The sequence below is a fragment of the Oryctolagus cuniculus genome, chromosome 12 (genome assembly GCF_964237555.1).
Source record: "Oryctolagus cuniculus chromosome 12, mOryCun1.1, whole genome shotgun sequence".
NCBI lineage: Eukaryota > Metazoa > Chordata > Mammalia > Lagomorpha > Leporidae > Oryctolagus > Oryctolagus cuniculus.
In genome coordinates this window covers 86,051,138-86,122,010 of record NC_091443.1, presented here as the reverse complement: position 1 = coordinate 86,122,010, position 70,873 = coordinate 86,051,138, and the positions used below count along the sequence as shown (strand labels likewise).

General features: G+C 49.8%; 1 protein-coding gene across 32 annotated transcripts; it reads right to left on the bottom strand.

The window, feature by feature from the left end:
* Positions 1-32,925: 32,925 nt before the first annotated feature.
* Positions 32,926-59,768, bottom strand: TPM1 (tropomyosin 1). Of its 32 annotated transcripts, none has more exons than XM_008268811.4 (10): positions 59,107-59,768; positions 58,338-58,463; positions 58,013-58,138; positions 46,095-46,228; positions 44,005-44,122; positions 42,907-42,977; positions 42,048-42,123; positions 41,545-41,607; positions 41,201-41,270; positions 32,926-33,785 (listed from the first exon to the last, which is right to left on the bottom strand). In XM_008268811.4, the coding sequence occupies exons 1-10, from the start codon at positions 59,218-59,220 to the stop codon at positions 33,703-33,705; spliced, it is 981 nt and encodes a 326-aa protein (XP_008267033.1). In that variant the 5' UTR covers positions 59,221-59,768; the 3' UTR covers positions 32,926-33,702.
* Between the last annotated feature and the right edge of the window lie 11,105 nt (positions 59,769-70,873).

Sequence of the window (70,873 nt, the reverse complement as noted above, 5' to 3'; positions counted from 1 at the left end):
GGATGTGAACATCCCAAGTGCTGGAGAACGGCTGTGCCTCAGTGCGCACCCCAGCGACTTCTTAAATATAGCTCTTGGCTTTGTGAAAATAGAAGAGGGTGTTCAATAAGTTCATGGAGAATGAATATTATAAAATACTATGCCTGGGGGCTGGTGCTGTGGCGCAGTGGGTTAACGCCCTGGCCTGAAGTGCAGGCATCCCATATGGGTGCCGGTTCTAGTCCCGGCTGCTCCTCTTCCAATCCAGCTCTCTCCTGTGGCCTGGGATAGCAGTGGAAGATGGCCCAAGTGCTTGGGCCTCTGCACCCATGTGGGAGACCTGGAAGAAGCTCCTGGCTCCTGGCTTCGGATTGGCACAGCTCTGGCTGTTGCGGCCACCTGGAGAGTGAACCAGTGGATGGAAACCCTCTCTCTGCCTCTGCCTCTTCTTCTCTCTGTGTAACTGACTTTCAAGTAAATAAAGTCTTTGAAAAAAAAAATACTATACCTGGATTTAAAAGATTTTGAACCAAAATAAACATTTTTAAATTCTAATTTCCAAGAACCATTTGAAGCCCCTCAGATGTAATCTCAGTGACAGAATTCCCAGTTCAAAGAACATGAAAAATTTCTAGGAGTCTTGCAAATATATTTCCATGGCTTTCCTAGAACTCACAAATTACGATGTCATTAAGCATGTTTGATGCATTATTTATTATAATGACAAAATAATAAAAACACTTTTATGGATTTTACTAATTTAATAGGGGTAATTGCTAAATTTTAATGTTATTTTTTTTTTAAGATTTATTTATTTATTTGAGAGGCAGACTTATAGACAGAGAGACCATCTGCTGGTTCACTCCCCAAATGGTCACAACGGCCAGAGCTGGGCTGATCTAAAGCTGGGAGCCAGGAGCTTCTTCCGGGTCTCCCATGTGGGTGCAGGGGCTCAAGCACTTGGGCCATTCTCCGCTGCCTTTCCAGGCCATAAGCAGAGAGTGGGTGGGAAGTGGAGGATCTGGGACACAAAACGACACCCATAATGGGACGCCAGTGCTGCAGGTGGAGCCTTAGCCTACTACGCCACAGCGCCGGCCCCTTTAGTGCTGTTCTTATTTTCACAGAGGAAAGACAACTTTGAAGGGATGCTTTTACATTTTTACCTATTTAGTTTCACTTTATTTGAAAGACAGAGACAGCAAAAGAGAGAGAGACAGAGAGAGATCTTCCATCTGTTGGTTTACTCTCCAAATGCCAACAACAGCCAGGGCTGGGCCGGGTCACACCCAGGAGCCTGGAACTCAGTCTGGGTCTCCTGGTGGCAGTGACCCAACTACTTGAGGCATCAGCTGCTGCCTCCCAGGTTGCACACTGGCAGGAACCTGGATGAGATGGGGAGGATGCGGGACTTGAACCAGGCACTCTGACAAGGGATGTGGGCAGCCCAAGCGGCAACTTAACCACTGCACCAAATCCTTAGAAGGAAAATTTTTGGCACCAAAAAGAGAAGCCCAGGGAGCAGATGGTATCTTCATTTAGCCCGATGCCTCCACAAGGAGATGGGAGCATGAGTTGGTACCCAGCGTCCCTTTGAGAGGATGAGAGCAGCCAGGCTGGCGCCTGACCCACATCACACCGAGGCCTGTGGCAGCGACAAGAGTGGACGGTCCTGAAGTAGTTCACGTGGACACACTGGAACTCACTGACAGGTTCAGCTTTTGCTAAACTTCCAAGCCAGCTGAGGATTCAGGAAGGAATATTAGATTCGAAACATCAAGTTGACTAAAGTCCAAAGTCTGGCGTCCAGATTCAGTCAGAAGGAGTTTCCAGGCAAGCAGACTCTGGTGTGATGTTTTCAGCTGCTCAAAGGCAGCCTGACCTCTTACCTCTGCCATTTGCACCGGTTCCCAAAGCAACCTGAGTGGAAAAAGCCCACTCCAGTTTTCTGAGTTTTAGGCTGCCTGTTTGTTTTGAAAGCAATGATATGAAACCTGTAAATCAGAATCATGGAAATATTTGAATAGCTTCAGATAGAAGAGATAGGTTTAATTATTAAAACTCTTTCCTAAACTGGCACTGTGGTGTAGCAGGTGAAGCCGACGCCTGCAGTACCAGCATCCCATATGGGTGCCGGTTCGAGTCCCAGCTGCTCTACTCTGGCTCTCTGCTAGGCAGTGGAAAATGGCCCAAGTGCTTGGACCTCTGCATCTGCATGGGAGACCCGGAAGAAGCTCCTGGCTCCTGGCTCCTGGCTTCAGATTGGTCCTGCTTCAGCCATTGCAGCCATGTGGGGAGTGAGCCAATGGATGGAAGACTTCTCTCTCTGCCTCTCTGTAACTCTGCCTTTCAAAGAAATAAGTAGATCTTAAAACAAAACAAAACAAAACAAAAACAAACCTCTTTCTATTAGTTGGGCTCAGATCCCCTCAATGAAAGGTGGAGATAATGATGGAAATTTTGTTTAATTCAAAATCAATGGCAAGCCATAAAGGAAATTTTTTTTTAAGATTTATTGATTTTTTACTTGAGAGTCAGAGTTACACATAGAGAGGAGAGAGAGAGAAAGAGAGAGAGAGAGAGAGAGAGAGAGAGGTCTTCCATCTGCTGGTTCACTCCCCAATTGGCTGCAACAACCAGAACTGCGCTGACCTGAAGCCAAGAACCAGGAGCTTCTTCTGGGTCTCCCACACGGGTGCAGGGGCCCAAGGACCCAGGCCATCTTCTACTGCTATTCCAGGCCATAGTAGAGAGCTGGATCGGAAGTGGAGCAGCCGGGACTCAAACCGGCGCCCATATGAGATGCCGGCGCTTCAGGCCAGGGCATTAACCCACTGTGCCACAGCGCCAGCCCCAGGAAATACTTTTTAAAAGGAAACTGTTGATAATGTAAGTAAAGGTGATCTTAGGCAATCACGGATGTTAATTGTGCCCCATCCTGGCCTGCCTTTTACATATATATATATATTTTTTCGTGGTATAAAGGGAAAATGCAAATATAAAAATCAATGTTATTTCATCTCAAAGACAACCATATGAAGCAGATGTTACTATTGGTCTTTCTCTTACAAATGAGACCAGACTGAAAGGGCCTAAGGACCTCACTATAAGCCCGCAGGGTTCAGAAGCGCGTCTCCGCTGTCTTAGGCAAGTCTTTCCAGTCGTGCTTACCCTTCCTGCCTCTGAAGGCTGAAACTTCCCCTCCAGGCTGTTGAATGGGTCACTAGGAAAGAGCTCAAGGAAGAGGATCAAGAGTGACCGGGTTGGAGGGAAGGGGGTGGGCGGAGCAGGAGTGAACAGCAGGTGGCAGCAGTGTCCTGGGAGTGCACTGTGGTGCCCCGCGGTCCTGAGGAAGCAGGAGGCCCGCAGGTGTGAATCTGACGCCTGACCTCTCAAGGCGGCCCCTTCCCACCCCGCCCGCTTCCTGCTGAGCTAGGCGGCCTACGTGCCCTCCAGCGAGGTACCCCCTTCGCTGCCGGGTATCCCCGCGGAACACCTAGGGGAGAAGAACGTGGATGACTCAGAAGTCATCTACAGCCAAGGCTCCTGCTGTAACAGACGTTTCTGTGACCTTGGAATGTCCTCCAATACCCTGTGTAAAATGGGAACAGCAGCAGCCACCTGCCTCACAGGGCCGTGGAGATGACACAGTGAGGTGCTTCTAAAAGTTTATAGAACAATGGAATTAAACATATATTTATTTTGGTACAGAAAATTTTGAAATCCATGCATTTTTTTTCTTTCTTTTTAAAAGATTTACTTGTTTATTTGAAAGGCAGATTTGCAGGGGCCGGCACTGTAGTGTAGCAGATAAAGCTGCCGCCTGCAGCGCCAGCATCCCATGTGGGCACCAGTTTGAGTCCTGGCTGCTCCACTCCTGATCCAGCTCTCTGCTAAGGCCTGGGAAGACAGTGGAAGATGGCCCAAGTGCTTGGACCCCTGTACCCGCATGGGAGACCTGGAAGAAGCTCCTGTCTCCTGGTTTCAGATTGACCCAGCTCTGGCCATTGAAGCCATTTGGGGAATGAACCAGTGGATAGAAGACTCTCTCTCTCTCTCCCCCTCTCTGCCTTTGCCTCTCTGTAACTCTGCCTTTCAAATAAATAAATAAATCTTAAAAAGAAGAAGAGGAGGAGGAGAAGGAAGAAGAAGAAAGGCAGAATTACAGAAAAAGACAGAGAGAGAGAGATCTTCCATCCGCTGGTTCACTCCCCAGATGGCCACAACAGCCAGTGGTGGGGCAGGCCAGAGTCAGGAGCCAGGAGCTTCTTCTAAGTCTCCCAGTTGTGTGGCAGGCATCCAGGCACTTGGGCCATTCTCAGATGCTTCCCCCGATGCATTAGCAGAGAGTTATCTCAGAAGTGGAGCAGCTGAGATTTGAACCAGTGCCCTTATGGGATGCTGGCACTGCAGGCGGTGGCTTAACCTGCTGCACCACAGTGCTGGCCCCATTGTTTTTTCATAATATGCATTTTTCATCAATTTTTTTGAAGATCCACCAGTGTGCATAGATTTCAAAACAATTTTTGCACTAAAATAAGCTTATTATTTAATGGTATTTTCTGTGAAGTTTTTGAAGTATCTTTGTGTATATGCAGAGCCCTGGGGCAGCACAGTTCCCAGTGCACATCACGCATACAGCATGTGCTACTCGTTATTATTCTCTTTTGTGTAGGGCTGTGACATCTACCGTACTTTCAGGCCTGTCATTGCATTTCACCCTCCCACCAGATTTTAAGATGCAAATGTTGTACCCATTTCACAGGAGAGGACACTGAGGTTGAGCCAGAGGAAATAAAAGGGAGAGTGAGCATTGAAGTCTGACAGATGGGAGGTCAGGCTCATTTAAAGTGTGGAATTTGGAACCTCAGTTTTTCGGTCAGTAAGATGGTGGCAATATCACCCATCTCATGGGTCTATTAGGATAATTAAATAAAAATATATGAAGTCATCTTGCATAGCTCCTCTTACATAGTGGACACTTAAGTGTCTTTTTTTTTTAAAGATTTATTTTACTGATTTGAAAGGCAGAGTCACAGAGAGAGGAAGACACACACATAGAGAGAGAAAGAGAGCGAGAGAGATCAGTCATCCATGTGGGGAGCAACTCGGACTAGACTAAGTTACTGGAATTAAGACTTATTCTATGCATCTGCTCTCCCACAATATGGCGCTGGGAGAGGAGAAAACAGCTTCTACACAGCTGCCTCCAGTTCAGCCAATAAACTGTAGGACTTGCTCCTGATTGGAGGAGAGCAGCGTACTCGGCGTGTGGGCAGCCGAGTTGGGATTGGCAGAGGAGGACTATAAAGGAGGAGAGAGACGGCATGCACCAGGAACATCTAAGGGGAACATCTAAGGGGAACACCTGTGCAGCCCCCGAGAGAGCCGGCCGGCGGTGTGCCGCTCCCCTGCGGAAGTGGGGAAAGTGGCCAGGGGGAACCGCCCTTCCACGGAGGTGGAAGGGACGGCAGCCAACCCGGGAAGAACCAGCAGCAAACCCGGGGAGGGCCGAGCAGACGAAAGAACAGCGCAGGGTCCTGTGTCGTTCCTCCACGAAGAGGGGGAGCGACAATCCATATGCTGGTTCACTCTCCAAATGGCTGCAACAGCTGCGGCTGGGTCAGGCTGAAGCCAGGAGCCAGGAATTTCATCCTGGTTCCCACGTGGGTGGCGGGGGCCCAGGTACTCATTCCATCATCTGCTGCCTTCCCAAGAGCATTAGCAGGGAGCTGGATAGGAAGTGGGATAGCTGGGACTCACACCGGCACTCTGACATGGGACACTGGTGTTGCAGCAGCGGCTTAACTGGCTGTACCACAGTGTTGACTGAACTCTTTTTTTTTTTTTTAAGATTTATTTTATTTATTTGAAAGACGGAGTTACAGAGAGAGGTATAGACAGAGAGAGAGGTCTTCCATCTGCTGGTTCACTCCCCAGATGGCTGCAACGGCCGTAGCTGTGCCGATCTGAAGCCAGGAGCCAGGAGCCTCTACCGGGTCTCCCACACGGGTGCAGGAGCCCAAGGACCTGGGCCATCTTCTACTGCTTTCCCAGGCCATAGCAGAGAGGAGCAGCCGTGGACTAGAACCAGTGCCCATATGGGATGCCTGCACTTCAGGCCAGGGCTTTAATCCGCTGTGGCACAGTGCCAGCCCCCTAATTGAACTCTTAAAACTGTTAAAAGAATATCTTAAAACTTCTAGAAAATGATAAGGAAGGCAGGTCAAGTTTCAATCCCAACACCCTGGAAGCACCCTGTTATTGCTTTGTGTATTTTCCCTACAAGATCACATCACGTATATTTAAGGAACGTGGACATGGTGCCACAGCTGGGAGAAGCAGAGCTGTGCTTCTCCATCAGGCAGGCGGCTGCTGGGCCCGGGCTCTCGTGTGTCATTGCTTCCCTGCGCTGCCTCTCTACAGTAAGGTTTATATGCCTTTGGAGGAACTGATGAAAAAATATTTCAAGTGTTTCAAGTTTGAAAATGTACACTTACATTCAAAGGCATGTAAAGAGACCAGAAGTGGCCACGGCGGTCTTGCTGTAGAGCTGAAGACTAGAATGTTGCCCAGAAAAGGGTTCCATGTGGGAACAATACTAATTTCCATGTACTTCTGTTCAGTCACCATTTAAAAATGGTTTACTTATTTGAAAGGGCAGATTTACCGAAGAGAGAGAGATTGAGGGAGAGAGAGAAAATCTATCCACAGACTCAGTCCCCAAGCGGCTGCCCGCAACCACTGTGGCTGGGCCAGGCTGAAGCCAGGAGCCTGCAATTCCATTTGGATCTCCTCCATGGGTGGCAGGGACCCACGTACTTGAGTCGTCGTCTGTTGCCTCCCAGGGTGTGTGTTAGCAGGAAGCTAGAAGTGGAAGAACAGCCAGGAACTCGGGCACTCCAATATGGGATATGGGTGTCTCAGTCTTAACCACTGTGCCAAATGCCTGCCCCTGTTGACTCAGCATTTAAATTATGAAAACATCACTGTTCAAGCTGTTACAACTACAGTGGGCACATCTGGTAAAATCACTGAAACAATCATTTGATGAATTGATCAAATTGATGAATCAGTGGGTTGAGTTATTTGGGTGCACTGATTTTTGGGCAATTGGCTTACATCTACTGGACATGGAGTAATGTTCAATGTATACATATGTGTTGAATTAATACATGAATGAATAAATTCACTGAATGTTGCCGTAAATGCAATGACCTTCCCCTCTAAAAGCCAATGATTTCACGTGATACTAGCATTTTAAGAGCCCGAGAGTTTACGCATGGGTACTACAGAAGTTCTGGTTCTAGAGTCATGAATTCTCACTGCTTGTGTATCCTTGCTCCAAGTCCACTCACTGGGAGTGGCTGGGAGTCAGAGGGACCAAGCTTGGCTCATCCACGCAGTAGCCACTAAAACTGGCCAAGACACAGGGATAACTCTGATGCCTGGGCTACCTCGCCCCAGCATCACTGCCAACATCAGGTACAATATGTAAATGTTCCCAGGGAGCAAGAAAGTCCTGGATGAGCGTGAGCTCATTTTGTGAAAACCACAGTGACCCTGCGTGCTCTGTGCCATGGAAGGAGGCGTGGGAGTGGGCAGGGGTGTTCCAGGCCTGCTCTCTGGAAGAGGGTCACTTGTCACCTTTGCTCTCTGGGCTCTGCCTTTGTGGTCACTGACACCTACAACAGAGGCACACACATCTCCCTCAGGCCACAGAGAAGCCTCCTCACTGGCCCTGTGAGGGGTGAGGTCATCTGCCTGGAGCCCTTGGGGATGGGGTGAGAAGAGGAAGCCTGGGTTCTCCAGCGGTGAGGCTGGGGGCATCCTCTCTGCACCACCCACAGCTCTGACCCCCGCCCCGAAGAGTCTGCAGGGGAGCATCCGCTGGCCACCTCTGCTGTCTCCCAGACAGGAGCCCGCAGTCAAGAACCCTGGCCCTGGGGGACAGCAGAAGTGAGGCAACAGGAAACGGGGTTGGTGAGAGAGGGAGGACGGCTCACGACCGGGAACAGCATTAAAGACAGAAAGTGAGGGGGGAAGAGAGACGGCAGTTTCCCCCCTTCCTTTTCTCAAGTGTGAGGGAGACCTCACTGAGGAAAACCAGAGACGCCTGCAGGGCTGACTGAGTGCCTGAGTGGGTGACGGCGCATTCCAGCTGCAGCAGGAGACCTACCACAGTGAAGAGGTGCTGCCAGCCAGCTGGGCCAGGCCCCTGCTCTCACACCCAGGCCGCCTGACCACCAGCCAAGCCGTAATGTACTGCCCACGCAGCCTGCTTCCCGTTTTCTTTGGTGATTGCACGAGCCCCAGCACAGCCCCAGCCTAACAGTTGGTTCCACTCTGCACGCGCTCTTTCCATCTGGACAGCTCCCACGTAGCCATCGGAAGCTCACCCATCTGAACGGCCCTCCAGCCTCGAAAGCACCTGCTTACCAATGAGCTCTGAAATGGAAGGCTCTGGGGTTCGCCTAATCTGGGTACCACCCAGACACAGCCCTCATGACACCCTCAGAACTTTGGTTCAGTGCAGCCTGAACCTTGATTCCAGGGCCTCTGGCCGGTGATGGGTTATGACCCTAACAGGCCCTAGGGTACTTGATTATGAAGTCAACGTCGCAACAAGCACTAGAACTTGAGAGATCTTCAAATGTTCTTTGGGAAATGCTTCTTACTTTTTTTTTAAGATTTATTTATTTATTTGAAAGTCAGAGTTACACAGAGAAAAGAGAGGCAGAGAGAGAGAGACAGGTCTTCTATTAGCTGGTTCACTCCCTAGGTGGCCGCAACAGCCGTAGCTGTGCCAATCCGAAGCCAGGAGCCAGGAGCTTCTTCCGGGTCTCCCACGTGGGTGCAGGGCACAAGGACTTGGGCCATCTTCTACTGCTTTCCCAGGCCATAGCAGAGAGCTGGATCAGAAAAGGAGCAGCCAGGTCTCGAACCGGCGCCCATATGGGATGCCTGCGCTTCAGGCCAGGGCATTAACCCGCTGAGCCACAGTGCCGGCCCCAAGGGAAATGCTTCTTACAAAAAATTTATGCATGGATTTCAAATCTTTTTGGACCAAAAATATAATGATTTTTAAATTCCACTTTCCACGAACTTTAAAAAAAGTTTATCTATTTGAATGGCATTGAGAGAGATATCTTGAGATCTTACACCCACTGGTTCATTCCCCAAATGTCTGCAACAGCCAGGGTTGGGCCAGGCTGAAGCCAGGAGCTGGGAACTCAATTCTGGACTCCCAAGTGGGTGCAGAGACCCAGCTACTTGAATCATTAGCTGCTGCCTCCCATGGTGAGCATTTGCAGGAAGCTAGAGTCAGGATCAGACCTGAGACTCAAACCGCAGCACTCCAGTAGGGATGCATGCACCCCAGGCAATGTCTTAATGCCTGCATGAAATGCCTATCCTTGCATATAATATTTGAAATATTCTTGTATATACATATATCATATTAAATGTAATTTTTTGCTGTGGGAAGGATTAAAGATATTTTATTATTCTTTAATTTGAAATTATTTAGCTACAACCCATTCATTGATTTTATAATTGGCTGTGCTCTCTGGGCTGTTGTACACACATAAGAAACTTTTATAGAGAAAATCAAACCTTAGTATTATTTCCAAACAGAGGATTTGGAAACACTGCAATTACAAATGAATGAAGTTGACGTAATTATGTCTTCTAGACATTTAATTAGAATGCATGACTCTCCATTTTATACTTTCCTCTTTGTGTTTTAGCGCCAACAGGTTTTTTTTTTTTCCCCTGTGTTTTCAAAGGCTTTTAAAAGACGCTTGTGAGCCGTGGTCCCTGTGCTACAGTGGCCTGTTGACTGCACAGCTTTGCTTGTAGCTGTTGAAAGCCTTTGCTGTAGTAGCTGGCACTGTGGCATAGTGGGTAAAGCCATTGCCTGAAGTGCTGGCAACCCATATGGACGCTGGTTCGAATCCCGGCTCCTCCACTTCCAATCCAGCTCTCTGCTATAGCCTGGGAAAGCTGTAGAAGATGGCCCAAGTCCTTGTGCCCTGCACCTGTATGGGAGACCTGGAAGAAGCTCCTGGTTCCTGGCTTCAGATCAGCCCAGCTCTGGCCATTGCAGCCATTTGGGAGTGAACCAGCAGATGGAAGACCTCTCTCTCTCTCCCCGCCTTACCCCCTGTCTCCCTGACGACCTCTGTAACTGCATCTTTCAAATAAATAAAAAAATGAATCTTCAAAACGAAAGCAAGCCCTTGCTGCGATGTTGGCCTATCCCTCCCTTACTTCCAGCATCTTTGATTTCTTGCTCCTGCACGTCTGCCACACTTTGATTTCAGCTGGTATCAGAACTGGTCACACGGGTCATTGTTGGGGCACAGCAAGTTAGGCTACTGCCTGCAGTGCCAGCATCGCATTTCGGCATGCTGGTGTGAGTCCTGGCTGCTCTGCTTCTGATCTAGCTCCCTGCCTTTTGGCTGGGACCAGCCCTAGCTGTTGTGGACATGGGGGGAGTGAACCAGCAGACGGTCACTCAGGCGTCTTGCAATCTTCTTCTGCCATCTGGTTGGCCCCAGCCTTTCCCCCCAGAGCCAGCTCTCTCTCAACTGCCTGTGTCTGCGCTGTAGCCACCGTGCATGGGCAGTGAGCCTGTGCTCCCGTGTCCATTTCCCCTTCCTGGCTGCTCTCAAACAGCAAGACCCTCAGCAATGTCTACCCTCCCGAGGCCCCTTGAAGCTGCAGAAAGCCATTCTTTCCACCTCCTTTCTCAAGCTCTAGGGGACGCACCTAGCCCCTCCAGAGCCCAGGGAAGGCACTGAGCTGGACACCTGGGACGGGCACCTCCCACCTCTCATGATGAGGCTCTTGCCTCCCAGCTTTGGATCCCTTTGAAAACAGGCATTTAGTTATTATTTTTATTTGTTTGAATGGCAGAGCGACACACAGAGAGAGACAGAAAGGCACAGAGATATCTTCTATCTGCTGGTTCACTCCCCAAATGCACGCAATAGCCAGGGCTAAGGCCAGGCTAAAGCTGAGAGCCAAGAACTCCATCCTGGTTTCCCACACGGATGGCAGGAACCCAGTACTTGGGCCATCCCCTGCTGCCTCCTAGAGAGGGTACACATTAGCAGGCAGCTGGATCAGAAGCAGAGGCAGGACTCCATCCCAGACACCCAATAAGGGACGTGGGTGTTGCAAGCATGGGGTGTGCTACTTCCGTGTGCCTTTTAAGCTTGAATTTTACTATCAGCACAAAGGGGCATCATATTGCCTGTTCACATTGTTGTATTAAATAAGACAAACTAAGCAAAGTCCATAGGACCGTGGGAGCTTTGGGCAGGCACTCTGCAAGCAAAGTCTAGGGCATACGTCTTGAAGCTGTGTTTTCATACTTGGCATACTATAAAGGAAGATGAGTAGCTTGTGTCACAAATGGGGGCAGGCAGTCCTTGGAGCTTCCGTCTGGCATGTAGCAGCTCTCCTCCCTTGCTTTCAATGACCTGGTCCCCCGCACCAGTCATCCGCCTTCATAGCTTTACCCACAGTCCCACCTGTACCAGCTGCAGGAATAGGGTGTGGTAGGGACAGGAAATGCTCTGGGTGCGATGGCTGCGACCCTAGAGTATAATGCGAACCCCGCTGCTTCTTAGCTGTGTGATCCTGAGCGACTTCCTCCAACAAACTGGTTTCCTGGGCCACGTCTGTAAAATCAGATCTTCCTGCCAGCTCTGCCAGGTTTGATGCAATGTCCCTGGGCAAACGCAGAGACTCTGCACATAAAGGAAAGACTGGGGATTCTTTGTCTAAGCATGACACACCCTCCAAGACGCCATGACAATGGTGAGACTGAACCCTTGCTGCCCACCACGGCGTGGCAGGTGGAGTAACAGGCTGGCGAGCTGTCACGGAGCTGAGCGCTCCTGTGTTACCCTGCTGTGACACTCTGAAGCAAAAGGCAGCATCACACCGCACACCAGTGAGGCCAACAACGCCCCTCTGGCAAATCCAGGGGAATCTAGAATTCCAGGGAGCAGGGAGAGTCACACGGGATCAGCCTTCATCAGCTTCCCCACCAAGAGGTGGCGTCTGACTTGGAAATTGCCCTGTGCTGCTGATAGGACCACCGTTTTCTTATCTTGGAAGCTACAAAACCAGGAGTTTTGGGGAGAGAATCCATGAGGGGAGATGAGTTGGGGGGGGGATGACAACCACATATTTATCCATCAACTTGGGAGCCGAGGGTGGGGGATGGGAGAAAAGCCCTGCCCTCTTGAATTAGGGACACCAAGTAGCTGCAGAGAGCTGACTTCCCAGGCTGCCCAGAGCAGATCACTTCCTGGGTAAGAGCTCCCTTGCTTGGCTCATAACTCAGACGGTCTGCCCACCGCAAGCTGAGCCGCCGAGATCAAGCCCGGAGCGCAGCAGTGCTGACGGGCCTGGGCTCCCAGAATTATGAGCAGAGACAAGCAGGATAGGGGGAGGTGCCTCTGGGGCGACACAGTCCCTGCTTCTGACAAGCCTGACCCCCCGAGAGTCAGGGGGCATTTTCATTTCTCTAGGCCCACATACTTACTTTAAATAGAAATACGAAACTATTCCAAACAATTTTATGAGTAAGGTTTCTATTTACGTTATCACTTTCTGGGATTCTATGCATTTCCTAAAGTGAGTGTCATTTCCCTGCTAAAAAGAGATGCTTGCTAGTGACTGTGTAAAAAGAAAGCAAAGAACACTGGAAGAAGCGGATGAGATAAATATAGCGCAGGGACAGCTCTGCCGTGGAGTCCGCAAACCTTCGGTAAAGGGCTAGAGAGTAAGTATCTCAGACTTTGAGGGTCGGGTGGTCGCTGTCACACCTACTCAGCTCTGCTGTCCACGCAGCCACAGACAGTGCATAAAAGAGGATGTGGTTCTGCTCCAATAACGCTTTATTTATAGACACTGAAACTTGAATTTCAATTGTCAGGCATGCATCACCAACTGCTCTTCTGAGTTTTCCCAACCAGTTAAAAATTCAAGATCCGTTCTCAGCTTGTACAAAAACAGGTGGTGTGGGGCCGGCACTGTGCGCTGTGGCATAGCAGGTTAAGACTCTGCCTGCGGAGCCAGCATCCCATATGGGCGCCGGTTTGTGTCCCAGCTGCTCTTCTCGGATCCAGCTCTCTGCTATGGACTGGGAAAGCAGTGGAAGATGGCCTGAATGCTTGGGCCCTGGAAGAGCTGGAAGAAGCGCCTGGCTCCTGTCTTCAGATCAGCCCAGCTCTGGCCATCATGGCCAGCTGGGAAGTGAACCAGTGGATGGAAGACTTCTCTCTGTATCTCTCCATCTCTCTGTAACTCTGCCTCCCAAATAAACAAATAATTCTTAAAAACAAACAAACAAACAAACAAACAAAAAAAAACAGGTAGTGGTGGGGTTGGCATTGTGGCATACAGGGTTAAGCCACTGCCTGCCACACTGGCATCCCATATGGGTGCCTGTTTGAGTTCTGGATGCTCCACTTTCTTTTGTTCCTTTTTAAAGGATGATTCTTAAAAAGATTTATTTATTTATTTGAAAGGCAGAGTTATAGAGAGGCAGAGAGAGAGAAAGAAATCTTCCATCCACTGGTTCACTCCCTAGATAGCCACAACAGCTGGACCTGCAATGATCCGAAGCCAGGAGCCAGGAGCCTCTACCGGGTCTCCCACATGGGTGCAGGGCCCAAGGACTCAGGCCATCTTCTACTGCTTTCCTGGGAGACCTGGAAGAAGCTCCTGGCTCCTGGCTTCGGATCAGTGCAGCTCTGGCTGTTGCGCCATCTGGGGAATGAACCAGCTGATGGAAGATGTTTCTCTCTGTCTCTACCTTTCTCTGTAACTCTTTCAAGTAAATAAAATAAATATTAAAAAAAAAATCAGACAAGTGAAAACTTTGTTTTATACCTTTGTCAAACCAGTGGTTAAGAATGTTACACTACTATAGTTTTAGTGATCTGTGATTACTTTAAAATTTACTGAATATGGGTGAAATGGTCATTTTTCCATTCAATTATTGTTTATAGCTGTTGTCTATTTCTCACTAAAACTACAGTCTTTTTGCTTTTTCACTTGTTAAACTTCTTATTCAGTCAAGTTTTAAGACTACTGTAGGCCGGCGCCGCGGCTCACTAGGCTAATCCTCTGCCTTGCGGCGCCGGCACACCGGGTTCTAGTCCCGGTCGGGGCGCCGGATTCTGTCCCGGTTGCCCCTCTTCCAGGCCAGCTCTCTGCTGTGGCCAGGGAGTGCAGTGGAGGATGGCCCAAGTGCTTGGGCCCTGCACCCCATGGGAGACCAGGAGAAGTACCTGGCTCCTGCCATCGGATCAGCGCGGTGAGGCAAAGGAAGACCTTTCTCTCTCTTACTCTCACTGTCCAATCTGCCTGTCCAAAAAAAAAAACACACACAAAACAAAACAAAAAAACACCTGAACACAGAAAAAAAAAGACTACTGTAAATAAATTTAAAATATGTTATCTCAAAAACTGAAAAAAAAAAGGGGGAGAAGAAAGGAGAGTGGGAAGGGGGGGAGGGGATATCATTATATCCTTAGACTTGTATCTACAAACCACACTGATCTGTTAACAGCTAATTAAAAATTAAAATTTAAAAAGGGGCTGGCGTTGTAGCATAGCTACAACAGTCCAGGCCTTGTACCAGGTTCAATACCATGCCCACCAGGAGGCCATCTGGTGCCACGTGGAGCCCTGTGGCCGCTTTCCCCAAGCCGGAAGAACCTGTAGAGGCTGAGCCTCTGGGCCCAGGTTAGCCAGGCGGCCAGGGGACTCGTGCCTCGTGCCTCCCGCCACTTTGGGCATCTGTGCAGGGCAGAAGGCGCCATCTCCTGGGGAGCGTTGACTGCAGCGCTCAGAGACACAGCACGGCCGCATCGAGAAGGGGACTGAGCACACAGCACCTGCCCGTCCACCTGCGCTCAATCCTGAAGCAACAGGGACTCTGCTCATCAGAAGAGTGTGAAGAAGGGCCCCAGCAGGCCTCCTTCACGCGACAGGCACCTGTGTCATTTACCCATGGAGAAACCTCGATGCTCTCCCGGTCCCGAGTCCAGCGGGAGCCGCTGGTTGCCACAGAGCTGCACAGCCTTGGAGGGAGAGCCCAGCCTGCAGCCCACCTCCCCGACTCAGGCTCTCGCTGTGGGGAGCCAGCTTGAGATTCCACCCATCTCAGGCCCTGTGACGCAGCTGCTCCCAGCCTGTGGGCCAGCCAGGAGGTCTCAGAAAAACCTGGGAGGCACAGCTTGAGTGGCTCGGCTCACGGAGGGCCCCCGAGGAGGCTGGGCAGCCTCGCACGCACATGTGCAGCCCAGGAAGCCACAGGACAACCAATGCTGAGCGGCTCAGCCCAGGGAGGCCCAGGGAAGCAGATGAGTGCTTCGTCCACGACCCCGAGAAGCAACTGAACAGCCGTTCCTGCCACTAAGGCCCTTGGGAAGCAGCTGGCCAGTCCCATCCATCCTTCTTTGGCCCCAGGAAGCAACTGAGCAGCCTGTTCTCAGGAGCTTGGCTCACAGAGGCCCTGAGAGGCAGACTCTCACCTTCGCCCATCCATCCTCAGCCCAGGGAGGCAGCTGGGTAGGCCTCCCTGAGCAAGCAGCCCCACGGGCCCTGTGAAGTTACTTGTTCAGCCCTTAGACACTGACAGGTGCCCCATCTGGGAACAGTCATGGCCGATTGCCCGTGTAGCCCCCTCCATCATTGCCAGGTACCCTACCTTACCCTGCTACCGAGCCTGCTGTCCCATGTGCACCTGGGCCCACAGTGGTAGCCCCATACTCGTGTGATCTGCAGAAACTGATGGGAACCTCACACTCATTGTCAGGCACACCATGCCCAGAAGAGCTGCCAGTGAGTCTGTCCCCAAGGGAGCTGCATCCCAGCTGGTGGTGTAATCCTACAACTCCCATAGTCTGGAGTCACTGAGATATGTATAGATATCACCAACATTGATTATAGCCGAAGAAGCTAAGAGGACACTACACTAAAGTGACCATGTGAATCCAACCAACACCCTAGGACACATCACCAGTGCAGTATTTCCATATGAAAGCCATCTTGTAATATTGGTAGAAGCAATGTGTTACTGGTGGAGGTGCACAAGAAACAAAAAGCAAGGTAATACAGCACCTCCAAAGGAAAACAATAACTCTAGCAACAGACGGCAAGAAAATGGATATTCATAAGTTTCCTGACAAAGAATCAAAAGGATATTTTTAAAAGGAAGTCTAATGAGATATAATACAGACAATACAGCGACACTGGTAAAACAACTCCTGATACAAATGAAATGTTTAGCAGAGACATTGAGAAATCTTAGAGCTACAGAACAAAATGTATTAAAGTACAGCTGAGAGCCTAAATAGCAGCATCCCACTGGAAGAATGAAAGAATTTCTTTTTTTTTTTTTTTTTTTTTTTTTTTTTTGACAGGCAGAGTGGACAGTGAGAGAGAGACAGAGAGAGAAAGGTCTTCCTTTGCCGTTGGTTCACCCTCCAATGGCCGCCGCTGCAGCCGGCGCACCGCGCTGATCCGATGGCAGGAGCCAGGATCCAGGTGCTTTTCCTGGTCTCCCATGGGGTGCAGGGCCCAAGCACCTGGGCCATCCTCCACTGCACTCCCTGGCCATAGCAGAGAGCTGGCCTGGAAGAGGGGCAACCGGGACAGAATCCGGCGCCCCAACCGGGACTAGAACCCGGTGTGCCGGCGCCGCAAGGTGGAGGATTAGCCTATTGAGCCACGGCGCCGGCTGAAAGAATTTCTGAACTTGAAGGTAGGCTTTGTTACAAAAATTTCTTTTCTTTTTTTTTTTTTTAATTTGAAAGGCAGAGAGAGAAAGAAAATCATTTGCTGGTTCACTCCTTAAATTCCTATAATGGGGGCCCAGCGCTGTAGCATAGTGGATAAAGCTGCCGCCTTTAGTGCCAGCATCCCATATGAGCGCTGGTTCAAGTCCTGGCTGCTCCTCTTCCAATCCAGCTCTTGTTGTTGCAGCCATCAGGGGAGTGAACAAGTGGATGGAAGACCTCTCTCTCCCTCTGTCTCTGCCTCTCTGTAACTCTGCCTTGCTGAAGCTGAAACCAGGAGCTGGGAACTCAGTCTAGGTCTCCCATGTGGGTGGCAGAAAGTAAATTACTTCAACCATCACTCTGCCTCCTGGGGACACATTAGCAGGAAGCTGGAATCAGGGGCTGGAGTGGGGAATTCTGCAAGGGACTCTGAGCAGGGATGTGGGCATCCTAAGCCTCATCTTAACCATTCCACTACACACCTGCTGGTCTTTTGAAATAACCCAGTCTAGAAAAAAAATTTAAAAAGGAATAAAGAAAACCTTTGAGACTTTGGAAATACCACTAAGCAAGTAAACATTCACATTCTAGGTATTCTAGAAGGAGAAGACAAGGGAAAAGGCATAGAAAACCTGTCCAATGGAATAATGGTTGAAAATTTCCCAAATCTTGGGAAAGATACGGACATTCAGGTTCAGGAAGTCCAAAGGACCCCTAACAGATTCAACCCCAAGTCCTATTTTAGTCAAATTGTCAAAAAATAAGACAGAGAATCCAAAAACAGCAAGAGAAAAGCAGCAAATCCCTTACAAGAGAATTTTAATCAGATTAACAGCAAACTTTTAGCTGAAACCTCACAGTTCAGGAGAAAACGTGATTTAAAAAATACTACTATTCGGGGCTCCGCCTATGGCGCTGGCATCCCATATGGGCGCTGGTTCTAGTCCCGGTTGCTCCTCTTCCAGTCCAGCTTTCTGCTGTGGCCTGGGAGGGCAGTGGAGGATGGCCTGAGTGCTTGGGCACCTGCACCTTCGTCAGAGACCAGGAAGAAGCATCTGGCTCCTGGCTTCAGATCAGCACAGCGCCAGCCGTGGCAGCCATTTGGGGGGTGAACCAACGGAAGGAAGACTTTCTGTCTCTCTCTCTCACTGTCTATAACTCATCTGCCAAATAAATAAAAATAAAAAAATAAACTCTTAAAAATATTTAAAAAAATACTGCTCTCCAAGAATACTATACCCAGGAAAGCCATGTTTCAGAAATGAAGGAAAGATAATGACTTCCCAGGACAATAAAACCTGAAGGAATTAATTACCACCAGAATAGTCCATCCAGAAATGCCCAAGGGAATCCTGCACCAGAATTGAAATGATAAGCACCATCATGACAACACACACAAGTACAAATCTCAGCAACAAAGCAGACCCACAAGAGAAAGGAGAAAAATACGATTCATATTTTATATTTACTTTCTTCTGAGTTAATTTGTTATATATTTAGTTGTGTTTTTTTTTTTAATATTTATTTAACTGAAGGAATTACAGAGAGAAATGAGATTTTCCATCTGCTGGTTTATTCTCCACATGACCACAATGGCTGGGGATGGGCCAGGCTGTAGCCAGGAGCCAGGAGCTTCTTCCAGGTCTTGCACATGGGTGCAGGGGCCCAAGGACTTGGGCCATCTTCTACTGCTTTCCCAGGCCATTAACAGGGAGATGGATTGGAGTGGAGCAGCTGGGACTCGAACTGGCACCTGTATGGGATGCCGGCACTGCAGGTTTAATCTGCTACACTAGAGTACCAGCCTTTTTTTTTTTTTTTTTAAGATTTATTTGAAAAGCAGAGTTATAGGGGCAAAGGGAGGGAAGGAGGGAAGGAGGGAAGGAGGGAGGGAGGGAGGGAGGGAGAAATATCTTCCATCTGTTGGTCCACTCCCCAGGTGGCTGTAATGGCCAGGGGTGGGCCAGCCCAAAGCCAGAAGCCAAGAGCTTCTTCCAGGTCTCCCATGTGGGTGCAGGGGCCCAAATGCAGGGGCCCATCTTTCCCAAGCACATTAGCAGGGAGCTGGATTGGACGAGAAGTAGCCGGGATTTGAACTGGCACCCATATGGGATGCTGGTGTCATAGGTAGAGACTTTACCTGCTATGCCACAATGCTGGCCCTAGTTAAGGGTTTTTGTTACCTGTGTTAATCAGGACTCTAGTTCTGTAATTTTTTTCTTATACTCATTAGGTTTCAATATCAGGGTTATGCTGGTATCTTACGAAGCAGTTGAAAAGCATTTAATCCTTCTCCACTTTCTGAAGGCACATATTATTATGCTATTATTCTTTAAATGTTTAGTACAATTTTCTAGTGAAATGAGTTTGGTCTTTAGTTATCTCTTCAGGAAGATTTTAATAATGAATTTAATTTCTTAAGTATTTATAAGACTGTATAATTTTGTCTTCCCATGTCAATTTTTAAAATTCATGTTATTGAAGAAATACATGCGTTTTACATAAGTTGCCAATATTGTTGGCATAAAATTATTTAAAATTCTTTAAAAGGATTTATTTATTATTTTACTTATTTGAATGACAGAATTACAGAGAGAGGTAGACAGAGAGAGAGGTCTTCCATCCGCTGGTTCACTCCCCAGATGGCCACAATGGCTGGAGTTGGGTCGATCCAAAGCCAGGAACCAGGAGCTTCTTCCAGGTCTCCCATGCAGGTGCAGGAGCCCAAGGACTTGGGCCAGCTTCTACTGCTTTCCCAGGCCACAGCAGAGAGCTGGATCGGAAGTGGAGCAGCCGAGTCTTGAACCGGTACCCATATGGGATGCCTGCACTTCAAGCCAGGGCTTTAACCCGCTGTGCCGCAGCGCCGGCCCAACATTCTTTAAAAATTGTAAAACAGAGTTACTGTGTGGTGCATGAATCCCTTCCCTGTGTATATTTCAAAAGGAAATTAAATCTGTCTTTTGAAGAGACATCTGTACTCCCATGCTTCCTGTAGCCTTAGTCACAATAGCCAAGATATGAATCCACCTATATGTGCATGAGGAGATGAATGGAAAAAGAAAATGCAATGTACACATACATAGTGAAATACTATTCAGCCATAAAAAGGTTGAAAAACTGTCATTTGGGACCGTGTAAATGAGTCTATGGGACATTTTGTTAGGCAAAACAAACCAGACACTGAAAGACAAATATCGTAGGGACTGGCGCTGTGGCATAGTGGGTAAAGCTGCTGTCTGCAGCATTGGCATCCCACATGGGCATCAGTTGGAGTCCCGACTGCTCCACTTCCGATCCAGCTCCCTGCTAATGTGCCTGGGAAAGCAGTGGAGGATGCTCCAAGTGCTTGGGCTCCTGCACTCCTAGCTCCTGGCTTTGGACTGGCCCAGCTCCAGTTGTTGCAGCCTTTTGGGGAGTGATCCAGTGGACGGAAGATCTCTTTCTGTCTCTCTTTCTCTGTAACTGTGCCTTTCAAATAAATAAATAAATCCTTAAAAAATAAAGACAAATGTTGCATGAGCTCATCTTATATGGATTCTGAAAATAGGGGGTGATCTCACAGAAGCTGGGAGTAGAACAGTGGTTGCCAGAGGGTGGGGAGGGTAGGAGGGGGAGATGGAGAGCAGTTTAGTCAGTAGGTAGATTGCAGTTAGTTAGCAGGACTTAACTCTGGTGTTCCATTGCGTGGTAGCGTGACTATGGTTACCAACAATATATATTTAAAAATAGCTGGTAGAAGATTTTCAATGCTTGCACCACAAAGAAATGATCGATGGTTGAGGTAATGGATATGCTAATAACTATAATTTGCTCATTGCACAATGTATACATGCATCAAAACATCACGTTGTACCCTGTAAATACATATGTATCTATGCATCAATCAAAAATTAGAAACAAAAAGGAAAAACATTTAGGAAAAAATGTAGAGAATGAAGCCTTACATATTGCTTTAAAAAAAGATTTACTTTATTTATTTGAAAAGCAGAGTTAGAGAGAGAGAGAGATCTTCCATCTGCTGGTTCAATCCCCAAGTGGCCACAATGGCCTGGGCTGCGTTGGGCCAGGCAGAATCCAGGAGCTGAATCCCAGAGCCAGGAACTCCATTCTGGTCTCCCATGTGGGTGGCAGGGGCTCATGTCCTTGGGCCATCTCCCACTGTCGGGACTCGAACTGGAGCTCATTTGGGATGCTGGCATCACAGGTGGCAGCTTGATCCATTGCACCACAGCGCCGGCCCCAGATCCACATCTTCTCCTCACCCTGCTCCACCGCTCCACCACTGCAGCCCTGGGGGAGAAGCTGCCCTGTGATGCTCACCAGGCTGAATGAAATTCTGTGGCTCAGGGCTGTCCCCGCCCCTGCTAAGGGCTTCTCAGACACACCCGCTGGTGCTCAGCTAATGGCAAAAATTAAAAAATGATACCGGTATTGACTTCAGACAATAAAGATCTTTGAACAACAATCTCTCCAGAGAAGCTCCTCCCCTCCAGAGGGTTGGGGCAGTGGGGCCTGGAGAGGCAGGAGGCTCCTCCCAAGGGTAGATGGGATGCTGGGGGCAGGTGGTTCCTATTCAGGAAAGGCACCTGCTCTGTCTTCCTTCTAGAATGGACCAGGAGTGAAGTAAGGGCGCATGCAGTGCTAGGCTGCCACGTCCCAGGCTGTGAGCATGTTTTATCTTTTAGTTTTAAATACAACCATGAGGGAAAATCTTTGACAGTGGAATAAATGGAAACTCAGAGAAGTCAAGTGACCTGCCTCAAATCCTCTAGTGGCGAACTGGAAAGAACTTGGTATTGAACCCAGGGCTGATCAGTGTTGCAGATTCACGAAAGTGCGGTGAACACAACACATAAGGGAACTGTGGCTGGCATTTCCCCCAGGTGGCTGGTGGTGGTGAGGGCGGTGATGACAGCTCCGCACGTGGAGATGCACAAAGGTATGTTGGGAAGGTGAGGGGTCCTCAGGAGAGCTAAGGTATGAAAGAGAAATCTGCAGAGGCGCCCAGCTCTTCATGGTGGTGAACCATGGCACTGATGAGACATGTGGTCAGCTTAAGACATGCTTTGTGCCAAGATAAAATATCTTTAAACAGTAAAATAAGTGGAAATAAGACAGGAAATTCAAATTTTCCCAAAGATGACTTTGTCAATACTTGGTTTCAAGATATAAAATGTAGAGACTGCTGATGTGGCTCAGAGGGTTAAGCCACCAAGCTGCGACATGGGCATCCCATATCTGAGTGCCAGTCCGAGTCCTGGCTTCTCTGCTCCTGACTCAGCTTCCTGCAAATGCACTTGGAAAATCAGCTGAAGATGACCCTCGTGCTTGGGCCCCTGCCACCCACGTGGGAGACCTGGATGGAGTTCTTGGCTCCAGGTTTTGGCCTAGCCCAGCCTTGGAAGTAGATGGAAGACTTCTTTCTCTGTCTTTGCCTTTCTCTCTGCCACTCTGCCTTTCAATAAATAAAGTAAATCTTTGTTTAAAAAGAATATGAAATACATGTAGAAAATAAAAAAAAAAAGTGCCGATGCCATGGCTCACTTGGTTAATCCTCTGCCTGCGGCGCCAGCATCCCATATGGGCACCGGGTTCTAGTCCCGGTTGCTCCTCTTCCAGGCCAGCTCTGCATGGGAGACCAGGAGGAAGCACCTGGCTCCTGGCTTTGGATCGGCGCAGTGCACCGGCCGTGGCAGCCATATGGGGGGTGAACCAACGGAAGGATGACCTTTCTCTCTGTCTCTGTCTCTCTCTCTCACTGAAACAAACAAACAAACCAGAAATTCTATCCTTTTTTCCCATTCTTTTGGGTGCCTTATGCTGTTGTATTCAGGACAGTCCCCTGGTGGGGTGATCCAGCTCTGATAAGGGGCAAACTGACCTCCTGCCTCTACTTAACACCAGCTCTGAGGCCTAGGGAAGCTTCCCAAGCTGTCTGGGGGTGCCGCACCCCTGGAAGCCCAGCCCTGCGCACCACTGTTCAGGCGTGGAGTCCCTGCTGTAAGGATTTCTGGAGCACAGGCTCTCCCCACTCCTGGGCTCCCAGTCAAGAATGCCGTTGAAGCCCCAGGACAATAGAGTGTGAAAGGAAAGGCATGCCTGGGTGTCAGATACCCTGGCCAATCAGACCCACAAGCACAGAGCAGATGCTTGGCTTTTGTGCCTGGTGCTGGCTGGGTCCCCATGTCCTGTCCCGCACTCACAGCTGAAATCCTCTCTCTGCAAAACGACAGCCAACTCAGGAGCTTACGTCCCTGCCTCCTCTGGCACATCCAGATCTGCTTCCACTCACAGCCCGTTTCCTCCTGCCAACATCCTCGTTTGAAGGCTGCAGACACGGAGGCAGGAGCCACGAGCCCCCCAGGCAGCAGCACCTTGGGTGCTAAGGACTTCACTAGCGGAGGATCAGTTTTTTAATCCATGAAGGCGGCTCTCAAGTGCCCAGGTCACCTCCCAGGGTCTGCAAGTAAGCTCGACAACCAAGGAGCTGGGTTTTCCGTGTCACTGACAAGTCCTCAGGAAATCTGATTCAGGGCACAGGACCTGGGCCTTCCTCTGGGTGCCACTGGGTAGGGGGAGGGTGGCACTCCCTTGGGAGCTGGTGATGGGTGGTCATTTGGAGCCCATGAGGCCCCTCCTCTCCTTCCTTACTGTTCACCAGTACTGGCTTTCAGTTCTGATGGAGAATGAAGCTTTACTTTCCTTGCGATTTCAGGGTAAAGATCCAACCAGGTGATAAGCTAAACTGGCCCCTTCCTGTAACTCATCCTGGGGAGATGAACAGCGGAGGCGAGGCTGAAGGAGAAAAGACTGTGCAACGTGAGTAGGGAAGAGGCCAGGGCTGGGGAGGGTGACCAAGCGCTGCATGCAAGGTGTGCTGAACCAGCGGCACAACAGAGCTGTCCTCTCTGGAGAGCTGGCTGCGCGGGCCCTGCACTCAGATGTTACAAGCAGTATTTTATTTAATCATGTCCCTAATTTTGTGATGCACCCACTTGGCAGATGGGCAAACAATCACAGAGAAGTTAAGTGGCTTACCTAAAAATATCACATATCCAGGAAGTGTCAGAGCTGGTTTTAAAAATCTGGCATTCCTTTTTTAAAAAAAGATTTATTTATTTATTTGAAAGGCAGAGTTACAGAGAGGCAGAGGCAAAGAGAGAGACAATGGTCTTCCATCTGCTGGTTCACTCCTCAGATGGCCGCAACAGCTGGAGCTGTGTCTGGTATTATTTAATAGCCTGGAATGTCGGGGCCGGTGCTGTGGTGCAGCGGGTTAAAGCCCTGGCCTGAGGCGCCGGCATCAAATATGGGTGCCGGTTCGAGGCTCGGCTGCTCCACTTCCCATCCATCTCTCTGCTATGGCCTGAGAAGGCAGTGGAGGATAGCCCAAGTCTTTGGGCCCCTGTAGCCACGTGGAAGACCCAGAAGAAGCTCCTGGCTCCTGGCTTCAGATCGGCTCAGCTGTGGCCGTTGCGGCCATCTGGAGAGTGAACCAGTGGATGGAAGACCTCTCTCTCTCTCTCTCTCTCTGCCTCTCCTTCTCTGTGTAACTCTGACTTTCAAATAAATAAATAACTCTTAAAAAAAAAAAAAAAAGCCTGGAATGTCACTGATTATTTAGGCTGTCTCCTTAGCAGTGCAGTTTAAGCTTCCTTTATAACTGCCTCATCGGTCACTGTTCATTACCTGCTAACTAAGGGTCTTCAAGTCTTCAAGTCCAAGTGTGTGTGCACGGTGATGGGGGAGTGGGGTAGAAACAGAAAATGTTAGATTTCTTTTTAAGAAGATTTATTTAAGAAGCAGAGAGACAGAAAGAGATATGTGGCGGGGGGTGCGGGGGGGACAGTGTTCTCATCTGCTGATCTCTCCCCAGATTCCCACAACAGCTGGAGCTGAAGCTAGGAATGCAATTTAGGTTTACTGGAGCCATCACTGCTGCCTCCCGGGGCCTGCATTAGCAGGAAGCTGGAGTCCGGAGTCAGAGCAGGCACTGAATTCCAGCGCTCTACATGGGACACTGTTGTCTCAACCAATGCCTGCCCCTGAGCTGGGTTTCTTAAAGGCCTCTACCCCAGCTGATTCAGGAAAAGTGCTTTTGCTTTATTTCTTGTTTAAGAACCTTAAATCTGAAAATAAAAAATGGGCTGTCTAGCCCAGGCTGAAGCAGGAATCACTATGTAGTTAAAAAACAAAAAACAAAAACAAAATAACAGCTGGTTACAGGCATTGTGGCATAGCAGGCAAAGCCACCACCTGTGACAGCAGCATCCCTTAGAGGCACCAGTTCATGTCTCAGCTGCCCCACTTCCAATCCAGCTCCCTGCTAGTGGCCTGGGCAAAGCAGCAGAAGATGGCCAACATGTTTGGGCCCCCGCACCTACGTGGGAGACCCAGATGAAGTCCTGGCTTCTCCTGGCTCAGCTCTGGCTTTGCAGCCATCTGGGAAGTGAATCAGCACATGGATGATCTCTATCTCTTTCTCCTTCTCTGTAACTTGTTCAAATAAATAAGTACATCTTAAAAAAAAAAAAAAAAACAGCTGACCATACATTTTTGTGTACATCTGCACTTAAAATAGCTATCTTTAAAAAAGTGTGTTTCCATTTCCTATGAATCAGAAGATATCCACATTACAAAGAATCTCCTATCCATGTTAGTCATGAGAGCAAAAATTAAGAATAATTTAAATGATCAAAAATAGAATTTATAGCACATTAACCAGATAGAATATGGTACAGTATTGGGAAGAATAAGTTAGCAATATATGAAGATGCTTATGCAAAATATTTTGAATGAAAAATAGTTTTGAATAAAAGGCACACACAGGCAAAGCAAATGGAAAAATTATTTTTTAATGGTGGTGAGATTATGGGTGACCTCTATAGGTTTTCTCTATTGTTTTCACAATGCTTTGTGACAAATTAAAAACTTGAAATGAATGCAGTTATATGGGAGCTTTTATCTTACATATACATTTTGGCTTATTTATTTTTCAAATCTATATCCAAATGGGGCAAACAGCTTTTCATTTGACCTTGCAAATCGCTACATGCTATTTACATGTCCCTTTAAATACATCATACACCTCTGCTGGTCTACAAATCTAATTATCCATGTTTATCAGAAATACTTTATCTTTCTTAGGTAGGAACAAAAACTTGGAAAGCCCCTAACCCCTGCCCCCAGCAGGTCATATTAACATAGCAGTGAAATTCAATTCTCTCTCACACATTGGCCTACTTTTCATGTTTCTTGCAAGGCTGGAAAATGGATTAGCTGGAGATGCCCAGGGATCCTAAACCATTAGAGAGGCTCTGAACGTGGCTGAGGCTTCTGGAGTCTGTAACCCAAGCAGACAGGGTCCCTATCTTCACCAACAGTATCAGCAGCAGCACTGGGCAGTCACTCTTTGGAAGAAGTGAATCTAATTAGTGAGTCTCACCCATTTGACATTCCAGAAACCCAAGGCTTCTTCCAGATCACCCCAGTGGCACAGACAACCGGCTTTGTAGTCTGGAAGCCCATCCCCCTACCCCTAATGACTTTGTAGACTTTATCAGGCCCTGGTATTTCTTCCTCAGCTTGCATTCCTCTGTAAAGACCAACTCATTAAGGGAGTGACACAAAGGTAAAGCCAGAGCCAAGACCCTGAACCATAAAGGCTGAACTTGCCCCTGCTCTTAATGCAGTGAGCATCTCAATGCGGGCCTCAGTTCTGGGAACTCCGCAGGAACTCACAGGCCCCGATCAAACACAATTGTTCCCAGTGCCTCAGACCCAGACAGACTGGAGCCCACTTTTTGCTATTCCAAAGGAAGTGTGCTGGCCCTATCACTGGTCACTCCAAGGAAGGCCTTGTGCACCTTAGACCAGAGGCTCACACACAAGCTTCTCTCCCCCAGCTCTGAACTCCGGAATTCCCTGCCTTTAACTGTTGGTGGGAAGGGGGTTTGGGGACTCAGCACTGGCAACTTGACTGCTCATTGCAAATCAACTTTTTCCAAGCACCCCCCTGTCAGGGACTAGCTTGCTATGTGCTAGGTGAGTGGACCTAGTTTGGGGATTCTACAGCAACTCCTCCAACCAGTTTTGGGGGTGTTGTACAGCAGTCCCTGGGTGTTTATGTAATTACATATATATATATATATATATCACTCGGATCTAAAAATTAAGAGATGCTCTAGGATAAAGCAAAGTTATGGAAAGACCAAACTTAAAAAAAAAAAGAAAAGAAAAGAAAAAGACATAAAGCAAAGAATGTGAAAGTGGGTAAGAGGCATTTTCCAGCAAGTCTGGCAAAAGAAACCTACTATAATGAGCAAAAAGCTGGGTGGCGAGAGAGAGTAAACGGTAAAACCAAAGCACGTGTGCACGAGCAGAACTCCTATGTCTAAGCTTTGAGAGGTAAGGGTGAGTCGAGACCTGCCTGCGGCTGGAGAACACTTGAGAAAATTACACGGCAGGACCCACAGAGCTGTTCCCCCTGGCGTGAGTGGCTGAACACCAGGAAGCAGCACAAGATCTGTGTTCCATGCACTCCTGTAGCATTTCCTCTCAATGCGCCACGTGACCAGAGCCCCTGGTGACTTTGAAGTGTGGGTACACGTATTCAGTTGCTTCCTCTCGGGCAAGAACTCTATTTTACATGCTTTCTGTATTGTCCCACTACCCCTAACCTATAGCCCTGAAAAGAATGCAAATCCTTCTTCAACGGAAATGGAATTTAATTCTTAAGCCTATAGGCCAAATTCTGAATCTTAATTTGCATATATTTCCTGGTTAATAGAAGCCCTGTCCATGTCTGAAGGTGGGCAGAAAAACTAATTAACCAAAAATTGCAGCCAATGGGGAAGCAAGGAAACTGGGGGCGTTTCAGACCGGCATCTTCAAGGGAGAGCTCAAGACAGGGGAGCGGTTCTGCCAGGGTTTGGGACTGCAAGCAAGCCCTTTGCCAGGACATACCTTCTTCAGATGCATCACATTTCTATTCCTAGCCAAGTTATCCTGCCTTTGTTCCTGTTTAGTTTCTTGGGCAGGTGCTAGGCAGACAGCCCTAGAGTGTCCTGGAAAGGAGTGCTTTGTGCGAACACAGCAGGAAAACAGATCAAGGAAGGGGCTGTCTTCGGGCTGAGCTAACCAAAGTACTGACTTCTGGCTGGCCGCAAGTCAGATGCAGATAAGCTAGGCACCCCCACAAAGCCGGCAAGCCCCTTCTGCATGGGCCCTGGACTTCACCCCTTTCAGGAGGGATGGGGCCTGCTCAGGTAATGGTGTCCTTGAGCACAGCAAGGTTCAAGTAGTTCCTAGGCAACAGTTTCATTGGTAACTGTAGTTTTCACAGAGGGAGTAGACTTGGGGGAGGCTGGTGTGCCAGCGCAGGATGTGGTCAGCCCATTAATGTCCTACCCTTTGGAAGGCTGAAGGGCTGTCTTCTTTCAGTGCAGGTACCTGGGAGTTGAAACAAGAGTTCCACCGGAAAGGCAGTATTCCAAACGCTGTCCTGGTGAAAACGGACAGGACACACCATCACAAGGTGTGCTGTCCCCTGTGGCCCCGTTGCTGCACAGCATCTGCCAGAGGGAGCCAATTCTTTGTGATGCCCTGGCCCGCCCACGCCCGGCCAGCCCCTCGGGAGACGGAATGCAAGCTGCTCCTCTGCTGAACAAAGAACCTTTCCCCTTGCCTGTCATCAGCCTTCCCCAGGACGCAGTGGATTCCACAGCAGCTCTGCCTGGTGTATGTATGGCGGCTGGGGCGGCGTTGCAATCCAGTGGGTTTAGCTGCCACTGGGGACGCTCACATCCAATATCGGAGTGCCTGGGGTTGGGTCCTGCCTCTGCTTCCCATCCAGCTTCCTGCTAATATGCCTGGGATGTACCAAGTGATGGACCAAGTACTGAGTTCCTGCCACCCATCATGGGAGACCCAGATGGAGATCCTGGCTCCTGGCTTCAGCCTGGCCCAGACCTGGCTGTTGGTGGACATTTTGGGAGTGAAGCAGTGGATGGAAGAGCCCTCTCAGTCTCTCTATTGCTCAGCCTTACAAGTAAATAAACATTTAAAAAAAAATGAAGATAGAACTGCCTTCATTTACACCTGTCATCAGGCCCCCAAGCAGCACCTCGGCAGTGTTGTTGAATCCCAAAGCAACAAATGTAATCACAGCTTCAGAATGAAGTAACAGAAGTCTACTTCCAAAGGTCAGCATTTGCTCCAGAGTGAAACCGGAATCTGTTACTTTGAAACACTCTTCACCTCCTGTGCATAGGAGATGAACTACTGAGAACTGAGACCCATCCTGCAGCTTTGTTTAATCAACAAACACTTCCCTCCGGTATCATGGCCATGCAATGTGTGCCCTGCAGGGCAAACGTGCTGGAGGTTTCCCTTTCAAAAGAAAACAATTACTTTCAGTTTCCCTAAGGGAAAGCAGGGGAGAAAGTCTCAGGGCTGAGCAGCAGACAGGGGACTGGAGCAGGCAGCACCCTGCACACGCCACTCACGGGGTACCCCCGCCCCCAAGAGGTCTACCTGGGAAGAAGAAAAGCAGGTCCTTTAAGGAGGAAGGAGTTACTGCCCAAGTGGTGACATGACCCTCTGCTCACACTACCTGGTGCAGGATGCAGAGCTCCGTCTGGGCTCACGGCGGCAGCCTGCAGTGCTCACCTCTGGCCTTGAGCAAGCCACAGAACGCCTGCAGGTCTCACTGCCGTGTGGCCTCCAGGTCCAGAAGGGCCAGCGTTGTGCAGAATCGCTGTGTGTAGGGCAGCAGCCACCGCAGGCCCCGTGGAGCTGTGACTCCACTCTTTGTTCTCCATGAAAACAGAACCCTCCCGGGCAGCAGGAACCAGCCTTACCCTCTGGGTCAGTGCCCATTTGTCAAAGCTTTGGCAAAAGTTACATTCCTATTAGTGAGCTTTCAACACAGCTTCATTCATTGTTTGACACACAAAATTTATGACATCTGTGGGAGGAATGTAGCTCTGAAAACCCTCAATGTCAAAAAGTACACATAATGGAAAGAACACTTCTTGCACTGTCAGACAGTTCTGATTTCTTTCCAAACCCCTGTCTCCAATTCTGCAAATGACGGCTCCCTCAACACCTCATGCTTTTTGTTTTGGTTGGAGAATTCAGGTTTTTTTTTTTTTTATTCCTGTATGTACATCTGACTGTAGTTTTTTTGGGGGAAAAAAAACCCACTGTATCTGCAAATAGTGTTGACAGGTTGTGAAAGTGGTTAAAACACACTCAAATATCTGTTCAAGTTAAAACGGTTTCTTGGAGGAAAAACAAAACCAGGCCCCAGGTAGTGAACTCTGGAGGATACACACCAACACACACAAAAAGTAGATTTTTGTTTCTGCTAAGGACATTTCTAGAAGTAGAAAAAATGTTCTCTTCAACACCAGTCTTAAAAAAATTCAGAATGTATCCATGAGGGCTTTGCTTTTCTTCTCTTATTAACAGACTGTAATTTCTTGACACAAACCTGCAGCGTTTTTTTTTTTTTTTTTTTAACAGATGTTTCTATTTTTACCATGTCCCTTTCTTTAGGGAGTCCTGCAACACTGCAGCCAGGGCATTGGTCCCAGCATCAATCCTTCCCCAAGGTGGGCCGGCCATGTCCCCGCAACGGAACCTGGAGCGTGGATCTTGCATTCTCTTTGCACTTCCTGGCTTTCCAAGCAGTGGCCACACAGCCCTTTAGCCTTGGCCTTTTCACACGTTACAGTCATAATCCCCTCCCTCTGACCTCACAGGGTGGCACATTCAGAGGTTATCATACTGGGTCAGACGCAAGGCGTGTGCCGCGTGGAGACCGGGTTGTTCTCCCTTTTAGATTAATCTAAACAATTCTTTGAATTGACATGATGCTTCATAACTAATGGGTTCCAATCCCTGGAACCCAGCTGATCATGCTGGCTACTAAACCTACATCTTCATAGCCTCCCCTCCTAACTACACCTGCTACTGAAGCTGTTTTCACTCATATCAAAGTGTTGCTTTTCTTCTGCTGTAAAATGTTAGGAAACAGTGGAGAAAGAATCTAAATAGGGCTTCAGAGTCACCCAGGCCAGAGTCTGAAGCTTGAGCCCGTTACTAGTCAGGTATGGAACCACAAGGCTTCCTCAGCCTTTCTGAGCCTTTGCTAGTACAGAGGGCTGAAGTTAAGTAACACTTGTGAGCCCACGTTTCAGCAAATACATTATCTGTATATACAGATTAACAACCACCATCATCACTGGTTGGGGCCAAGCTACTCTTAGCTTCACAAAGATGGAGTTTCGTCATTTTTTGAGAGCATAGGTAGACTATCATTGGAGCACATAACCTTTGTTCAAAAGGAAGATAAGAGCTTCTGTCTGCTAATTCACTCTCAGAGTCTGTAAGCCAGGAGCTGGGAATGCAAATGAAGGCCTCCCATACAGGTGGCAGGGACCTAAGTACATGGGCCGCCACTGCTGCCTCCCAGGGTGTGCATTAGCAGGAGGCTGGACTCAGAAGTAGAGCCAGGGGTGCCTCAGGCACTCCAATATGGGGTGTAGGCATCCTAAGCCGTGTCTTAACCAAACGATGCAGAGATGCCTACTGAAGATTCCCCACGTGCTAGGACCTGGGTTACACACTCCCGTAACGACCACCTGTGAGCCAGGTGTCACTCTCACCTCCCGTCTAAGATGGAGCGACTCAGATTGAGAGATTTGATGGGTGAGGCCCCATAACCACACAGGGGCTAAGAGGGCTAATTTCCCAGCTGCGGAACGGCAGGGGCAATGGAATGTGGGAAGGCTGAGGCCAACAGTGCACGTGTGCCTTGAGCAAGGGGACAGCTTTCTATCAGAAGACCTAGAAGCCAGGCCTGCAGGCTGCCCTGGGATTTTCTGTGAAGAGAGAACTGATTCAGACCACACAGGAGAGGTCAACAGCACTGTGGCACAGCGGGGTAGGCCACTGCCTGAGATACCAGCATCACATATTGGAGCACAGGTTCGAGCCCCGGCTGCTCTGCTTCTGATCCAGCTCCCTGTTAACTTGTCTGGGAAAGCAGCAGCACATGGCCCAAGTACTTGGGCCCCTGCCATTCATTTAGGAGACTCTGGTGGAGCTCCAGGCTCCTGGCTTCAGACATCCCGTTGGATGGAAGATGTTTGTCACTCTGCTTTCCAAATAATCTTTTTCTAAAGAAGGGAGATGCAAGAACAGTGACATAATTCTTTTTTTAATTTGAAAGGTAAAGTGACAAAGAGGGAGACAGAGAGCATCTTCCATCTGCTGGTTCACTCCCCAAATGGATGCAATGGCCAGGGCTGAGCCAGGCTGAAGCCAGGAGCCTGGAACTTCATTTGGGTCTCCCATGTCGGTGGCAGGGGCCCAAGCACTTGGGCCATCTTCTATTTTCCCAAACAGCAGGGAGCTAGATCAGAAGTGGAAAAGCTGGGACATGAACTGGTGCTCATATGGGATGCTGGCGTCTCAGGCAGCTGCCTAACCCTCTCTGCCACAATGCCAACTTTAATACTTTTAAATCAGATCATTGCACCTGAATCCAAAGGAGTTTTTACTAATTTCCATTCTGTGTTTACTTTTAGTAAGAACATATTCCACCACTTTCTCCCAATCCTGCAGAGTAATTTAAGTCCTTTTGTTTGCTTAAAGTCCTCAAGAGCTGGGGACTGCCTGATGATATATTTTCAGCTTCCAAATCTGAGAAAACAATGTTATACTGGAATTTAGAACTAATATGAGCTAGAAAACAGAATCACATGCTGGCAGCAACAGATTTGGGACATCAGCTCCTCATCTGCTGCTGTGAGGGTCTACCCTGCTACAGAATTGGCTGGTATCTGAGTGGGAAGAAACCCCCCCAACTAGGAAAACCACTGCAGGCCTTGCAGAATATACCAGGAACGTGCAAAACGAATGTTGGAAGGGGCCTTTCCTGCTTCCTTGTAACTTTAACCAAAATGAGGCTGTCCTTAGTGTTTCTGAGCAGGTCACAAACGGAATGGCGCCTTCTCCTGGACTCGCGCACATGGTTTTAAGAAACCCTTGTGAGGGAAGGTAGGTCAAGTCATACAATCTCAAGTTCACAAAGTAAAAACATACAAATGACAGGACAACCACATTTAGAAAATGTCCTACAATGTGCATTTTATTTCGTATCATTATACAATGTTTACATACAGTTATAACTCTTAAGAAAATGCTTTTCCTTTACCAATTGTATGTAGTGCCTAAATCTTTCACTCTAACATGGAGAACAGCAGAGTGGGAATCCACACGGAATGCTACCTAGAGAGTGGTCACGGGAGCAATGCAAGTGTGCCGATCAGAAGGGAATGGAAGTCTTGGGAGAGCAGCGCGGCTCACAGATCCTTGGCTTTTTTGAGTTCAGGCATATGGGGTCCACAGTCTCACTCGGTAGTAAAACTCAAGGCAAAATAAATTAGTGTTGGACAGAATTCTAAATTGTACAATGTTGAACAAAAGACTGCAGGGGCGTCTTTTGTCTCAAGTAGCACCGGTGCACACCTGATTGAGTTTCCAACATCGGTCTCCTGCTGACTGTGTCGTTGGCACTTGGGGGCGGGATCGCCCTGCTCTAGTGAGGAGTCCCATGCTGACTAGGCCTACTGTGTCACTAAACTCTACAAAGTGTGGCAACGCCGACCCGGGACACGGCACGTTTAAACCCTACTGCCCTGCCAGGGCTCACCCTTCTGTGTGTGTTGTCCCCACCCCCGACCCGGCTGGTATTTTGCAGGCGTCTCTGTGACAGTGGTGAAAGTAAATAAAAATGCATGTAAGGAGTTTCATGGTAAAGCAGGTGTTTCAAAACAAAACTAAACAAAACAGAACAACAGAAACAAACGGAAAGAATGTGGCCGCGGCTAGGGAGGTTTCACATGTTGTTTAACTCCAGTAAAGTTTGATCCAGCATCTGATGCATACTAAGGTTTTCTTCTTTGGCATGAGCCACTTTCTCTGTGGTGGGATTAGAAAATTCAGACATGAATAGCTGTGCTTTGGGCACCATGGAGCTTTAGGCGAGTTATCAATCACACACACAGGCTGAGACGATTAGAACTAGGCATGCTTGTAAGACATTACTCACTTCCAGACAGGGACCTATGGAGGGCAGGGCGTCTCCGACCCAGAGGCACCACAGGCCCGGTGGATTCTCAGAGCGCCCAGGTGCACCCTCAGCAACCGTCCACGCCAAGAACAAAACATACGTGGCGTCTGGTGAGGGTGCACCGACTGTGTGCCGTGGGAACAGGGAGAGGCAAAAACCAAACTCAGCTTGCGGCACAGCTACACACACGGGGGAAATTAATGACAGCAGAGTTACAGGCAGTTAAAGGTCTGGAGTCGTGCTGGGCACAAGCTCCCAGAAAACAACGATGGCATCCATAGGTTTTCTGACGACTTCTACAGTAATTTATTTCTGATGCTTGTAAGAAAATGACCGACACGTTTCATGCATACTTCATTAGGACATTCTCAGTATTTTTATAGTGCTCTATTTATTAGCAGGACACGCTCACCAACACCACCATTAGACTGGATAAAGCATACCTTTCACATAACCAGCTCCTGACATGAGCTCCTGTTTTCAAAAGCTATTTTTCAAAAGCTACATTAAATATTTCAAACATGACACCAGATATGAGGGAGTTACGAACACGAATATGCAATATATAAAATTACATATTTGTAATAGATGTATATATACTTAAAAGCAGGACTCACAATTGTGGGAAACAGAAAACATTTTTTTGGTCCTCATTACATATTGGTTCAAACAGAGGACCTGCTATTGTATGCAGCTGGGTTGACTGTTAAAGATATTCATCCATATATGTAACATATGTGTTTTATCACAAAAGCCATGTGGAGATTAGAGAGAACTTAATCACTCCAGATAAATACAGGAAAACGCAGGTAAGGTCGGCTTTCTGGCCGATTCCTTTAATTTGCATTTCTGCAGAAAGCAACTGTTTTCAACCCAATTCGTGGAAAGTAGGGCTTAAGAGTTCCTGCACGTGGGCTGCATTCCTAGAATGCAACCCATGTGTTTTCACCCTGAGGGGTCTAATCCTCATTCAGGGCCAGCTTTAGTTCATTAGTTAGGCGGCGGTTTTGCTCAAGTTGCTGGTAGAGTTGATCTGTACAGGTCAGCAAGCAGTTAGCAGAAAAGAGGCAGAAGGAAGAGAGGTTAGCCAGACATGGGAAAGGCAGTTAACAGAGAACACAGAGATACCTCCAGCAGACGGCGACTGGTCGCATTCTGAGCTGCTCACCCTAACCCCACGGTTGTCTGTCCTGGGCCCCAGCAGGGTTGTGGGGGATAAAAGGCCTGGCTCACTCAAGGGCAGAATTTCTCTCTGGCTTGGGGGTGGGGGAGCCACAGGACTTGGGGAGGAGGGAGAGTGGATGTTCCTCACCGAATCCACACCTGTGAGCTGAGCCAAGAGCAGTTTCTGGCCACTCTCAGGAACCGAGGCCCAGCTGGAGGCTGGCCCAGCTCAGCACCCTCTTTGTGAGGGCTCAGGGCAGACCCTAGGTGAAACCTCCACCTGCCTCTTTCAGACCCCCTTTCCTGTCTGCTCACAGGGTGGACACCCACCTTCTCAGGACTCCACCCCCCACCCTTGGACCAAGGGAGGCTTCTGCTTCTGCCGCATTCACGTTTTCTGAAATGTGAACCGAGTTCCCTGTGCTTCCCAGTCACCATGAGCCTGGGCACAGACCCTGAATTCTCATCCAACTTCCGGAGTGCGTGTTCCCTTCTCATAGAGCAAAGAACAAACAGGCCTCTGTTCAGGAATTATCTGCTTACTTCTTGAAGAGGGGGGCATTCATGTCGAGTGCTCAAGCATCTACACGCAGACTAGCACGACAGAAATGTTGCACACGGAAGTGCCATCTGATAGCCATGGGCGTGGCGCCCGCCAGAAAAAGCTCGGACATGCGGAGATTGTTCAGAATGATGGACTGTGAAATTCTACTGCATCATCTTAAAAAGGTTGATAACCCTACCCTGGGAGAAATGTGTCACCTGCAGCCCGCAGGTCTGTCGGGAGACCGAGCAGTTGTGGTGGGAACTTCCTCTGCCAGGTGGTAGACAATGGGTAAGATGCTATGCTTGTGTTTGCTAGCATGGGATATCTGCTGCCTCGTTCTGTTTGCTCATCTACATTTTCTGAATATTTTAAATCTTGCTCAATGGCACTTCCTCCAGGCAGCGCCCCCCACCTCACCAGACTTCTCTCCCTTCTGGGCTCTGAGGGCAAATGTGGAGGGGTTGACTTGCTTCCCTCATCTGTCTACCCCACAAGATGGCCAGCCCCTCGAGGCCAAAGAACAGTTCCGGCTCAATGCTTTACCACACCCCCTAGGGCCTTCCAGGATTTCGCATGTGGAGGTTGCACACAGTAAATCCCATGACTGTGTTCATCCCATTTCAGGGCAACTGCTGCCAGGGCAGGCAGGACGTCTCAGCTGGCTGAGGCCCAGCTACAGTGGCAGAAGTCTGGAGGAAGTCTAGAGAACACAGAGGGCCAAAGTGGCTCCAGCTTGCACGGCAGAGGTCCCTAACAGATCTCCTCTGAGCCTGCTCCACTTGAGCTGCCAGGGACCGGTGTGCCTGGGTGGCCAAGGGCAGGGACCTGACATATCCCTGTGCTTGTTTCTCCTCTTGCTCTATGCAGATTCCTAAGTGTCTAAGACCTCTGGCGCCCAGACTGAGCAATGCTTATAGTCTGGTCCAACCAAAGTTCTTGCAGCAGCCGCCACTGGGGACTGGCGCTCTGGGCCAGAGCCCTGGGCTCCAAGCACTTCCTTGTAAACTCGGGTTGCTGTTTATCTTCTGAGTGCACCCACCTTCTCAGGCTACTCCAGACCTGCCTCCCCAGCCCTCCTGTACAGGGATCTTAGGGAAAGTGTCCAAGTGCCTGGAAGGGTTTCCCAAAGCCAGATGTGCCTGCAGAATCGACTGCACTTCTGCTCAGACTCATTTTGTTTCTGGCAGGCAGCAGGATTTTTTAGAGAAGGGTGCATTTCTACTGCTCTGAATTTAAAAAAGAACAAACTGAAACTCGAGGTCAGAAGCAGGCCCCAGGAGCCTTGGGGGAGGGGAGGGAGATCAACCAAGAAATCACACCAGTCTTCACACTCAGGTCACTGTCCAGATTCCACAGTTTAAACAAGCTACTGTACTACAGTCTTTGTAGAGTGATGGCCACTATTTTCAGAGCTGGTCTAAGCTCTTAGTAGTAGTATCAGCCCTTTTGGCTAACACAGACTGTACACAGATGATCACCCATGTTCATAAGTACAGCCAGCCTGTCTTGCATGGGTGAAGAAAAACTAAAGTCTACATCATTTTAAAGTTCCAATTTGTAGTTTTTTAAAAATCACTTAATTGTTGTTTGTAAAGTGAAATGCTGACACCAAAATACAAAACACAACTGTATTCTGAACAATTTCTACCACTTACTTTTGTGGACAAAAAACAATCAACTTTAATGGCTCTATTATAAGTGTATCTACTAATGAAAAACAGCCAGTAAATACCAAGATTACTTATGTGCGACCCCTCTTCAAGAATGTGTGTGTGAAGATGTATGAAGAGTACAAAAATAAATCTCGATCTCAGTAGTATTTAGAAAGCCTAAGAATGTCATTTTCCTGATCAAGAGGAAGGTGGCCAAGCAATAGAAATGTTTTGAAAAAGCTTCAACTCTTCTTTGTGCTATGAAGGATGAACAACACCGCTCACCACTTTTTGATTCCAAGATCATTCTCACCGTTCCCCAGAGTGCTGGGGGGCGGCTGTGTAGCCCTTCAAGGAGGGCCTGCCATTGGTTAGCCACATCCCCCTGCCCCCAACACAGGCCATCTAGGAGGCAACACGGAGGGTGGCCAACCCCACCAGCGTAAGCTCTGGCAGAGACAGCACTGCTTGAGTCTGATCTTCTGCCTCCCAGCAGGCGCTGTCCCTGTGTGGAGGGTCTCAACACACTGCCAACGGAACCACCACAGCGCCTGAGAAACCCACAGGTGCCAGGATCCATTCTCACGTATGGAAACCAAAACTCAGAGAGCGATGCGAGAATGGGGTTTTGCTTTTTTTTTTTTTAAAGTCTCATATGTCTACTGCTTCAGAAATCTTGACATTGACATCAAATGTACAGAATGAAAAAAAAAGAAAAAAAAAGGCAAGCAAAAATTAACCTTCATATGCGTGAAGCAGATTTGTGGTTTTATTTCAGTGTTGAAATGAAAATGTCAATAAATAGGAAGTAAAAGGAAGAGCAAACAGGAACAGCTTACGCAGTGTTTATTTTACACTGACACGAAGAGCTTCTGTACAATAGAAAGCACAGTGTGTGCCTGGGCCTAGGGCAGGTGCTAGAAGACAGACCCAGGGGCAGCTGGAGGACAGACGAGCGCAGAGCTCAGAGAGATGGGACACCCAGCTTGCCGCAGGAGTCTCGGGAGAAGTGAAGCAAAGAAACTTATCTGCGTGAAGACAAAAGGTGGGAGAAAAGAAAAGAGTGGCACAATGGAAACAAGGAAAACTCAGTCACAACATGAGAGCAGCGCGTGACACACGGGAAGCAGCAGACATGCAACCCCGCTGCCAGCTGCACCCTCGGGAGGTTGGGAGGACCGGGGACGCCCCAGCTCTGCCTGCCTACCTCTGCCCAGCCCAAAGGCCACCCACAGGCCCTCTCAGGGCAAGGGTTCCTCTTAAGAAGACCCATGAACAGAATTTTAAAATAAGCTAAACTCGCCTTTGAGAATATTCAATTATACTAGCTGCTAAGACTCCCCCACACAATCAGTTTTAGCACTGAGAAACATCTCAGAGACAGATGCTTGGATCCACCCCCATCCGCAAGTAGGGGAAGAGACGATGGAACGTTCTCACTTCCATGCTCTCGGTCATGTGTCTCAGGGCCTTTTTCTTTTTTCTATTTTAGGGTGTGGAGATTCTATAACCTCTAAAGCAGCAGGCACATGTTACACTCTTCAAGCCACTACTTTTCTGCAAGGGGAAAAGCCAACAGCATTTCCAGCTTCCGCGGGATCAGTGTGGTAGTAGCGTGAAGAATCCTCTGAGGAACAGAGGTTTACAGAGGCAGCATAACTTCGGGTTTACATCTGGTTAGTGAGGCATGATCAGTTACGCATGCGCAAGGCTCTGCTCCTGGGAACAAGACTGCCTACCCCACTCACTGCTCACAGAGCCACAACCTGGGCCCCTGGCGCCCACACGCAAACTGCACCACCGTGCTTTATGGCTCTGATTTAAAGGTTGTGGCAAATGTTACTGTAGGTATTTTAATCCATTTTATGTAAATATAGGAAATTTTTACAGTCTTGGTTCCTTAATAAGAGTTTACTTTGCTCTACAATTCTTAAAAATGAGGAAGACAGGCCCTTTCCCAGCATTATTCTTTGGGCTGGACTGGATCATACTAATTCTCCTTTCGTCGGATCATCAGCATCTTGACATTTTAGGATTTATTTGTAATTACATTTCTTTTATGAAAAGAAATATTGTACTTCGCTGAACCTTAGGAAACCAACTTTTGACACTTCTTGAGTTTCCTGCACAACTACACTGTCTTCCAGTTTTACTAGTTTATTAAAAGGACAGCGTTCAAGGTCACTTGTTCCTTGGGAGGAGCAATCTACTTTAGCATTTACAAAATAAAGGAGAAGGGTTTGTGTAGACAGACTTGGTCTATTTGGCCTTTCTATTAGTAGAATGTGAGAATAAAACAAGGACTGTCCTAGATTATGCAAAAGAGTGAACAAGAGGGTGCAGAGACTGAGCTCACGGGGTAAGGAAGCAGCAGCAGTGAGTTTATCACATAAGCATGAGGGCACGGAGGCGAGCAGGCAGGGTGCATGAACATTTACATGGAAGTCATATCGTTGAGAGCGTGGTCCAGCTCCTCGCTGATGGCTTTGTACTTCAGTTTCTGAGCGTACAGCTCGTCTATGACCAGGAAGTGGGAGGCAGAGGTGCAAGGACATGGAGAGTGATCAAGAGATGGAGGGTGAGCGAGGGCGGCGTAGGAGCCATCCCCCACACAGCAGCAAGAAAAGGACAATGCATGGAGGGGTTGGTGCCGCGGCAGGTGGCCAATGCAGGAGGCGTGCATTTGGTTTTTAAATAATTCGGAACAAAAACAAAGAGAACAAAACCCATTAGAAAATAAAACCAAAAAGACTCCACACGAAAATCATAACAAATATGATGGGTACATTAGAAAAATATGCTCAACCTTAAACAAAACCAAAGACTGGCTCCTGGGTGGCAGGAAAGTGTCTCTTTCACAGAGCTCTATTTTAACCTCACCAGAGTAGTTAGCCACCTGCAGCTGTAAACAATGGAAAAAATACCCCAGGGCAATGTTCTGGAAGGAGAATTAGTGATTACAGCCTGTAACCCTTATCTGGCGCCACCTTCAAACCACGGACTTCCTGGCTAAGCTGGACCACTGGGACGTGGATGTCTTAGTGCCATTTCCAGGAATGCTGTGGTCTCCCTGTGTGCGCTGCTTGACAGCGGTCCTGGAGGCTTGCAAAAGCAAGAAGAGCCAGCACCTGGGGTTCTGTGTGGTGCAGGCCACAGCCTATGTTGCACTTGGGAAGGCTGGCAACCACTTGTCATCCCCTCTTGTCCTCAAAACTGCTACTGTCCGCAGCAACCTGCAGGTTCTTCCCCAACCCCTTCTGCCAGTGACGTAGATGATTTTCCCCCCTGCTTCACAGCTAACCGCCTACAAGTCTCAGAGTTCAAAATTCAGGATTCCCGTTGAGATACACAGGGTGTTACCAAAATAAAACCTACAAATGCTTGAGTATAATTGCCAAATACAAAGCCTTGCTGATTTTCTCCTCTCATTCAGTATTAAAACTATTTTGCTAAGACAACGAAGAAATAACCTAAACCCTTACAGTGAATTTATACTTGGAAAATGATGGGTTGTGTCTTAAAAAAAATCAAGTTCACATCATTCTGATAATTAGGAGCTATCATTAAAGATACAAAATATATTAGAGTCACTCTCACAAACTCCTCACTCAAAATGAAAAATAAATCTGCCCCACACCTGACGAGTGTGAGGGAAAGCTGGTGGCATCTGCCACTGCAGAGGGGGACGTGCCCTGTCTGGTGGCTGACCAGTCACCTCACGAGCAGTGCACGCAGGTCTGAGAGTTGAAGAGCCACAGGTGAAAACCCCAGAGGACAGATAAGGAGAATGTGCAAGAGCAAAGAGGTCTATCAAGGGGGACGCACTTGGACTGGAAAACTGTTTTGTCAGGTCAGTATTCAATGGTAAGGATTCAGTTGAAAACACTGTTTCAGACCTTACCTTCTAAGTCATCAATGCTCTTCTCCAACTTAGTTACCGACCTCTCTGCAAACTCAGCCCGAGTCTCAGCCTGTAACAATTTAATTTGTTTTGGTCAGTGAAGGGAGAGTTTACACTTCCAGCAGCTACAAACACGGGCACAATGAGAGGATGGCCTTCAAGGGCCTCAGCCATACAGCGGGTCGGAAGCTGCCCGCCACTGGGGGAGACAGGAGCCAGCACTGCACATGAACTCCAAGAATGCCTTGGAATGTTCCTGATTTGGGTCACTGTAACTTTAAAGACTCCCTACCAGCGCCACAAAAATGCAGTTGGCTTCACCCAAAACTCTATTATAATATTACCTCCTTCAGCTTGTCAGAAAGCACCTTGATCTCTTCTTCATACTTGTCTTCCTTCTGTGAGTACTGTAATTAAAGAGAGCATTCCAGATGTCAGGCTGCGGCTCACCACCCGATGCCTTCGCGTACAGGGGACGTGCCAGCCCAGCCAACAGATGTTACGGATCTCTTGGGAGGTAACGGAGCCTCCGCTATCAAATCGCATGCTACAATACATCCTCTGCGCGCCTGCCTATTGCTTTACATGGGATAAGACCAAGATAACCTATCCGCTGGCACTTGGTTTAAATTAAATGGACGACTCACACACCCCACGTGAAATGTATTCTCTACTAAAAACCAAAAGGACGCTGTTAGCAGTAAGCATCAGGGAGTCACCGCAGAAAACGCTGTCGTTATTACTAACACGCCTACTGTGCGGTAGCGTTCACGAGCAGGGCCTCGGGGAGAGAAAGCGCGCCTCTGGCCAGAGAGGCCCGTTCCCCCGCGGCGTGCTCCTGGCCTACCTTCTCAGCCTGAGCCTCCAGTGACTTCAAGTTGTTCGTCACAGTTTTCAATTCTTCTTCAAGCTCGGCACATTTGCTAACGTTTTCGTTCAGAGGCAGAAAGGGTGGGAGCCAAGCCCAAGGAAGGAGGAGAGAAAAAGGAGAGGGATGGGAAAACATGAACACTGAGTCCCAGAGCTGACGGGCCGCCTTCCAGTAGCCAAACCATCTGGTGCCAAAGCGCTCGGTGCGGCCGCGGACACTGCCCTCTGACCTCACAGCAGTGCAAAGGCAGGGTGGCAAAATCCAATGCGCGGCTAGTGTGATCATTTGGCTTTTTTTTTTTTTTTTGGCTGCCCCAAGGAGCATTTATGAAGGGAAACACAAAAGGAGCATAAAGGACCAAGAGAAAGCACTTAAAGCGAGATATAAACAGCAGAGGGCTGAGTGAAGGTGCAGTCGTTACACCCAACAAACCAGTGTGCATTGGAAGCTGAAAGACGTCTGGGTTGCAGTTAAACCTAAAAACCATACATGAGCCATCAGTACCTTATCCTCTGCAGCCATTAATGCTTTCAAGGTCTGATCCATTATTCTTAATTGTTCTTCCAGCTGTCGAACTTGGCTGTTAGTGGACACAGGAAATGCACAAGGCCATTCACAAAATCAGTGTGCAGGTAAGGCATGCAGTGCCACACGCATTCATACACAGACACCCCACACGAGTCCTCCGTGTTCTGTATCATGGCTCATCCACATCCGGTGAGCGCAGGAGGAGCCCGGAGCCGAGACAGGTCAATGTGCAGCTGCCAGAAGTCATGCTGTTTAGTCACCGCTCTGCAGCACCCCACCGCGGCCTCCTGCTGCCGGTCCCGCTTACCCTTCTGAGAGCTCGGCCCGCTCCTCTGCACGCTCCAGGTCGCTCTCAATGATGACCAGCTTGCGGGCCACCTGCAGCAGGACAAACACAGCACGCACACGCCATGGGGCTCGCGGTTCAGATCATGTCCACCCTAGGGTTCTTGTCTACAGACAAGATGGTCCGCCTTGCAGCAGGCTCAGGGGAAGACTCTCCAATAGGAATGCCTGGAGAGAGGGCACCAGAGGCCCTTGCTCAAAACGACCCAGCAGGGTCAGCTACCACAGGGTCTCCATGATGTGAAGCCTCAGTCTGGTGGAGTCTGCCTAACGAACAGCAGCCAGCCCCAAGCATCGAAGGAGGGAGAAATATGAAATTCACAATCTCAAAAATAGCAGTAAGATGAGTGTGATGCATTTTATACTGGAGGCTGCCAAGAAAGAACTGAAAATAACCCCAAGTGCTCCATCGATTTAGTGTTCTGTATGTCAGCTCTCTTTCTGTGGGAGTTAAGAAAGTGGGAGAAGCTAACGTGAGGCGAGCTGGTGAGACAACCCGCAAAGCCTAATCTGTGCTCAGCGCAGGAAAGGAGAGAAGGGATCCTTTGATGCAGCTTAACATCTGCGGGACCAGTCAGACCTGGAGATACTAACAGCATCCCCCTTCAGGAGAGCCATGCTGGGACACAGTAAGGAAAAAGGAAAATCTTGGTGGTCATGTTGGCTGTTACCATGGGGACATGACCAGGTGCAGGTTCACGTGTGACCCAATGCTGACAACAGGGCTCTACCACCTTAGAGGAGAGAGGCTTCCGTCAATCTACTGCGCAGTCATGTGGCCCCTGGTCTCTAAGCTGCCCCAACTGGACGTGTCAGGTCACTCAGACCCTCCCTTCCTAACCAGCCTAACTCTCGCTTTCCTTGCTGGAGATCTTGTGTACTGGTCTTCGGGTGGGAAAGGTGAGGGGAGCTCAGGTTCTTGCCAGTGCTCCTGGTCAAAGGAAGAACCATTTCTAGATAAAGGAATCGTATTTCTCAAGACCACCCATTTCTGCCGTCACTCAGCAATCAAGGCGGGCCACCGCAGGGAGCCCAGGCGCTTTGGGCCTGAGGATCTGACCTCTTCATACTTGCGGTCGGCATCTTCAGCAATGTGCTTGGCCTCTTTCAGTTGGATCTCCTGAATTTCCATTTTTTCCTCATCCTTTTGGGCTCGGCTTTCAATGACTTTCATGCCTCTGAAAAGAAAGGCAAGCAGGGAAAGCCAACATTTATAAATGCGCAGATTCTGCCCGTTCACATTGCACGGCTGTGGTCTGCGCAGCCCAAAACAGAGCACAGAGCTACTTTTCTTTCCCGAGCCACGAAGCAAGACTTTCCAGAACTGAAGGCAGAAAGAGACACATAGCCCTCTGTTCACTGTACGCGGATTTGGGTACTAAAGAAACTGTCCAGGCATCTAACAGTAAATGAAAGGTACCATATGTCAGGATCTTGTTCCAGCCCGGGAGGCACGGAAACAGGAAGAGGCAACATGCCCTCCCAATTAAATGTATAATGGGTTTTGTCCTTTTCCTGTAGGAAGCCTCAGCCTGAAAACAGATCAAAGCTGGAGCAAAAGTCCTCTTCAGGCACTTCTCTCTGTAGAACAGATTCCAATCCCACCAACCACAGATGAAGACACTGGACTGGCTCACGTGAAACTGCTGCTATTTGACCATTTCAGACCTGGAAGGGTAGCAATTCATATGGTTCAACTGAAAGCTTTCTGAGAAACATGTTTTGACCGTAACACCCCTTTCCTGCTAAGGGTGTCAGGAGACAGAGCTGACACTGTCTTGGAAGCTTTGCATGTGCAAGGCTCCTATTGCACGTTTCAGAAAGTGTTAAATGACCTCTGATACATCACAGCTTTATGGAATAACAAGTCAGGTTAAAATGGGATTCATTTACAAAAAAACCCAACTCAATAGGCTGTAAGATAAGCAAACCAGTATTTTTTGAGACAGTACTATAATATACTTAAGGAGACCTGAGCTCTAATCTTGGCTCAGCCACAAATATGCTGTGAGCCTCTGGGCAAGGCCAAGTCAGTCTCTGAGCCCTTGTGTTCTCGTCTGTAAAGTCAGGGTAATGGAAGAAAAGATCTTGAAGTTCCTTTCACTCCAAAGTTTAACATTTCCAGACTGCCCGTAGTGTTCACAGATAAGCCTATTTCAAGAATTCAGCCACTAACTTACTGTTTCGTGTACACTGGAAGAGATCACCAGCCAACCTAAAGAATTCCCCAACTCTTGGTTAGTGAAGACGTAGTAAACAATGGGGAATAATGAACTGGAAACTCCAGGATAAAAGGACATTCTTAGCTCAAGTCTAAGAATACCTTTTATACGTGGTGGCAGAAGCACAGGCTCACTTCACAGATGGAGAAATGGTCAAGATGACGGACAGCACCGACCTGCACCTGCAGCGTTTGGATCCCCACACTACCACTGCATCCCGCAAGCGGCAGGATGTTCTCTCTTCTCATGGAGTCTCTCCATGCAATACGCAGACGCGTGACCTCCAGGAGCAGAGCACAGGAGAAAATGCCTGCTGGAAGGCACAAGGTGTGCTGATCCATGAGAGCCATGGTTCTCCTTTACATCCGTAAAGGTGAACCTTGAGGGAGAAGTCGGGCAGAGCCAGGTTACAGTGGAGGTGGGCTCAGAAATGGCGAGTTTCTGCCTGTGTTTGGAGTGCACGCACATGTCTTGTAGGTATTTGTTTTATCTGTGCCTTTTCTTCTACTTATTTGTTAGGTTATTTGATACCTCACAGTCTGCAGTCCCTTTATCTAGCCCTCTTTGGTATATTTTAAAATAAAGTAGTTAAATAAATTTTAAAACCTCATGGTGCTTTGAGCTCATTACAGAATAAAGAACCAACACGTATCCAGGGACCCGTCTACCTCCCTGGCTGGGTGGTGAGCTCTGTGAAGGCAGGGATGAGACTGCGGTCTTCTTTGTAAGCTGGGGGCTGACAACAGTGCTCTGCACCTAGCAGAGGTTCCACTAACATCAAATGAGCACAACCAAACACACCTGGGATCAACAGAGGGGCGGACCCTGCCAAGGGACTGTAGCACCTCTAAACCTCAGAAGTCAGAAGCCCTGCGGCTCACCAGCGCGAGAAAGGCTGTGCTAACAAGGCTGGATGCGGCGTCCTCACCTCTCACTCTCGTCTGCTGCCTTCTCGGCCTCCTCCAGCTTCTGCAAGGCTGTTGCGAGACGCTCCTGGGCACGATCCAGCTCCTCCTCAACCAGCTGGATGCGTCTGTTCAGAGACGCTACATCGGCTTCAGCCTAGGCGGAGAGCGAAAGGCACTTAAGAGGCGGGGAGAAAGTGAGGGCGGTGCCTTCAGGAAGTGGCTGGGACTGAAAAACTGTTTCAGACGGGAAGTCTGGGCCTTGTGGTGAGCTCCCTGTAAGTGCATGACAGGGCCTGGCCAGCCCTGGAATTCTTGGATGCGTTGCTGATGTCTACGGTGGGCATCCATATTTGGGTAAATACAGATCCATCCACATGGCTCTCATCACACGTGAACCAGCAGCCAACACTCCCTCATGTGGTCCTCTCTTGCTTAGATTCCAATGCCTTCATTTTACTTGGCTGTTTAAACAGAACCCCCTCACAGCCACTTCATGCCTCAGGGCCTGGGCTGGGGGCAGAGGCAAGAAGATTGACCCAGGCCCAGCCATTCAGAAGACAACAGCAGTACAGTGGAATCACAGTCAGGAGCCTCACTCGACCCTCCTGTCTCCCAGTCACTTTCTCAAAGGAGCCTTAGAATGGAACTAAGATATTTTAAAATTCACTGGTGTTAAAAAACACTGGATCATTAAGGTCTTCAGATGGTGTCATTTCTCCTCTCCACCACCCCTTTCTAAGAAAAGTATCAAACTCCTAAGGAGAAAGCAACAGACACTGTCACTTGGTATCTATCTCTGAAGTAAAATGTTTCTTGAGGGGCCGGTGCCCTGGCTCACTTCCTTGATCCTCCGCCTGCTGCACCGGCACCGGGTTCTAATCCCGGTTGCTCCTCTTCCAGTCCAGCTCTCTGTTGTGGCCCAGGATGGTCCAGGTGCTTGGGCCCTGCACCCGCATGGGAGACCAGGAGGAAGCACCTGGCTTCTGGCTTTGGATTGGCACAGCGCGCCAGCCGTAGTGGCCATTTGGGAGGTGAACCAACGGAAGGAAGACCTTTCTCTCTGTCTCTGTCTAACTCTGTCAAATAAATTAAAAAAAAAAAAAAGTTAAAAAAAAAAAAATGTTTCTTGGGGATGCAATGGTCGTCTGCTGCCCCAAGCGTTTGTTACTATGAACCTCCGCACACCTGCAGGACCCAGGATCCACTTTGTCACCTGCCAGTCACAGACCCTGCAGGAAGATGAAGCTGCTCACCAGCACCATTTCCTCATCCTCACCCACTATGAGTGTGTGCTACCAAGTGAGGGGCTCTCATACTTGTACTTTTCTAAAAATTACAGTATATACCCAAGGACCGATGCTAGTTCTCTCTATTGGAAGGTACTTCAGAAGTTCACAGGAATTAATAAGTAATGGAATTAAAAGTTTATTTTGGGGGGCCAGTGTCACGGCACAGCAGGTTAAGCTGCAGTCTGCAATGCCTACATCACGTATGGGCGCCAGTTCAAATTCTGGCCGCTCCACTTCCAACCCAGCTTCCTGCTTATGTGCTTGGGAAAGCAGTGGAAGACGGCCCCAGTACTTGGGCCCCTACACTCCCACAGGAGACCTGGAAGAAACTTCTGGCTCCTAGCTTTAGACTGGCCCAACTCTGGAAGTTGGAGACATTTAGGGAGTAAGCCAGAGGATGGAAGATCTCTGTGTCTCCCTCTCTAACTCTGCCTATCAAATAAATAAATACATTTTTTAAAAAGTGTTTTTCATGAACTTTTAAAACTACTCTCATACATCCCTGTCTTCTTGACTAAACTGTAAGCTGCTAACATCCAGCACCCAGGTTCTCTGCATTGAGTGGGCTCCATGCCCGATTAATGAGCGAAACCAATCTAATTTAAATAAAAGCAACATTCTTAGCTCACAGACTCACAATATACAGAATCTGAAATGCACATGTAGTTACAAGAGAGGATGCAGTCACAGTCCTGAACCAAAAGTATATAAACACTCAGCTCTTCGGTCATCTAGATTTATAAGAGTAAGTCATCTCCAACCACAGTGAAGGGCTCTATAAAGACATTTAAATATAGTTTTATCTCAATAAAAATTACTGTGTAGTAACTGACTGATGGAGAATGAGAAATGAACCCAGGGAGGAGCAGCAACAACCTCACTGGCCAGCAAAGTCAGTCATTATCAATGTGCAACTAGGAGCTGGCCCAGCCAGGAAGGACCGATGTGGCTTCATTCTGCTTTCTTTGCAGAAGGGTGGAAGGTGGCAAAGATAACTTTTTGAAGTACAGGGAATTGCTTTTTTTAAAAAATCATTTTTACTGGGAAGGATGTATACACTCTGGGCATACTTCTGAGTTAGGTTCGGTTTTTTCACTTTTCTGTAGCTCCCATCTGGTAAAATGCAACTCCTTTTATGAACAGGGAAAGATACAAACAAGCAACCCTAAAGGTTGAGACAAAAATGAAGAGCTAAATAAACGAGCAAACAAACCAAAACCCAGCAGAAAACCCCACAACAAAACCTCTTAAGAGTACCTGGGCTGCACATTTTTTTTTTTTTTTGGTCCTTTCTTCCCTCACTCTTATTTCTAATACAGAGGTAAATATCCTAGTAAATATCCTAGACGTTGTGGTCTATCAGGAATGGCAGCAAGACTTTAAAACCCTACTATGTTCTTAGCTCCCTGCTCTGCTTCAGATCTGGGCCCTAACCCTGCAGGCTCCGTACTCGGGGAAGGACTGTTTCCGTTCTGGGGAACAATCTTTAGGGCAACAGCTGAGTCTATGTCCTCAGCGTCCCACATAGCTGAGGCACCAGAGGGGAAGGAGACAGCACCCTGTGTTTACTCCTGTCTCGGACCTAAGGTTCCCCCAATTAATCTGTATCTTCCCTCTTAATGCTCCCCAAACCCCTGTTCTTTCCCATGGTTCCTGGCACTGCGTTCAGCAGAATGCTGTTTTGTAAACATCACTCATGCCCTTCCCCCAGGAGCGTTTTGTAGCTTCCCCAAATGGAGGCTTTCCTGCAGGAGCCCCTGTGGGAACACACAGGTGGGACTGGGCATGAAGAGAAGAGTCCCACAGGTGGCTGGCCCTTCCTGAGGAGCCGCTGTTAGTCTGCAGGATGGGGCCTTCCCTGCTCAGCTGGGAGGCTCCCAGAACACGGCCCAGTGAGAAGTTCCCGTGCTGGGTGTCAGAACCAATTAGGGGATGTGTCCAGGCCCCCTCCCTGGAGATTCTGGCCCAGGAGGTCAGAGGGGAGGGTGGGAATCCACACTATAAATAAGCAATTCCCTCCCCCCACCACCACCCAAAGAAGCTGGCAAGTTCTGAGGGAGGGAGCTGTCCGGCCAGCACTTAGCCATAGAGGACGAGGGACGGATCTTTGACCCCAAGGGCTTTGGTATGCTGGGGAGGCACAGCCATCAGCGAGAGGACTAAAGTCTAAGCCTCCTGGCCCCATGGGCTGCCCGTCACTGCTCCTCCTGGTTGCTTACATTACAGGAGTCTGGAACCGGCAGCTCTCCCCCTGGACTCTCTATGGACTTCAGAGGAGGTTTTCTACCACTGCTCTAACCCCAGCTCCCTGAGAAAGGCCGCAAGAACGCAGCCCAGCCAGGACTGGAGAGCACTTACTGCAATGGGCATCATCCACTTCATGAGTCATCTCAATCAGCTTCAAAAACGGCAGGGTGGGGGCAGCTCCCTGCTAATGCACCTGGGAAAGCAGCGGAAGATGACCCAAGCCCTTGGGCCCCTGCACCCACGTGGGAAACCCAGAAGAAGCTCCTGGCTCCTGGCTTCAGATGGGCTCAGCTCTGGCCACTGTGGCCATTTGAGGAGTAAGCCAATGGATGGAAGACCTTGCTCTCTCTTCTCTGTAACTCTTTCAAATAAATTAAAATAAATCTTAAAAAAAAAAAAAAAAAACCAGCAGGGCACAAAATGGGACACTCCACCGAGTAGCATCAGTGGGTAACACACAGGTCATGGAATCACGGGGACAAGCCTACTGCCCCAAGGTTTCAAGAGCAACAGGCAGAGGCGCTTGCAGGTTGCAGCCAGGACGTGAGCGTAGCAACTGCGGTGCCTTCCTCTTTACACAGCTTCCCCTGGGGAAACTCAGCCCTCAAACAGCCCTTCAGGCCTGTTGTAACTGGTCTACCTGAAATTTTGTTCAGGTCTCTAGAATTCAAGATATGGCTCATTTAATGATTTCATCAAGGCCACTTCTTTCTGTCCTGTACCCTCATTTATTATGCTCTAGTTTCAAAAAGGCCACACGTCTCTCACTAGCTTTTATTTCTGGTATGCTCTTTCCAAGTTCTGCTATTTCCTTAGACATTTTCTAAGGCTCTTTACATCACAGCACCTGTGGACAAGCACACAGCCCATGATAGTCTGCTATTTCACGCAGAGAGAAATAACAAGGCATTTAGGGAGGGTCAGGAACCCAGAAACGAACAGTCTGCAGGCATGCAAATTGCCCTTAGTATACCGCCTCGGCTCTCTCCTGCCAGCCAAGCCCTTCAGCTTGGGATGCCAGTTTCTTTCGTTGCCAAAGTGCTATTGTGTCCTAACACGAAACAGCAACTCGGAAATGACACCGCTGTATCGCTGTACTGCTACCGATGCCTTCCTGCAGATCCGTGTGAGACCACCGCCCCGCGTTCTTGTGAGGTGCACATGTTGCAGGTGCTCCCCAACCCCCACAGGTGGTGGCTACCTACACAGAAATCCAGTCATGCCCACCTCAATACTGCAAAGATATTATTCCAAATCAGATCTGAAAAAAGAAACCCACGCTTTTACAAGGCCCAGATTCTCACAAAATCCAGATGCTTTAGCTAATACAAAAAAAAACAAAACAAAACAAAAAACCTTTACCTAAAAAAAACAGTACTCCAGTTAAGGCTAGTAAGAAGAAATGATGGTATGGGAATAATATTAAAGCCTGAAAATTAATTCTCTGGAATACATTTTCAAAGTTCTGCCTGAGCCAGAGTGAAACACTGGATGGTCAAAGGTCACATTTCTTTGGTTCACCCAAACTGGAGCTATACAGAGAAAAAGGTTCACTCAACTTGCTGTGTGAGGCCAAGTGGCTACAGCCAAGCTAACTTCTGCCCTTATATGGTAAGGAAAGGGAAAAAAACACTGATGACATTAAGGGCACTCCCATGGATAACAGATAAACACAACCTCCTCTCTCTGTGCCAAAGCCTATAATTTACGAGACATGCTTGTATAATGAGGGAGAGCAGACCTGAAGGAGGCATTTGCCTTGCCTACAGAAGAAAGCGGAAACCCAGAGTACAGCACACATTCCACTCACAGCCACCCTGGGAGTGCCAACAGCTCTGTTTCCTGCTCCCAGGAATACTGACCCGTTCTGACTAAAGAGGGAAAGGGCTGGGACTTTTGGAAAACTAGTTCTTTCCCATGATTTACTAAGGTTGCCAATTACAGACCTACTAGCTGCAGCGGAAGGCTCTTGTTTGCTGGCACTGCCAGAAAGGAGGAAAGAGACTGGCTCTCCCTTGTTATTTTAAAAGAAAAAAAATAATGACGAAAAACAAATAGAACTCTTGTGGGTCATACGACCTAGAGTCACCCACTACACCAGCAAAGTAGCCTCCTTCCAGTGTCCTGAAGGGCCCACACACCTTGAAAATGCAGAGAAGGAGGAGCCAAGCGAAGGCTACTTTTTCCTAGGTAAGTGCTGGTTTAACCAGGCCAGCGAACGCCAGCCTGTCTGAACGTGGAATTTCTGAATTTGTACCAACTCTCCAAATCTTTTTTGCAGGGGCTCTTGGCTTTGTCACTGAACCATTATATTTACTGTCAAGACAAACTGTTACTGCTAGCTGGACTCAAACCCAAGCTATGTCTAACAACTACCTAAATCAGCTATGTTTAAATCCCAGTTGGTTAGAGCTTGCGACCTGAAGTTCTCTCTTCAGTGGTCTGACCCAGTCCTCAGGTTCTGGGTCTGATTACTGAGACAGCCTGTTTTCAAAAGTGACTTTAAAAAATATCTGAAACCATGACATAAAGCCTTGAAAAGAAAAAAAAAAGTAGTGTTTTTAGCTAACTGACACAGAAGCAGTACAATAAACACGGTGCACCAGAAGGGCAATATAAACATAATACACGCCCTCCATAAGGCTTGTCTTCAGCTTCAGAGTCTTAGGCCAGGGGTCAGCGCCAGGCGCTCCTGCCGGGCCACACTTTCCCTTTCTTTACCGGGTGAGGTGGGGTCTGCCTTCTGCCCTGAATACTGCTACAACCCACCAAACATTCCTCCCAGCCTGCCCACTTCTGCCCTCCGTGTTCCAGAAAAAATACCCAACTGTTGGCTAACAGCATAAGCCGAGTGTCTGATGATACATTGCGGCGAGCAGACCACACTCCTGCAGGCCACGCCTGCTAGGTGCAGAGCTGCAGGTGGAGGCCCACGGGCTGATGTCGGCGGAGTGCAGCTTCAGCCACAGCGGACGGTCCGCAGCACCAGCTGTTGTGCCAAGCACCACCGTCATTTCTTTCCAGGGAAATCTCGCTATTGTCACCCAGGTTGCACACTCAGGGAACCCAGGCCCTGGGAAGGTAGGCCACCTGCCCATAGCCAGTGACCTGTGGGACCAGAATTCTAATCCTGGCAGTCTGGGTCAGAGCCCTAACACTTGCTCCTCACCTTCCATTGGTTCTCACGGGTCAAGGTCAGCTGCTGGCCAGAGCGGGAGTTGCCACTGATTAATCTCCCGGCGCCTTGCCCTCCGAAGCAAACACTGCCGATCATCTTCTGCCTATTGATTTCTCATTCCTGGCTGCATTTTATCTGCCACTTCCTCTGAGGAGGACCCGTTTGCTTCTCTGTATTTTACGAAAAACGGGTCTTGAAGGTTGGCCACCAGCCACCCGGCCGTGATCCACAGTTAACCAGGAGGATTTCAACTCAGAACAGCCCCGGGTATTCAGCACAGCTGGACACGTATCAGCGATTACCGTGAAATCCCCCAGGCGTTTGAGTATCCTGATTTAAAGCCACACACTCGCACTCAAAGCCGCCACCAAAGACCTAAACCACCCGTCTGCGGGAAGCCAGGTAGGTAGCTGCCTTCAGCCAGGGGCAGGGTGAGCCGCAGCAGCCCACACCCCGGAGCTGCCGGCATTCAGCAACAAAGGAGCATCTATCCTTGCAGCTGGGGTCACAGGGTGCATCCTACGCAAGCCAGCTCCTCTCGGAACCGGCTGCTGCCAGCACCCAGGCCGACCCCGGAAAGAGGCCTCGGGCCACGCCGAGCATCCCCGGGCCCCGGCCGGCCTCTTCTCGCCCCTTCCGGAAGAAAGGGGTTTCCCTTCCTCAGGGTGAGGAATGCCGGCGGCGCACATCCCCAGGCCCCTTCCTGCTTCCAGAACCTTCTCAACACCTCCCCTGTGGGAGGGTTTTCTTCCGACCAGCGCGATGGAAAGGAAGGGCCGAGAACGGGCATGGCCGCTCCCCAGGACCCGCGCCAGCCGGCCCAGGTGCGCCAGGTGCGCCTCAGGGACGCGGGTCGCCGGGCTGGCCGAGAGCCCCCGCGGGCCGCCGCGAGGTGACGGGTGGGCTCCTTACGGTCTCCCTCAGCTTCCTCTCGTAGTCCAGCTCGCGCTGCAGGCTGCCCGCGCGCTCCTCGGCGGCGTCCGCCTGCTCCTGCAGGCTCCGGATCTTCCTCCGCACCGCCTCCAGCGAGCTGCTCCCCGCCATGGCGCGGGGCGGCGGCCGGGCTGCGGTGCGAGAAGCCGGCTGCTGCGCTCCGGCAGCCGAGCGCCGGTCCGCCCCGCCCAGGCCGTTCTGCGCGACGGCGGCGCCCCCTGTGGCCCAGGAACAGCCCGGAAGTCTCGGCTTCCCCCGCGGCGGCAGCGGCGGCGGCGAACCGCGGGCGGGCGCGCGAGCGCCGGGGGGCGGGGGGCGGAGCGCGCGCCGCGGACCCCGGGGAGTAGCAGCCCGCCCGAGGCACTGCGCATGCTCGCGGCCGCCGCGGCACCTGGCGGGCTGGGCTGCAGCGGCGCGAGGCGAGGCCTCGGGGCTTGGACGCCCCACACCCCTGCCGGCGCCGAGGCAACCCCGCGTGGCCGAGCTGCCTGCTCAGGGCGACGGCGCCTCCTGCTGGCCGCGGCTGGACTGAGCTCCCTCATGAACATAGAGTGCTCAGCAGTCACCCCTATTTGGAGCGCAGGCCTCCTACATTTAAAATCGTGCCGGCTCCCTCACTAGTTCTCTCGTTGGCTGTGTAATTCGGAGCCAAGTAACTTGACTTCTCTGGGCTTCAGCTATAAAAATGGGGGTTATTGCCAGCAAGTTCCCCAGAGGGCTGCGGCGAGTTAGTATACTGAGTTAGTACACAGCGCTCAGCGCACGCAGTTAGGGGCTCTAAGTAATACAAACTCAGGCACTGTCGTGAGGAGTGGAGCTGTGGTCCCGCTTGCTTTTCCACAAGAACTGGTCTCCAGGGTTCTGCCTAGGTACGGCCTAGGAATCCGACTAGGATCTCCTGGAATTGGACCGGTTCCGAGACACTGTTTGGCCGTGTCTCCCCCCTCCCCTCCCCGCGCCCCCGGACAGCGCCAGGGCCCCCAGGTCCTATTCCAGCAGGGATGGTTCAAGTAACTGGGTCCCTGTACCTTTACTTCTTTTTAAAATTTTACGGGAGAAAAAGGGGGCTTTCTTTATTTGCAGTCAAATGCTCTACCACCGAGCTATAACCCGGCCACAAAAAAAGGGGCTTCCTTTAAAAGGCACCCCAAGACAGGCCCTAGAATCCTGGCCACAGCTGTGTGACAACCACCACGGTCGGGAGCTCCGCCTTTGCAGTCTCCCCGCTTTCCCCCGCGCCTTTGTCACAGAAGAGCTTCACGGTTAGTGCCTGAAGCGTTAACACATACCGAGAAATAAAACAGAAAGGAAACGCGCTGGCCTGGCTCCGTTCCTGGCCGGGAGGAACCTCCTTTGCTGTCCTGTCTCACTTTCTCCTCCCCGACTGAGACACACCAACCACTGGCCTGTAGGGGGCGCCTCACCCCTTTGTCTGGTCAGGCCCGGGCTGCCAGGTGACAGCTCCTTCCCTAAGCATAGACTGGGGGCGTGGGGGGAGCATCTGGGAATATTCGGGAACAGCACAGAAACTTCTAGACATTTGCAAGTGCTCCAAGCAGCCAACGAGTGACTTAATGACCGGCTGCTCAAACACCTGGGGATGGGTTTCAGGTGAGTTCATTTCCAAGCTGATGTCATTCCCGAAGAGTTTAGGAAGATTTGTTTTCAGCCTTGGCTGCAGGTACTTAAGGCCTGGGTGGTTAGAAATACCGATGCCGATGCCCAGGTAGCAAAATGGGGAAGGGACTGGGGCCAGCGAAAATGCAGCTCTCCCCTTCCACCCAGCCTCACTCAGGTGGTAAAACAGTACAAGATTCACAGGCGGCACCCCTCAGTGACTCCCTTCCTGCTAGGAAGAGCCCATTTCTGAAAATGACCTGTACAGTGTGTGGGTAAGTTAGTAGAAAAGATGTCTCTAGTGCTACTCATTGCGAATTATAAAAACGGTTTATACTGATGACTAAAGACTGAAATGCCGGGGCCGGCGCTGTGATGCAGCGGGTTAAGGCCCTGGCCTGCAGTGCCAGCATCCCATATGGGCGCCGGTTCTAGTCCCAGCTGCTCCACTTCCAATCCAGCTCTCTGCTGTGATCTGGGAAAGCAGTAGAGGATGGCCTGGGTGCTTGGGCCCTTGCACTTACATGGGAGACCCGGAAGAAGCTCCTGGCTCTTGACTTCAGATCGGCCTAGCTCTGGCCATTGCGGCCATCTGGGGAGTGAACCAGTGGATGAAAGACCTCTCTCTCTCTCTCTCTCTCTGGCTCTACCGCTCTGTGCAACTCTCTTTAAAATAAATAAAATAAATCTTAAAAAAAAAAGACTGAAATGTCTGAATCCCCAAAATAGCGTGATTCCACCTCAAGAATCTGACTTCTCTTCCACCTCCTGTTTTCTGTGTTGTCCTCCTGAGTCTGCACTGTTTTTACCAGTTTCATCATCACTCTCAATATAGCATTTCTTCCCCAATTTTTCAACATCTCTTTAAGCTCCCAACAGCCTACAGGGTCTTAAAGGGGAAAGTGTTCAATACTCTATCAAAACCAAGTACTCCATATTTAGGGACACTTTTCCAGGGGCAAAAAAAAAAAAAAAAAAAAAAATCAAATCCCTGGACTCCCTCCCCTGCTGGCCATGCCCCACAGCTGACTTTAAATAGCTTCTTTTCTATTTTTGCCCCACCCCATTCCAAGGTTCCTTTGAACAAGACTTTTCAATAAAGATGGCACTACATGGTTATAATAATTAGTATCTCTTCCCCCTTAAGAGTTGTAGTAGTTTCCCCCTCCTTCTCTTGCCCTGTGTGTTAGTGGGCTATTTTCAAATTCTTGGCATTCTTTTCCTTATAAGGAATATCTCTCCTGGAACTATCAGGGGCTCTTTTGAAAAAAAATAAAAGAAATCTGCTGGAGAAATTTGGGGGAGACCGGCATCCCTCCTGCAGCCATCTACGGAGCAGACATCTGATCTGCATTAGGCAAAGCAGGCGCACACTTATTTGTGTCTTTTGGCTCTTTTTCTAAAGCCAGGTAGCTTATAACCGAAACATCTTAGCTACATCAGTACTTCCCCAAACACCTCTTCCGTTAGCCTTGATTTCCACTGAAAGCGTCTGTTTGTCAGATTCTAATCGTCCTGTGTCTGGATGTCTCATTTACAAAGCACACCCAGAGATGCAGGTCAAACCCTTCTTGCTACAGAACTGACACTCTTCAGTAATTTGCATTTTATTCATCTACCAAAAAATTCTGCAGGGGCCCTTGGTGGTTCAACTTCCGGCCCTTGCTTTCCCTGGAGTTCTTACATTCTTGGAATTGTTACCAACTTCCCAAAGAATTCTTTTCTAATTGGGCCTCTAGGCTTAATTGGCTTCCAGAACAGAATCCAACGGGTGTGAAAAGAAGTGGCTCCGTTGGAAATCTCGTGCTTGGTTTGGCTTTCCAAGGGGGAAGAGGGCCCAAAGACTCAAAGGGCAATGGACAGAGTGCTATGGAGCTTAGCCCTGTGTGCATCACCCCTGAAACTATGCGGTGCCTGTCATCCTGTTGACAGGTGGGGGTGGGGCAAAGAGGAGGGGCAGGGGGCAGCTAGCTCACCATACCATATAAAGCACTGAGCTATATTTAACTCCTAGCTCACTTTCTGGATCTGGTGCCCTGGGACTGCACACTCAAGCAAGTATCACCTTCCCAAGCAGACCGTAAGGGCTGGACTAAGATTTCCTTAGGAGCAAGGAAGGCTCAGGGTATCCCTGTGTGCCCATGGGAAGCTCAGTCTTCTAAGCAAAACTCACCACTGTGTCATTTCTTCAATTAAGCGACCAGGCCCTTTGTACCTTAACTGTACTCACCACCACCACCACACACGCGCGTGCACACACACACAAACCCAGAACTTACACTCACTGAAGGTGGCAAAAAGGAAATAAAGGAGACTAGGCATTCTCTGCGTGCACAAACCTTGGTGATGATACCTCGGGAGGTTTTCTGCCACCACGGAGTCAAGGCTCACCTCCAGACTCCACTTTCGGGTGCTCTATTCTCCCAGCTTCTCACCCACCCACCTCTACTTCCAGGAGGATGAAGAAGAGGAGAAACAGAGAGAGAAACGGGTGAAATATCATGTGTGCAGCAGCAGCAGCAGCAGCCGAAGGGGCATCCAGTGCTCTGGGCTACGTGCATGTGTTCAGCACAAGGAGGCAACCCTTCTCCATTGCTTTCAGGCCCCTATGGAGACCCCCAGAGTAGCCGCTGGGGCGCGCGAGGTGAGGGAGGCGGTGTGAGCGTGCACTTACGTCGGTGGCCTTTTTCTCTGCCAGCTCCAGCTTCTCCTGGGCATCTTTGAGAGCCTCAGAGTATTTGTCCAGTTCATCTTCAGTGCCCTTGAGTTTCTTTTGTAGCGACACCAGCTCATCTTCCAGCTGGGAGTTGGCCGCGGGGTATGGGGAGGGGGTGGTGGTGCAGCAGGCAGCGTGATCCCGCAGGGGCGGGGTGTGGGTGCACAGAACCAGGACAGGGACAGCGGGAACGCGAGAGGGAAGGACAGGGAGGGAGAGAGAGAGAGAGAGAAGAGAGACAGTTAGCCAGTCGTGCTGGGCGCCTTGCCGCGCGCCCCGGTACCTTGGCGGCGGCTTCGTCGGCGGCCAGGAGGCTGTCCTCCGCCTTGTGCAGCTCCTCCAGCACCCGGTCCCGCTCGTCCTCCGACGCCCGCAGCAGCTTCTCCTTGGCCGAGATGTCCTCCTCCAGCTAGGGGTGGGGGGCGGCGGCGGGCGCGGGCGGGCGGCCGGCACGGACCGGGTGTTAGACACACACAACACAGGGGCACGCGTTGGCTGGGGGCCCCTCCAGCTAGGGGCGCCGCGGAGCTGGGGTTCCAGGGGGCCCAGCTGAAGCCAATGCGGAGCAGAGCCCGCGCCTCCCCTCCCCATTTCCCAGGACGGGGCTTCAGCCACGGTCTCAGCCTTGTCAGGTCCACAACCCCCGGGGAGCAAAGCAGCGCCCCGGTGTGCCCTTGGGTGCTTTCTGACGCTTAGGAAACAATTCCAGGACTCCCTTCTTCCGCCCCAGAGTCCCCGCCTGAGTTTGAGGCTTGGTTCTCCGCGGTCGGAAGGTCAAAGACCTCGACGCCCCCCACCCACCGCCCGCCTAGAGTGACACCCGGTCCTGGGACTCAAGTGCCTTCAGGACTCGAACAGACTTCGTGGGCTGTGGGAACGTGAGCAGGGACCTCGGTGTCCCCGGACGGGACGGAAAAGTGAGAATAAGACCCAGGCTGGTGCGTGCCCTTCCCCTCCCAGGCGCGCGCCCCGGCCGCCTCGGCTGGGGGCCGGGATCGCCGGGCCGACGGAGCGCGGGCGCTGGGCGGCCGCAGGGCCGGGGAGGTGCAGACCTGCTTGCTCCTGTCTTCCGCCGCCTTCTTATCGGCCTCGGCCTGCTCCGCTCGATCCAAGGCATTCTCCTTGTCGAGCTTCAGCATCTGCATCTTCTTCTTGATGGCGTCCATGGTGGCGGCGGCGAGGGGCCCTGAGGCTGCGGCGGGAGCGGAGGGAAGAGGCGAGCGCGCTGGGGCTGCCGAGCCGGAGTGCGAGCGCGAAGCCGCCTGCTGCTCCCAGATATGTACTTTCCCAAGGGGGCGACCGCATTCCTCAAGACAGCCAATACTTTTTTGGAAAAGCTTTTTCCTCCTGCCCCCTTCCCCCTCCTCCCTCCGCCCGGGCCCCCTCCCCGCTCCTCCCGCGGGGGCCGCTCGCCCATTCGCTGCCGCCCGCCGGCCTCCGGGTTGACGGTGGATATGACTATATATGGGGACCCGAGCCGGCGAGGCGGCGGCCGGGCGAGGCCGCCCTGTTTCCAAACCTGAGCGCCGGGGAGCAGGCGCTGAGGCCTCGCCGGGGCAGAGAGGCGAACCCCTGCCCGCTGCGCCCCTCCTTCCAGAGCCCGCGCCCTGCGCTCCCGGAACCGGGACAGGTGGCGGGTGCGCGTCGAACTCTTGGGGTCGCCGGACCCCAGCACGCTCGGCGGGACACCGGGGGTTCCCTGGCAGCCTGCGCCCACCCCCCACACCCCTCCACTCTCGGCTCTTAAGTTCTAGGCGCTCTTCAGTGCCTTCGGGCTGCCAGGTGTCATCCAGAGCACGCAGGTCTTGAGAAAGTCCAGCGGAGCGGAGGAAGGGAGAGCTGGGAGGAGGGTCCAGGGGTCTCTCCTGGGACTCTGCTGGTGCGGTCAGAAAGGCAGAGTGCAGCCCAAGGATGGCACAGGACCTCTGTCTTTTGTGAGCTCTTCCCCCAAGAAGAACAATCAAGCACTTTAGGGACACAGGAGTTTGTTGGCTTAGTTTTTCTCTCTCTCTCTCTGCATGTGTGTGTGTGTGTGTGGGGGGGTGTTTTAAGGAGGGTGGGTGCCTGGGAGCTTAGGGGGAGAGAACGTTGAGTTAAAACTTGGGCCATGGGAGCTTAAGGGGAGAGAACATTGAGCTTAAACTTGGGCCATTTGGTCTTTGGTCTCTACTGTGTCACCAGCAGGTGTGTGATCTTCATAAGTAACTCCGCCCCTGCTGCAGTTTCTTCATCTTTCAATTCAGGGGGAAGCGGACCCCTGAGGTCCCTCCAGACCTAACTGTTTGTAAATCAGTGTTTTGCACTGATTGTAGAAAGCCTGCCTCTTTCCTGGCAAGGCAAGGCGCTCCGATGCTGGGTGGCCAAAAACGTGGGCTAAATATCATCCTGGCTAAGCCACTGTGTCCGCAGCTGTACTCTGGGGAGGGAAGAGGCCCAGCTCTGCGCTGGGAGCCTGCCTGGAGGCAGGAGGGCTTCCCTACACCTCTTAATTTTAACTCCACTCCTCCAGTCCCCAAGAAGTGGGGGAGGGAGGGGAACCTGCTCTTTTTCAGAGCTTCAGTGGGAGGGGAGGAGCCACCCCAGCTCAGCCTGAGTGAGCCCAGCAGAGGCAGGGGTGGTGAGGGTTTTGTTAACAGTCCCCCTGGAGTAATTCACAGCCTGTACTGCATGGACACTGAGTATTCCCGGGACAGCACGTCTGAGCAGATCGCACAGGCCAAACAACTTGTAAGTCCTGCAGAGCATGATCAGGTCCCCCTCGGGGATTTTATCTGTTTTTTTCCACTGCCCAGAAAGGACGAAATGTTCAGGACAGGAGATCTGTGTGCGAAGGGGCTGTATGGCACAGACATTCATCAGAGAGCTCCTGCGTGCCGTGTGAACACCCAGCTGCCCGAACACTGACAAAGTGCTGGGCCTGTGGACAACACACAGACAATATGTGGATTACATGGAGCTGCGCTCCAGGCCCGGGGCTCAACGGAGGGGCAGGAAGAGGGAGTCAGGAGTTAGATCCTGAGCTCAAACCTTTTATTTATTTATTTGTTTATTTATTTATTATTTGACAGAGTTAGACAGTGAGAGAGACAGAGAGAAAGGTCTTTCCGTTGGTTCACTCCCTAAATGGCCGCAATGGCCAGAGCTACACGGATCTGAAGCCAGGAGCCAAGTCTTCCTGGTCTCCCATGCGGGTGCAGGGGCCCAAGCACCTGGGCCATCCTCCACTGCCTTCCCGGGGCCACAGGAGAGAGCTGGACTGGAAGAGGAGCAACCAGAACTAGAACCTGGTGGCCATATGGGATACGGGTGCCGCAGGCGGAGGATTAACCAAGTGAGCCACGGCGCCCTGAGCTCCAAACTTAACCTGGCCATTTCCTTTCATTGTGGCCACAGCCATTGATGGAGGGGCTGGCACTGTGGCGTAGTGGTTAAAGCTGCTGTCTGCAGTGCCAGCATTCTATATGGGCACTGGTTTGAGTCCTGGTGGCTCCACTTCTAATCTAGCTCTATGCTATGGTCTGGGAAGGCTGTGGAGGATGGCCCTGGCCCCTGCACCCATGTGGGAGACAGAGGAGGCTCCAAGCTCCTGGCTTCAGATTGGCTCAGTAAATGGAATATCTCTCTCTGCCTCTGTCTCTCTGGAACTCTGCCTTTCAAATAAATAAATTTTTTTAAATTGATAAAACCAGAGAAATTCCTTGAGGGACCACATAAAAGGGGCCTTCTAAAAGATCATGGAAAATGCATATTTTGGAAAAATTATGCATGGGTTTCAAAATTTTTCTTGCACCAAGAATAAACTTTTCTTTCAATTTCATTTGAATTGCCTTTGTATTACTGACTTTCCTTGCTGTACCTACTACAGCTAGGCAACTCCCTGAAGTTCCCTTAAATGGCCCAATGTTACAGACACTTTATTATTATTGTTATTTTAGATTAATTTAATTGTTTGAAAGGCAGAGTTAGAGAGAGAGATAGATTGAGAAACAGCTTGATCTTCCATCTGTTGATTCACTCCCCAAAGGGCTGAAATGGCCAGGGCTGGGCCAGGCTGAAGCCAGGAGCCAGGAGTTTCTTTCAGGTCTCCCAAGTGGGTGCAGGGGTCCATGGACCTTGGCCATCTGCTGCAGCTTTCCCAGGCACATTCACAGGGAGCTGGATTGAAAGTGGAGCAGCCAGGTCTCTAACTGGCGCTCATATGGGATGCTGGTGCTGCAGACTGTGGCTAAACCTACTGTGCCACAGTGCCGGCCCCAGATCCCTTGTTATTCATTAATTTACTGAGCACAAGCTGTGTATCAGGCAGCTACTAGGCTCTGGAAACCAAAACTGAGTAACTTGTCTTCTGGGTGTACACATGTCCTCCAGGGGTCTTGCATGAGCTGGGCTCTAAGAACTCATTGGAGGAGGAAATAGACACAACCAGGTCAGAGTAGACAGAAAGATATCTCCTCTGGAAAAGTTGTGGCTTCCAAGCTGATTTTAAGGAAAAGCAGTTGGATAGGATGGCCATTGTAGGAGCCAAGGAAAGAAACATGAATGTTTGATGGTGGTTGGATGCGAGGATTTTTGGGGAGTGAACAGGACATGAGACTGGACAGGCACAGTATGGTAAAGGGCCTTGAATTCCAGGTTCAGCTGACCAGGACCTCATTGTGAGGTCATCGATTTTTCTTCTCTCCGTGTCTTCCCCTCCCTGACTCTCTCACCAAGGGCTATATTAAGACGTTGGAGCCTGTGGTATCCAAGTGTGGAAATGGAGCTACCTAGTTATTTTTTCTAATTTATTTTTATTTATTTGAAAGGCAGAGTTAGAGAGAAAGAGAGAGAGAGAGATCTTCCATCTGCTGGTTCAGTCCCCAAATGGCAGCAACAGCCTGACTGTGAAGCTGAAGCCAGGAGCCTGGGACTCCATCCTGGTCTCCCACGTGGGTGGCAGGGGCCCAAACACTTGGGCCACCTTCTACTGCTTTGCCATGCACAATAGCAGGGAGCTGGATTAGAAGTGAAGCAGCTGGGAGTCAAACCAGCACTTCCATAGGCTGTCAGCGTCACAGGTGGTAGCTTAATCCACTGTGCTACGACGCCAGCTTCCAGAGCTAACTTTTAAAATTTTTTGGTACCACTTCATTGATCTGTAGGTTGATCCCTAGGTTAACATGGCAGATCCTGTAATTCAATAACTTTCATTTTATCCCTGTTGGGATTTTGCACCGTGTCCCCCCCTCTCTCCCACCCAGTGCCCTGGTAGCCATCCAGGTCCAACTCAGCTTCCTGGATTGCAGCACCCATGACCTTTCTGTCTTCAAGGCCAAGGCCAAGGCCAAGGAAACCATCGTGGCTCAACTGGAACAACTGATTCTTCTGCCCTGGACAGGCCTCCTGATATCTGCGGAGGACCAGAAGGGGTGGACAGCGATGTGCCATAGTGTGTTTCCCTCTTCCCCAGCTGGCTGGCCATGACTTACGGATGGATCCAGTGGCCAACCAGGAACTGCACTGGGACACTCGGCTTCTCTCTATCGCAGTTAGAACTAAGGAACATGGAAAATATGAATTATTAGCTGTGGTTGCTGAAATGAAAAGGAGCTTCTGTGTTGGGATGAAAATGCCATGTGTGAGGTGATTAAGCTTACTCATAAATATTTGGGTTTTCTCTGCAGTCAGGGTCTTGGTAGGCTAGCACATTGCCATCCAATTAACTGAGGTGTGGTCACTTGACTTGCTTTGACCAAGGAAATATGAGCAGGTGTGACCTATATGGTGGACACTTAATTTAAGAGTGCGTGCCTCACCATGTTCCTATTTCAAGATTGTGGCTCTTCTGCCATTCTGGTTCCCCCGCGGCTTTCCCGTACCCTCAGCTAACCCTCGCTGGGCTACTGTAGCAAGAGCAGGTTACAAGCCTTTGTTGCTTAGGCCACTGAACTCTAGGGGTTGTTTGTTACTGAAGCATAACTAACTTCTCCTGACTAATGTGCCGCCCAACAGGCCATGCATCAGCTCAGGTACATGAGAGCAGACACGTCTGGTTATAAGAGAAAGGAGAATGGAGCAGACATACTGAGATAAACAGAAGCACCACTCAGAGAAAGAAATTGGGAGAATGTGACCAAAGTGCAGTTCCAAGGATCCCTAGGATAACCCCCTTCATTTCCTGAGGTTATGTGAGTGAAATCTGCACCCCTTGAAAATGAAGAAGCTGGCAGTTGGTATCGTGGCGCAGCGGGTAAGCTGCTGCCTGCAATGCTGGCACACTGTGAACGCTGGTTCAAGTCCCGGCTGCTCTGCTTCCAAGCCAGCTCCCTGCTAATGTGCCTGGGAAAGCAGCAGCAGATGGCCCAAGTGTTTGGGCCCCTGACACCCATGGGAGACTGGGATGGAATTCCAGGCTCTTTTTCTTCCACATGGGTGTCAGAGGCCCAAGTTTTTGGGGCCACTCTCTGCTGCCTTTGCAGCCACATCAGCTATAAGTTGGATCTGAAGAAGAGCATCCAGGACCTGAATCAGAACTCTTGTATATAAGATGCTTGTGTTGCAAGTAGAGGCTTCACCTGCTGTGCCATAATGCTGGCTGCTTTGGGGGCTGGGTCTCTAAATGTGTATTTACAACTGTGTTGCTATTTTGCCAAGTAGCTACCTTGGGGTCCCCCATAGTTGTGAGGCCTGCATATCTCAGTTTCTTTAAGAGAATTTAACCTTTAATACACTGTTCCCTTCTTTCCATAGAAGCACCTGCACTTGCCATACCACGTTTTCCAATATTTGTTCACAAAAGAGAGTCAATAGAAGCAGAGATCAGTGATGTGACCCCTTTCATAGAAATATTCATGTGAGTGTGTACCTCAGGGTTTTGTTTAAGAAGACCAAGCCCAAATCCTCATTACCTGATAGTCACACTGTGTTTAACAACAATAACTCTACATGTGTACCGTGATTCCCCCAGAGTCAACAACGCTGACTCAAGCCATTAAGGGAAAGTGAAGAATCTATAATTAAACAGAGAGACAATGGTTTCTTCCACTGGGTTTGGGAATGCAGCGTGTTATGCTCACGGCTCATTGTCCCATGGAACAAGACACAGCACGCTCTCTCATGCACAGGCAGCTCTGTTTCCCAAGGGCTCTGGTGCTACCATCAAGGCCCCACAGAAAATATGTTCTGCTTCCCCAGGGGGCTTTGGAGCACTGTGAAATGACCTTGGGCCCTTGTGGATACTGCCTTCTTTGTTGATCCTGCAAAGAGGCTCCTGAGTACTCTGGCCACCTGGAGAGTTTTGCTCAGGCAGAATGATCCTCCCAAAGCAAAACAAAAGCACAAGCACTTTCCTGCCTACATGTTAGCGTCTATCTGATAGCTGCACCTATGCGTAGACTTAATGAAGCCTGATTGGTGGTAGAATTTAGCTGTCTCAAGAACAGCAATATTCTCTTGTGTACCTAAAGTTTAAAAAGCACTTTCAAGTCCATTGCCTTCTTCTTGCAACCTCTGCCGATAACAGCAGGACTAGTGCTGTAGTTCCCAGTCTGTCCATTAGAATACCAAGGGTTGCAGGTGGGCGTGTTTGGCGAAGCAAACACGATGCTGCGTGGGACACCTACATCCTATACCTCGATACTGAGGTTTGAGTCCCTGCTCTGCTCCTGATTCCAGCCTCTGCTAATGTGTAACCTGGAGGCAGTGGTGATGGCTCAAGTGGTTGGGGCTCTGCCACCCACATATGAAACCTGAATTGAGCTCATGGCTCCTGGCTTCGGCCTTGAGCAGTCCTGGTGGTTATGGGCATTTGGGGAATAAACCAGTGGATGGAAGATCTCTGTCTCTTTTGTCTTTCAGATAAAAAAAAAAAAAAACACAAAAATCCGAGGACAGCCGCTGGTACAAGACCACCCCGCAGAGAGTGGCAGTGCAAGGATGAGATCACAGATGCCCCAGTGCCCAGCAATAGGATTCTTGTTTATCCACTCACTGCCATGCCTTTATTAGCATTCATGTGTGATTTCTTCTTTAGAAGCAACACGTTATAAGGTGAAGATAAAAGGAGTGGGACCACGTACAGAACAGGGTTAAAACATGATACCAATGAGGCAAGACTGCAGGGCCGCCTTCTCCCACGTGAGCCAGCTCAGGACTACAGCCAGGCCTCCTATACCCACCTGCCCACTCGGAGCAGATGGGAGAATCTGGTGATAAGATGTGGTTGGATCAATATAACATTTTTCCAATCTCAAGTTTATGGCCCAAGATAGGATAATAAGGATATCGTCACAAAGATGGAAAGGTGGATGTGTTCATTTTATTCCCAGGGACTTCAAGAAGAATATGAGGTTAATCATTAGAAATCGGTACTTGCAGGGCTGGCACTGTGGCGCAGCGGATTAACACCCTGGCCTGAAGTGCCAGCACCCCATACAGGCGCCAGTTCTAGTCCCGGCTGCTCCACTTCCAATCCAGCTCTCTGCTGTGGCCTGGGAAAGCAGTAGAGGATGGCCCAAGTCCTTGGGCCCCTGCACCCATGTGGGAGACCGGGAAGAAGCTCCTAGCTCCTGGCTTCAGATCGGCGAATCTCTGGCCGTTGCGGCCATCTGGGGAGTGAACCAGCCCTCTCTCTCTGCCTCTACCTCTCTCTGTAACTCTGTCTTTCAAATAAATAAAATAAATCTAAAAAAAAATCGGTACTTGCTTCCTTCAAAACCCTTAGGTGGGCAAAGGAATGAGCCACTAATTAATCGAGGCAGTATATTTGGGAGAAAACAAAGACAGTATCTGTGTCAGGACAGGATCTAGTGGTTCCTCTAGCCACAGCCAAGCAGAAATCAGAGTGCCTACAGGCTTTGCAGTCCTGAGACTTGAGCCAGCCCCAGGGCCGCATCTAAGCTTTGGGATGGTTTTAATCATGACTTCCCAGCAAACCCCGAATTCTTTTCATATTGAACACCACCTGTTCATCTTTTATATTTTTATACTTGGTTCTCAAGTTTCCGCTGATGTCCTTAACAGGAACATATGTGGAAGTGACCTTTGCAGCCTCTTGAATGGCGAACGGAGCTCTACTCTCACTTTGCAGTCGGTGAAACCAATGGAAAATCATCCGTGGAGGAGGCAGCCCAGGGGCCTCTTTCTCTACTTGTTCTAGCTGTAGCGCACGAACTCCAGACGACTGCCACGTTAGGTCAATGAAAAGCTAGGACTTCCAGCTTTGTTTCTGTGCCTTTGCCAGACCTGCTATCAGCAAGAGACTTTTCAGTGGAGATGGTTTGGTGCAGGGGCCTATGGGTGTGCCTATGTCACAAAGAGTGAGAGTGGACTTGCTTTTGGTATTTTTAAGGTCCTTTTTGGGCTGACTGGCAAAATCTCCCCACCCCACCCTGGCACTTCCTACTGGGATCCTGGGTTCTCCCGAAGAGAGTGCTTTTTCTTCCACTAGTAGAAACTGCTATGCCTCAGGAGAAACGCTTCCTTGTTGTTTCTCTCCCAGGACCATTTGCGTCTCAGGAATGAACATGGAGGGAGACAGGCCTTTCTGTCTGTTGCAGGCTAAGGAAACGCTTTGTCTCCTTCTTCCTGAGATCCCACTGCTTGAGGAGGGAGCGCAGTCGGGGCCAGCCGGCCAAGTTCCAGAAGAGGCTGGTATTTTTAGCATGGCCTTCTTCACTTCCCAGCACCTGCCATGATCTGTAACCCAAGGGGCTACTTAAATGCCAGTGACACGGCTGAGGGCAAGGCAGCCTGAGTCATGTCCTAAAATACCACCCAAGGGAGGTGAATCTTCGGGGAGTCATTTCATTTCTCCTTTGCTTTTCCTATTTCTGCCTCAACAGTGAGGCTACTACATGCCCTGGCTGAGCAGCATGACATCTGCTCCGTAGGGAGACTACAGAAAACCACTGGGTCTGTCTCCCTGGATGCCAGCCAGCTGGACTTGTGATGATTCCAGCCTCGGCTCCCAGCTTCAGTCCGGCCCTCTCCTGCTCAGGTCAGATGGAGGCAACAAGACAAAGTCTACACACGTTTTTCTTAAGCAGAATCTTCTTTGGTTATCCTGCAAAATGTGTGAAGACGATGGACAAGGCCCAGGTGATGTCTTAGATCAGATCGTGATTAAGGGAATGCAAACCTCTTTCTCAGTGCAGACAGAGCTCAGTGAGCTTATTATCCCCTAAAGATGGTGCCAGCCAGAGACAGAACCATGTTCTCTGGAAGCCAGATGCGTCAGAGGAGGACAGATGCATTATGGGTCATGACGGGTCACGAGAATGTCTGCAGTCCTGGAGTTGGACATCAGCCCGTCCAGTCCACGGCAACCCCAGGTGTCGCTGTCAGGGTACAGGCCTGGGCTGATCAGTTCCAGAGTGGAGCTTCCTGGGTGCTTCCTTAAAATTTCTCTGTTACTCTAACTCTCTCAAATCCATGGAAGGCCTCGTAGGAAGTCAAGATGTTATTTATTTATTTATTTATTTATTTTGACAGGCAGAGTGGACAGTGAGAGAGACAGAGAGAAAGGTCTTCTTTTTCCGTTGGTTCACCCTCCTATGGCCACTGTGGCCGGCCCGCTGCGGCTGCCGCACAGTGCTGATTCAAAGCCAAGAACCAGGTGCTTCCTCCTGGTCTCCCATGCAGGTGCAGGGCCCAAGTACTTGGGCCATCCTCCACTGCCTTCCCAGGCCACAGCAGAGAGCTGGCCTGGAAGAGGGGCAACTGGGACAGAATCCGGCGCCCCGACTGGGACTAGAACCCGGGGTGCCGGCGCTGCAGGCGGAGGATTAGCCTATTGAGTCGCAGTGCCGGCCCAAGATGTTATTTTAAAAGGAAGTGAGCCACTCCACCCAGAGGTCTCTCACTTAAATAAATCTTGCTTTTAAATTAAAAAATAAAAAAAGGAAGTGAATCAGAACTTAAATATTGACGTGGGTTTTATTACCTGTAAATTGGTCAGTTTTCACTTAGTTGAGTGAAAAATGTAAGCAGTAAGTCATACGACTGGTGTCACAATTTAGTTGAAAATAATACATATCATGTGGATTTATGATACATATGCACACACATCCTCAAAAAGATTTTGGATGGTTGTTCACCAATCTGATCACTGAGTGGTTTCTGGGATCAGATATGGTGATCAAAGTGAGTGTAGCCATGTTTAAAAATCACTTATTGGCCGGTGCCGCGGCTTATTAGGCTAATCCTCCGCCTAGCGGCGCCGGCACTCTGGGTTCTAGTCCCGGTTGGGGTGCCGGATTCTGTCCCGGTTGCCCCTCTTCCAGGCCAGCTCTCTGCTGTGGCCAGGGAGTGCAGTGGAGGATGGCCCAGGTGCTTGGGCCCTGCACCCCATGGGAGACCAGGAAAAGCACCTGGCTCCTGGCTCCTGCCATCGGATCAGCGCAGTTCGCCAGCCACAGCGCGCCGGCCGCGGTGGCCATTGGAGGGTGAACCAACGGCAAAGGAAGACCTTTCTCTCTGTCTCTCTCTCTCACTGTCCACTCTGCCTGTCCCATGGGGTGCAGGGCCCAAGCACCTGGGCCATCCTCCACTGCACTCCCTGGCCACAGCAGAGAGCTGGCCTGGAAGAGGGGCAACCGGGACAGAATCCGGCGCCCCAACCGGGACTAGAACCCGGTGTGCCGGCGCTGCAAGGCGGAGGATTAGCCTAGTGAGCCGCGGCGCCGGCCTAATAATCTTTTATTTTCCATTTAACATTATTTAAAAATACATTCTTGAGTATACTACAGAAAATTCTGGAGGGGTTACAATTGCTTGAGTCTCTTAAAGGAAAAAAAATCCACTTCTACATGTACCCTAATCACAGCCTCATAGCAATTAAAACTTCATTGAAAAATAAAGTGGTCAATTTCCTTCAGAAAACCCAACTGTTTTTTAAGTACCCGCTATTTGTCAAGCATAAAATTAAGCCTCAGATATTTAGAAGTGAGCACCCCAGCATCTGGCCTCCCGTGAGATCCTGGATTTTCAAGTCACTGCTTATGATGAGCTCACATTCCACACAACCCGCTGGAGTCATTAGTGCTCCTTTACAAGCCACCCGTAAAATTAGTCTCATGACTCTACCAACTTGTGTCTCATGCCCCCACCTTGACCATGCTCCAAATTTGCTACATGTGGGTCCTGACACTTTCCTTCGAAGTGGAAGGAGCTGCCTCAGCCGGCAAAGTCCAAAGAATGTGCTACAGACTCTAAAAGGCACAGAGGCTCCAAAACACTTCTGGAATGTTTTAAATAAAAGAACATAAAATAGAATGTTGACTGCATCTTTTTTTAACTAGTAAGATTTATTTATTTGAAAATCAGAGTTACACAGAGAGAGGAGAGGCAGAGAGAGAGAGAGAGAAAGAGAGAGGTCTTCCATCCACTGGTTCACTCCCCAATTGGCTGCAACAGCCGGAGCTGATCCGAAGCCAAGAGCCAAGAGCTTCTTCCAGGTCTCTCACACGGGTGCAGGGGCCCAAGGACTTGGGCCATCTTCTACTGCTTTCCCAGGCCATAGCAGAGAGTTGGATCGGAAGTGGAGCAGCCGAGTCTTGAACCAGCGCCCATATGGGATGCCGGCGTTTCAGGTCAGAGCGTTAACCTGCTATGCACGGCACTGGCCCCAACTGCAATTTTTTTTTTTGAATGGCAGAGAGAGACAGGGAGAGACAGAGAAATATCTTCCATTCACTGGTTCACTCCCCAGATAGTCACAAGCCAGGAGCCCAGAACCCCATCCAGGTCTCCCAAGCACTTGGGCCATCTTCTTCTGCTTTCCCAGGCCATTAGCAGGGAGCTGGATCAGAAGTAGAGCAGCCGGGGTTTAAATAGATGCTC

Excerpts from the sequence above, each read along its gene's own strand:
- TPM1 (XM_070053277.1), bottom strand. The coding sequence starts at position 59,171 with ATGCCTTGGATCGAGCGGAGCAGGCCGAGGCCGATAAGAAGGCGGCGG. Across the intron at positions 41,608-42,575 it reads TAATGGCTGCAGAGGATAAG|TACTCACAGAAGGAAGACAA; the intron begins GTACTGATGGCT and ends CTTTAATTACAG. Across the intron at positions 41,271-41,544 it reads TTTCTGACAAGCTGAAGGAG|GCTGAGACTCGGGCTGAGTT; the intron begins GTAATATTATAA and ends AAATTGTTACAG.